The following is a 70,504-nucleotide window of genomic DNA, read 5'->3' on the forward strand; positions in this document are numbered from 1 at the left end:
TACATGGACGATTTAACAAATGTGGTGAAACGATAAACATATCCCTCTTTTAAGAAAGTTGAATTCGTAAAGTAATTTTAGGAAAATAAATTCATTTGAATCTGCAATAGCAACAATGGTAAAGAAACAATCAAAACAATGTACACGCTGAAATTGGAAAACATCTTAGTTAACAAAATTCGTAAAGCAATAAGCTCTGACAAAAACCTTATAAATAAATAAAGCTTATGTTAGAAATTTGATATCCAAAATAATTTGCAGTGTTAATGAATGATTGCTGCAAAAAATTGTATGAAAAAAGCTATTAAAAATTATTGTCGTAAAGCCTTAACAAATGAAACTATTACTTCAAAAATTGAACATGGAAAAGGGAATAAAACCAATAAACTCGAAAGAAAGGTATTCAGACGTGAGAAATTGAGGAGTCTCCCAAAGAGATATTTGAAACTGCTAGAGATGCATATCTCTTTGAGTAAACTGTAAAAACTACCCCTGTGTTATCTCGAAATAGCAAAAACACCCCTGTGATAAATAAACTATCAAAAAAAAACCCCTGTGAAATTTAGTCAAAGGCAGAATCCCCCCTAGCTGATTTTTTAGACTTGAAATGACAAAATTGACCCTCAAAATGTATTTATATATATACATATTATATGTATATTTATTCTTTTTAATTTATTTGTTTAGAAATTAAAAAAAATAGTAAACAACTAAATTGATTATTTTTTAAATAAAATAATTAAAATATTTATAAAATATAAGAATTTATTAATTGCAAGACTCCAGGGGTATTTGTGTCTTTTTATATCAAGTCAACCCTCAAATAGTTCCATAGGGGGGTTTTTGCTATTTAAATAATTTCACAGGGGGGGTTTTTGCTAGTTTATTTATCACAGGGGGGTTTTTGCTATTTTGGGATTACACAGGGGTAGTTTTTGCAGTTTACTCTATCTCTTTTGGGTAAGACCATGCCCTTTCTTTAACCCAACATATAAGCTAGTGTTTGGCTACTTTGGAACCATTAATTTTTTTTCTCGATCTACCGGAAAACAACATGGCAAACTCAACAGATGATAAGCAACATAATTGAAATGTAAAGAACAACAAAAAGTAATATATGATAATGGGTATAGCGTGAACTGAATTGTACAAAGCCATCCATCCAGAATCAAAATCGTTGACCAAAAGAAAAAGAAAAGGACAAAAACAGAATGAAAGAGTACTTACAATGAACAATGCGGTAAGAGCAGAAATTAAAGCATTATGATTTTTCCATGGAACATGTTTGGATATGCAAAATCCACGCCTGGAACAAAGAAAAATTCGTGTCAGTATTGATTTAACATAAAAGTAATGGCTGTAAAACATTGTAAAAATACAAAAGTAGACATACACGGTAATATATGCAATTCATATGTTCAATGACTAAAATTTTCAATTCGTAGGAACAACTATTTATAGAAGTTAGTAGTCGGAGAGGTTACAAGAAGAAGGTGACTTCATGGTGTGATGAAATTATCGATTTTGATGGCGGTTGTTGTTCCGCACGAACTTGAACAACGTGCATGGGAAGTTTTCTCTTAGACGGTTTACATAGAATGTGGGGAAGATGGGCTTCCACATGAAACTGCAATTGAAGCTTTCGGAAAAAAAGAGGAGCGTGACCATGTCTGCCAAAATAGCGAAAATAGAGGAATAATGGTGAGTGAGAATAGGCATGTTTTAATATGGTGGAAATATTTCCTTTATCGTGTTTTTTCTTTCTCGTGTTATAAAACGCGGTCTAAAAAACATTAAAAAAAAAATCATTGCAAGGATGGACAAAATTATCCTTAGGGCTATTAAAATTTTACCAAAGTTGCCATAAGGGTTTCGGGACAAACCTTTCTTTTATATATGAAGATTAGCAAGAGATCCCTGTGAAAAATAGTCAAAGCAAAAAAATCCCTAACAACTTATTGTGTAATGCACGTGCGAATTGTGAGGATAGAAGTGTGTTTTTTTTATTTGAAAAGCCAAACATACCATCTGAAATTCTTTTTTTTTTTTTTTTTTTGCCTTCCTTTTATGTTCTTTTTATTAATATTTCTTTAGTGAGGTAATTTGGTCATTTAATATAAGTCAACAATAACTTTCTAAATGAGAACGAGTGTGCTTTGAAAAACACAACACATGGAGCTTCTTGCTATTTTTTTTAAAACAAGGAGTTTTTCGACAAATAGAAATAACGGGGTCTTTGCTATTAGCTCGCTAAAATAGCATAGTTAGAGCAACTCCAACCCACAAATATCAAAATTAATTATCAAATATTTATTTGATATTTTATATTTTAGTTTGATACCTAAATAAATTTATTTGCTCCAACCGTAATTATCAAATAGTTCCTAATTAAAAATAAATAATGTGATTATATATTTTAATTAACACATGTCATTTTTTAATTGGATATTTAGGTGGTTAAGTTGTGTAACTTCCAATTGGTATTATTTCCTTCGGATGTATTTTTACATCCCAAAAATTAAAATATCAAAATAGAAACTCATTTGATAACTCCATTGGAGTGGAAAATTTCTAACTTAAATTATCAAAATGGTAGTTAAGGGTTTTGATACCCCATTTAATAACTCGGTTGGAGTTGCTCTTACAAGAGAGGGTGTCCATAAGAATGAAATTTGGTTGGGTTTTCCTTCGATTAAGTAGCATAAGAAGGGTCATGTTAAATGGCCCTTAGTAAATTATTTGTTTTGTTTTTTCTTCTTTTGTTTGGTCAAATGGCAAAAGATTCATAGTAACGGCTAGTTGTTCCATATGTTAAAGGTGAGAGAGGAGCCTTAAGCTTCAGCTGCCAATAATAATAATAATATAGCTTCTCTTCCACAAATGACCGTTGAGGAATAATTTATTCAAAACCAAATCCAAAACCCTATTCACTTTCCATCACCACCGATCTCAACCCTTCCCTTCTCTCAGAAAACCCCCCTCTTGTATTGTAGAGAGAGAAGAGAGAGAGGCCTTTTCTGAAAACCCTAAATCCCAATAAGCTCAATTTTTTCACAACTAAAAAAAAAGAAATGGATACAGCTCAGAGAAGAAAGAGCGGCGGAATAAATCTGCCGGCGTCGATGTCGGAGACCTCCTTACGGCTGGAAACACTGTCCACCCCTTCTCCGATGAAGCTGCTGTCATCGCCGCTGAAATCGATGTCTCCAAGGACTATATCGAACTTATCGGCATCCTCGTCGCCGTCGAAATCTGTTTCTAGCTGCAGCGACAGATTCATACCCTGCAGATCTTCGTCGAGGCTGCACACATTTGGTCTAATCGAGAAGGCGTCTCCGGTGAAAGAAGGAGGAGGAAGTGATGCCTACTCCAGGTTGTTGAAAACTGAGCTTTTTGGTACTGATTTCGGGTTTTCTGATTTTCCTGCAGGTAGCTTTAATGGAGGTTCCCCGATGAGTCCGAGCAAAAATATGCTGAGGTTCAAAACTGAGCAACATTTATCAGGCCCCAATTCGCCGTTTTCTCCTTCGATTTTGGGGCAGGATTCCGGCGGCCTCTCTGGTGAGGTGTCCACTAACCCACCCAAGCCGCCAAGGAAAGTTCCCAAAACCCCCCACAAGGTATTATTCTTATTTTTTCGATACCAATTTATTTGTTCATTCATTAATAAAACAAATGAATTCATCAGCTGTACGGTGCGATTAGTAGTAGATCTATAATATAGTTTTACTCAGTTTATGGACACTATGATTAGAATTGGTTTTGAGGCCTAAGAGCAACTTCAATGGGGTTATTAAATGGAGTGTCAAAACCCGTAACATAACTACCATTTTGATAATTCGTGATAGGAATTTTTCGCTCCTATGGAGTTGTCAAATGAGGTTCTATTTTGATATTTTATTTTTTTGGGAGGTCAAATTACATCCTGGAGAAATAATACCAATTGGAAGTTACACAAATTAAACCACCTAAATAACCAATTACAAAATGACATGTGTTAATTAAAATATATAATCACATTATTTATTTTTAATTACCAACTATTTGATATCCATGGTTGGAGCAAATATAAAATATGAAATATCTTAATAACTCATTGTAATATTTTTGGGTTGGAGTTGCTCTAAGTGATACACGTAGGCAGACAAGAAATGTAGCTGAACTTAATGGCACCCATGATCGAAACTTTCTTAGTTTTGGAATATGAATTTGTCAAATTAATCTTCTTTGGATTCTGATCCATAATCGGTAAAATAAAAAAAAATTGCAGGTACTGGATGCACCGGCGCTTCAAGATGACTTCTATCTAAACCTAGTTGACTGGTCTTCTCAAAATGTTCTTGCTGTTGGGTTGGGAACTTGCGTTTATCTATGGAGTGCTTCAAATAGTAAAGTGAGTTTCTCTACTCGTATACGTACGTGCTTGCTTTTCCTGTAAATATTAATTATTAATAATCATCCAATCCAATTATTCACTACTTGTTAACAGGTAACAAAATTGTGTGATCTGGGACCTAATGATAGTGTGTGCTCGGTCCAATGGACTAGAGAAGGGTCTTACATATCAGTCGGCACAAATCTTGGTCAAGTTCAGGTTTGGGACGGAACGCAATGCAAACGTGTTAGGACAATGTCGGGACATCAAACGAGAACTGGAGTCCTGGCATGGAGTTCACGCATATTGTCTTCTGGTAGCAGAGACAGAAACATACTTAATCACGATCTTCGTGTTCCAAGTGATTATATCAGCAAGCTTATTGGACACAAATCAGAGGTAATTACGAGTTTCTCTTGAATAAATAATTAATTTATTGGACAGTAAAAAACTAAACATTTTCTTTTCTGTTTAGGTATGTGGGCTCAAGTGGTCTCATGATGACCGAGAACTTGCATCTGGTGGCAATGACAATCAGGTAACTAACTAACTAACTAAATTTGATTGGTGTTGTGCGCGGATGTATTATTAATTAATTAATTAATTAATTAATTAAATTTGGAATTGTGGAAATTGAATCAGCTATTAGTGTGGAATCAGCATGCGCAGCAGCCAATATTGAAACTAACAGAGCATACAGCGGCTGTAAAAGCAATAGCATGGTCACCTCACCAAAACGGTCTTCTTGCTTCTGGTGGAGGAACTGCCGATCGGTGCATTCGCTTCTGGAATACTTCCAGCGGGAATCAATTAAACAGCATCGACACTGGAAGCCAGGTTGCTAAACCCGAAACCTTGTTGTATAGATCTACATACATACATACATACATGCATGCATATTAAAATAGATTATTATTTTGTAGGTGTGCAATCTGGTGTGGAGTAAAAATGTGAACGAAATAGTGAGCACGCATGGATACTCGCAGAATCAAATAATGGTGTGGAAGTATCCGTCTATGTCCAAGGTCAAAATTAATCAATGAATGAATATATTTATTTATTTATTTATTTATTTATCAATTGCTTATAATTATGTTTAAAAAATAGGTAGCAACTCTGACTGGACATAGTATGAGGGTGCTCTACTTGGCAATGTCTCCTGATGGTCAGGTATAATATATATTACGTCTATCATCCGTTAATATGAATGATGTAATATGTTTGAATATATGTAAGCGGCCGCCCCTTGACAAGAAATAAATTGGACATATTTTTGGCAGACAATAGTGACTGGAGCAGGTGATGAGACACTCAGATTTTGGAACATTTTTCCATCAGCCAAAACGCCTGTAAGTAAACAAAGCCAACTGACTGATGTGTGTGTGTGTGTGTAAGGAGTGTGTTTTAACCATGTTGTTGTGTGTTTACTGTTTGCGTTTTCAGGCACCGGTTAAGGACATTGGCCTCTGGTCTTTAGGCAGAACCCAAATTCGATGATGATATTATGCTGTGCATGATGTGCTTGTAAACTACTCCTGTAAATTTAGTCGCTACAATGTCAAAAATAGAAACTACAATCCCCAAGTGTGAACTCGGCCAAAAATTGAGGATCATCCCTTTTTTTTTTTTTTTTTTTTTTTCACATTTTCTAGTTTCTAGTTACATTTTTTTATTTTAATTGTAAAGTGAGAATTTTCTTCTTTCCCCCCAACTTGTGCGGAGTATGTAAGTAGCCTTCAAGAAATTTATACCTTTCCTAGTACAAAAAAATATCTAATTAAATACAGTATCATCCCCCTCAATTTATACCCCCTTAAGATATATGTTTGTATTATGAAAACTAGTAACTTGAACTGTGCGATGCACGGGATTTGAATAAAATCAATGCAGAATAAATTTCAATTTTATTGAGGAATCTGTCTTCAAAAGACACTCAAGACTTGTCTGTACTGAGAATTTTTATCGTTTCGTTAAAGAATAATAATACCTTGATGACAAATAAATTTTCTTGTGCTAATTTAACAATTGGCTTGATTCGTATAGTTACAATCTTCTCTAAATGAATCAGAAAAAAATCAAAACTTAATTGAATACAAATTTTAACATTTTTGAGTTCTATGTTATCAGTATGAGCCTTCTATGGACGATCTACTAATTCATTCACAGTCTGGTATATTCCAAGCAAAGGTTTTTTTCGTATATACCGTCTCCCGTCAATGACAGTTGATACAGACCAGTGTAGGGAGTAACAAAACTATATGAAGTATCAAAAGAAATGCAAATTTACAAAGTTTTAATTTCATTACAGATCTCTAAGTTTATAGGCATAATAATTCATTGTTGCAGGTAGTGAATGTGCTTGTAGATGCTCAAGATGTTAGACGACAATAAGTTGAGATTCCCTTCACCCGAATAAGCATGCAATTAACTTCGTCTCATGAATTAAAATAAAATACAGCTATGCAAATAGTCCAAAGAGTCATTTTACCTTTCAGCCATTGTCTTTGTTGCAAATCCAAATCCAAAATGGAAAAGTGGATACCGTTGAGAAGCAAAACTTCTGCATAAAACGGACATCAAACCACGGAGACATGAAATCAGAATATATATAGATACATTGGTGTTTTAGGAAATCGGTTCTTTTGTTAATAATTAGGCCAACCAAAAATTATGACAGCAAAAAATCCGATAATAAGCTTAAATATTTACACAACTAGGGTTTGTTGAGGAAGTCTCCTGAATAATAACTATGAAAAATTTAGAAATATAAAAAGTTGGAATTACAGTTTACACACTATCATTCTTATAAAAACAAATCATCAAAACGTTATTCTTATAAATATAACTAACTTCTCATGAATGACTAAATTATAAAAACTCAAGATCCATCACAAATTGTATCTAACTACCCTTGAATACAAATAGAAAAACACAATAGTCTTTACACTATATTGAAGAATTACTTTAGATTAAAGAAAAAAAAAATAGCCACCTACATAAATGAAAAAACCTTATATTACAACCTGAAGATTAAAATTTTGTGGCGAAAATTTAATGGCACTCGTCTGACTCCACAATTGTGCAATAACTTTCAGGGAGCTCTACTGCAAATAAAGAATGAGCGAGCACATTGATGTATATCTCTTGCTAAAACTAGCCGTAATTACTGTTGTAATGGCGGCAACAAGCCCTGGCAAATCAAATAAATCTCCTTAGAAGATGGTCTAGTTGCTTTAGGCCTCAACCATGACGCCTTTCTAAACAGCGGTTTGCATATTTTGTTAAATTCTGCAGACCAAACAATCAAACACAAATAAATAAATAAATAATCAGCATCAATCAACCGCATATCATCATCATCAGAGAAGAAAAGAGGAAGGAAGCAACCTTTAACATCTTCACTTTGGAGAAGCTTAATGATGAGGTTGCCTCCGGGTTTTAACAGACCATCATTATTATTATAATCATCATCATCATCATCATCATCATTTACTACTGGGCCGCGGGCAATAGCAGCTGCACCACCACCCACTGCCAAATCAAGTGATCGCATAGCAAGTTCTGCGGATAAAGCTGCATCTCTACTTGTTATTCCAGATACTGACGGACACATATCTGATAGTATCGCTGAGAACCCTTTTTGCTGCAAATCAATAAGGGTTTATCTTTAACGCTGTCTAGTGATTGGATCGGTAATTTGAGTCCTTTAACCAACAAAAAGGTAATAAGATTGCCTACGAATTAGCAACTGCTAGCGACTACAGAAACAAATTAGTAATTAAGCCATCCTATCACCCTAGGTTTGCAAATTAACACGACTGTAATGCAAATTTATGTAGTCTAGTCAGCAGCAAGTTTTCTGACAATTTGTTTTATTTTTTTATTTTTTTAACACTAGAAATTAGTACCGTACTGCTGCTTGTTTCAGGCTTTATAAGCTGGGCTTATTTATGCTAATTCATCTTCTGTTAAAAGATTTCTCAATACTCAACTTCACCATTGCTTCCCAGGTTTTAAAAATCAAAATTTTATTAACTACCTGAATTAAGGCATATCATATATGTTCATCGCTAAGTATATAGTTCTGCACTGCACACAAAATTCATTTTAAATTGCTGAAGAACTATTTATTGGTTTATGGTGTTAATTATGAAAATAAATAAAATGGTATTCAACTAGAAAACTGGTTAAACCAGAATTCAATTTTACAAGGTTTGGAATGAATTAATTTGGAATAACAAGAGTTGAAATCTACCTAAGATTTTCAGTTGTTAAAATGAAGGTCTAGGTAAAAGAGTGTGAGATTTAGTCACCAATGCAATGCGACGGGCTTTCGAAAGATGAACGGTTCATGGATAAAGATGTACAACGAGTCTTTCAGGTCCCACAAACAGGTTATAGAATCATTAATGTGGCTTATTTGCCTTACCCCTATTTTAAGTGAGAAAAATGTGTTGGATAATTTATGCCAAATTAAAGTGCACGTATATTAACATTCAGGCCTGTTAGTAATCCTATTTTTTCATTACCCCACTTCTGTTAGATATCCGAGTCATACTTCATTTTCAATATCCAACACATACTATGATTTTTTTTACATATCTGGTGGCAATAGGCACATATGAAAAAAGAAAAAAATTGAACCGAAACTCGATAACTGAAAAAGAAGATATCTTGACAAGACAAGTATAACATTAGTATATCTGAAAAAAAAGAAAGCGAAAAATGGTAAAAGTATAGAACCTGAGGAGAGAGTGATCTAATTTGCTTTGTTGGTAGGTTTATTACATCTGCAGAAACAGTTTTCACCCTTCCATCACAGTGCATCGAAGGAACCTTCACCTTCTGTTCTGCACAAATCATCAATCGTAAAACTCAATAATACATTATACTCTATAAAAAAAACTATCGAACAAATTTTCTGTTACGGACACAAAGTTCAAACAGTACCTTAACATCAATTCCCACAACTACTCCACCTTTTCCCAACGGACCCAAATTCTGGCAAGCCACCTGCATTACAATATTATTCAAATTAGATTACATTTTCCTCCTATTTCCAATCAAATGAAACCGATCACCCACATTCGATTTTATCTCACGAATACACATTATATATATAACCACTAATGAGCGAGAACAAACATACACGAGCATCGGGATGGATACGCACACGTTCGGATAAATAGAATTAACATTAGCTTATTACCTGAAGCCAAGCACCAGGGGCACAACCAAGATCAAGAACAGACGAACCAGGGGTTATAATTTTGTACTGCTTCTGCATTTGAATCAACTGCAATCCCCATTTCCAATTCCCATATACAAAAATTAACAACAAATGGAGAAGAATAGAGAGAGAGAGAGAGAGAGAGAGAGAGAGAGAGAGAGAGACCTTGAAGGCAGAGCGGGCAACATAACCAAGGCGCTGAGCTTCTCTGTAGAAGAAATCGGGTGTTCCACTCATTTCTTCTCCTACTTTCGGATCTTTGCTCTACTTTGATTCTATTAGAAATCATCAAACAGGGTTTTGTTAGGGTTTATGCTGGTCATACAACATCGATTATTAGTTGGGTTTGCCATCAAAATTCTATTAATTTTGCAAATTATTAACTTATAAATTAATAATTAATAATTTATTTTTTAATTAATAACTTATTAATTTATAAAATTATTTTTGTTATTTATTTCAATAAATACATTTTTCATTTTTTTACCTAGATTGTATAGCAGGGCTTTTGAAATCCTACACCTCGTGAAATACACCATGTGGTTTTAAACCGTAAATCTATATAAATAAGGGTAAATAACACTTTACCCCCTGTGGTTTTAACTTTTTGCACTTTACCCACCTGTCATATCAATATAGGTCTTTTACCTCCCTTTTTTTGCTGCTGAACAAATGCCCCCTTTATATATATATATATTTTTTTTTTGGTGTGATGTCTTCTTCTTCAAACAACTATGAAACTGTCGATCTACGATACCACGGGAAGATATGTTCTTGTGGAAGAAAAGCTGTCATAAAAATAGTTGAAACTGAGAAGCCATCAAAGGGTCAATTATATTTTGGGTGCTCCGATTCAAATTGTGGCTTTCAAGGATGATGCACTCCCCACTCAATCAATTGCATATCAACTTGAACAACATTATCTAGAGCTGGAGAGGGAATTGAGTAATGATTGTATTCAAGCTCTTGAAGCTAAACAAGAAATGGTGAAACAAATGATGGTTGGATGTCTTTTTCTGTATTTAATTTCAGTTGCAATCCTTGTTTGTAAGTTTTGAAATAAAAAAACTATTACTAATGCCTCTGTTTTCATAAATTGCATATATCAATTACCAAATACTTTGAACAACTGAGCAAAATGTAATAAATTAACATTCACAAACAAAAAATATTTTCCAACTGTTTCAATAAACAAACACATTGTTTTGCATAAGTGGCCAAAATAAATGACCAAACAAACAAGTTGTTCACTGTTCAACAGACAACAAAAGATCCACTGAGCCAACTAACAAAAAAATGATCAGTTTGGATTAACTAACAAAAAACATGGCTTTCCATGGAAAACATAAAAATCATAAAATTACTTCAACTCAGTTTGGAATCAAGGCATCCAAACTGGTTTTTTCTTCCCTTTCACTTGCCTTTTCCCCAGCTTTTTAGTACCAACTGGAGCTGTTTTGATCTCTGGAACAATGCTTCATTAGGCCCATGCAATAATGTTGGTTGAGAAGAGGTAGTTTGGGAAAATAAATTCTAAACCAAAAAACATAAAAAGGTGGTTAAATATTTGCAAATCATGTCTAATTGAAAAATGAAATAAATGTGAAATGCAAACTAACATCAAAAGTGGACTGTGATAAAGGTGGTTGGGAGGAGAGACTTGAATGCAGTGCTGCGGGTACTTGAATTGCAAGACTTTGTGCAAATGAATTCTGCAGAAACAATAAAACTAGTTAGATATATAAATTAAAAAATATTATGTGATAAAATATTGAGACAAAACAAATACTCAATGATAAAATATTGAAACAAAACAAATACCTCAAAGGGAACATGTTGAAAAATGCCTTCACTGTTTGTAGGTACTTCAGTAGGAATTGATGCCCTCATAATTCTGGGAGGTTGGGGATTATTTGCCTGCAATAAATGAATAGAAAAAGTTAGTCTTATCCAAATAATATGAAAATGAAAAGTAAAAATTAAGTAACTAAATTACCTTCAACAGCTTAGAATTAGGATGCATTTGTCCCTTGCATCCTCTTTTATTATGTCCAGTTTGAAGGCACTTGGCACATGTCACTGTCAATTTCTTTCCTAAAACCTTAGAAGGATTTCTGCTGCCTTGTTCATCAGGTGTTTTGTTTCTCTTCTTTTTAGGTCTTTCTGGTTGTTTCTTAACAATTGGAGGCAGAAGTTGTGGCAATCCAGTCCTGACATAATCATGTTCTCTTGGCACTGGACATATTTGGAAGTTATAGGTGGCCAAATAAGCTTCCCTAATATAGCATGGATGCACATAGTCCTCTGCTGATGCTTGTTCATATATATTGCACTGATTGCATGCTTACATGGCAGTCCACTCACATCCCACATCCTACAGGTACAACTTCTTGCTTCAAAATTGACTGAGCATTGTCTAACACGAGGCCCCTCATGGCAGTCTACTTCATATAGCATCCCACGAGACCAAGTAGGAAAATAATTAGCACTGGCTTCTTTAATTTTCTCCAGTTTCTTTAAGATATTAGGACCAAGCTTTCCCAGATGCTTTAGCATACCATTTCTTTTTTACTTGAAACCTTATCATTAGAGCTTTTCTAATCCATTCCAGCATGGAAATGATGTGTATATCGCTGGCATCTATGATGTAGTTACTCCAGCTTTCATTCATATTGTTCACAAGTATATCACACTTAGCTCTTGGACTGAAATGTGACATGGCCCAGTTTTGAGGATTAGCATTCATTAACCACTTAAATGCACAAGGACCTTCGTCTCCATTCTCAGCAACAGTTGATGGATCAGCCTTTTTTATCTCATTAATGTAGTACTGCCATTCATTCTTGCTTGCAGTAGATGCTACTTTCCAGAATAAATCCTTCAATTCTTTGCCTTTATACTTCAGTTTGAAATTGGCATACATGTGTCTGATGCAGTATATGTGCTCCACACCTGGCATGAGTTCATTTATGGTCTCAACTAGACCTTTTTGTCTATCAGAAATAAACACCCACCCTCTTTCTTGAACACTTCCCATATCATTGAGTAACTGGAGTAGAAACCGTGACCAAGTCTGCTTGCACTCAGATTCTACAACAGCAATTGCAAGTGGGAAGAGATTGTCATTCCCATCTCTGCAAACAACATTCAAAAGCTAACCACCCACTGATCCTTTGAGGAAACATCAATCTAACCCCACTATAGGTCTACATGCTGCTAAATACCCACTTCTTTGTGCAACCAACCTAGCATATAGCCTTAAGAACCTAGGTTGAGTTCCTCTGTTATTTGCTTTTGCATTTTGAATCTTGAAACAACTTCTTGTATTGTGGTCTAGCACTGTTGCACAGTAGTCTCTCACCAGTGCATATTGCTTCTCTATGTCTCCCTCCACAAGCTTCTTTACATTATGCTTGGCTCTACAGACTTGCCACCTACTGATATCAACATTAAGGTCTTTTCTTACCTTTCTCTTCATGGACTTTACTTTTATTTCATGGTTGTCTCTCAAATCATCTAGATATTCGTCAGCTAAGAATTTGGAATTCACATGTCCATTTTCATGTACTCTTCCACACTTGTGCTCTGATATGAATGACTTGATCTGAAATGTTGATGTATTGCCAATAGATGATGCATGAATCCTCCAGCCACAGTCTTGCTTGCACTTGGCAGTTATTTTCTTGTTCTCATTCTTTATATAGGTGATAGCATGACCTATCAGTACATTCCATCTGACCATAGCTTTTTTAAATAGTTGTGGTGTGGAGAACTTCAACCCTACAGACAAAACATGGTTCTTCATGCCAGTAGCCTCATTAGATTCCTCATATTGTTCACCTTCAACATCACTGTTCAAGATGTCTTCAGCTTCCATAGGATCTGTTGGGAATCGGGCACGTGTACGCATCGGAAAACAAAAATTTTACATGAAATAAACAATTTAATTCACATAATCACATGCTCGATTCGTATTAAACAATTAATTGCGTACCTTAGCGCTTCCAGCGATAATTAAAAACAACAACATGCGTATAATTAATTCGATAATAAATCACATAACATGCTCGCAGTAAATCATGAATTTCACATAAAAAATTATGTATAGTAATTCAAGAAAAACATAATGCAAATATAAACATATAATTTAATCTAATTAAATTAACACATAATCATAATCGGATCCGAAAAATACCTCTTGAAGCGTGAGGCAAGCACTCAGATCGAAGCAAACTACCACGGAAACCAATCTGTGAAGTCAGGAGCAGCGGCGGCGATGGACGCGCTGTCTTCGGGTGGCGCGTGAAGGCGCGTGCGGCGTCTGCTCGGCGGATGCTTCTCGACGATTTGATTCATTGGTCTTCCTCCTCTCGAATTTTTCCTCGCATACCGAAATCTGCTAACTACGTGGCACTAGACACATAAAAGTTAGAATAAATAGAAGAAAAAAGACAAAAGAAAGATACTAACAATAGTATAATCGGCGCGTGAGGCCGATTCCGACGACGGCAGCGGCGGCGGAGGGGGAGGATTGGCCGAGGGTGTGAGAGAGAGCGGCTAGGGTTTTCTCTAGTGTGGTGTATTTTGTGCAAGACCTATAAATCATGTATTTATAGTGTCTTGTATAAAAGCCCTAACGGGCTTAAGTTGGACCGGGCCCAACAGCTTAAGTTCGTTAGTTCTTTACTCGCTCGTTTCTCACAACTCAATGATCGGAAAATTATAACGATTAAAATTTCGGAATCATTGAAACGTCCTCGTCATTACAAGTGCCAATTCTCGATTTCCAATTTCTAAAAGTGGAAACCCTAATTCAGTGGACCTTCCAAATTTGGAAACTTCCCAATTTAGAAAGTTCACTAAGATGTTCGCCTATTCTTTTCCTTTTCTTATTCTCATTCATAATTCCAAATTACGAATGTTGGACTCAATCACATTGACTTCCAATCATGCAAAGATTAAACATTTTTATCTTTGACCGTTTATTCAAAGATCTCGAGTGCACGAGTAGTGTGACCCTCGATGGTTCAGGTGTAAGCTAGCCGGGGGTCCACAACCCTTTGTGGACTAAACTCGTCCCTTAGAGTTACGATTAAGATGAAGCTCGTTTCAACTTAATCACCCAATGAATCAAGATTGGCGTCTAGCAACTACGCATCATGATTCCCTAGATACAAATAAAGTGCCTGCAAGAACCTTTTGATATAGTTAACGTACAGTACGATCCCTTCGATTCATATGTCCCGATCGAACTAGAGGCATTGGTTCATCGAGACCTCCTTAGTAGTTCAATAACTGTGGGATCGTTCTAAGTGTTGTAATCGGTACGTGCATGACTTAGAGAATCGAATTATCTTATCATCACTTAGTTAGCTCTGGCCAGAGACTTAGAGATTACAAACTATGAGAACACACAGGACATCCAAGACTATTCTAGCGATCGAATCCCCGACTACAATGCACAGACCTCCCACTAGATTTCGGACTGCACGAACACTAGCCCTTGGGGCGGTCCTCGATGGAACTCGGGGACAGGTCACGATACAGCTGGTCCTCTAATGAAGTCACGGTGATGTTTATGCCATAAGGACTAATGGTGTACAACTATACCATAGATATCTCTACTCGATTATTGAGAACCACTTAGAGATTTCTAGGGTGAGGGAGTTCAGTGAACTCGTCAACTTACGAGCACCCACTTATGCACGCCGATATCACAGTACCGTTTACTGATGAGATGCAGTACACATACACTAAGTGCTAGTCTCTTAATGGGAAAGGCCAATATCCTCATTGGTGGCGTAACCCTTCAACTAGGAACATGTTTAACAGTTATAATACTTAAGTAAATATCTCACGATCCTAAAAGATCAATTACTAGTACTTGTAATAACTGTAAGGACTATATCTATGTTTGAAACAAAGGACAAAGATAAAGAATGCCAAGGTGTTTTATCATTAATACGAAAAATGATTATTTATTACAATAATAAATGGAAAGACCACAGCCACAAGTTGGCTTGTTGGTCACCTACTCTAACAGAATCTTCACAATCAGACCACCATTTTTCCACTTGCACAGGACCTTTACTTGCCTCTTTTCCAGTAGTTTCAGTCATAAATATGTCATCATGTGGGACCTCCAGGCCTTCCTCATACCAGCTAGGTTGACTACTCACTTCAGATGGTGGTCTATCTTCAGCTTCATCATCATCTTCATCATCACTATCACCACATTATTCTTCTTGTTGATTTTCTTCTTGCTGTTCTTCTTGATGGTTTGTTTCTTGCTGATTAGCTTCTGGAAACATCTTTGCAAACACTTCATTAATAGCTTCATCAATATCTTCATCTTCTGGATCAATATTTCTCCCATCTTCTTCTTCAAAATTTTATGCATACATGTAAATGACATCTAGGCCTTCATAAGTTGTAACCATCTGAATTACATCCTCATCCTCCTTCAATTTCATCAAACCTCTATCTAAAGTTTCACCAACCACTCTATAGTAGATCAAACATCCCTCATTGATTCCCAACTGAGAGTGATACAACTGCTCAAAGTACATATAAGACAGTGTGGCTCTATCTTCAATTTCTAAAAACTCCACCATCCTTCCAACATACTTGATTATAGGTTTCCACATAAAATTTCCTCCATAATGGAATTCTATAGTCACAGGGTTCCTATAATAAGAAAAAAAATTACATAACGCATAAGAGTCAGTACATAATTAGAGCTAAAAGAATATAAAAAAAAAGTTCTAGATAATGCCTAATTATGTACTGCAAGTGGATAAAATTGGTCCAAAATTGGGGAGCATTCTTCCAAAGAATAAAAACATCGAACATGGACCATAATACACATTGAAAGCAGACAAAGTGACATAAAAGGGACAATTCAAATAATATAATAAGGGCAAAATCTGAACCCAAAACATGAGACCAATAAAAAATTTCAGTATTTCACCCACATAAATTAGGGATTCGAGTCATATCAGAAAAAAAAATTTGTGGACAAAAAAACCTGGGTGTCTCAATTTAACGAAATAAAAACAAAAATCAGCATAAATAATTGACGAAGAAGGAATTAAAACGAATAACTTACTTGGGAACTTCCATGAATCATTCGCACTTCGATGTATTGTCGCAAGCACCTTCTTTCACTAACCCCTAGTTCATCTATTGTCGTAATCACTAACTCCCTAAACTTGCGAAGAACTGGTTGAATACGATAGAAGTTTATGAAATCCAGAAGACTTAATTTGAGAATTTTGGGTGAGTTGTGCAAATTTGGGGGAAACAATTTACCACATGTATGAGGGTCGTGGTTTTGGCATGTAAATTGTAAGAAATTAGAAGGTTATTTTAGACATTAACCACTCTCTGTTAACCTTTAACGGATATACTGACGGGCGCTACATTGTACAAACCACAGGGAGTTAAAAAACCTATATGGGTAAAGTGCAACAAGTTGAAACCACAAGCGGGTAAAGTGCTATTTACCCTATAAATAACTATACATGGGTGTGTGTTATTATGTGTAAATCTACGGTTGAAAGGTACATGGTGTACTTCACCAGGTGTAGGTTGTACAAAGTCATTATGGCAACGGCTATATACAATAACAAAACTTACTTATGGCAAGACCAAATTAAAAATCCTACCAAATAAACTGTAAAAATACTATAATGTCCTTATTGAAAATACAAATAAAATAAATCTAATTAGACCAAATTACTCTTGCAAGACCAAGAAAAAAAAAAGACAGAATCGAAAAACCGGAAGGAAGAAGAGGAGAACCTGCTCTGCAGTCGACCACAACCGCCGCCGTCACCGTTGTAGTGAACGACTGACACAACCCCGAAAAGCAAGTAAGGAATCACCTTTTGAATTAAGTTTTTTTTTTAGAAATAAAATGTGATAAGCACGAGTACCATTGAGATTTTATTGTTATAATAATGAATATAAGTCCATCGAGAACATAGTTGGGCGGTTCTGTGAAAAAGTGGATGATTTTAGGGTTAAATTCCACCACCATTGTTGAGTTTAAAAAATAAATCGCGTAGTCAAAAATAGACATCTATTTGTCAATTTTTGTGACGAAAAATCGACATGTATATGTCCATTTTTAGCCGCAAAATCATCTTCAAATCTAGATGTCAATTTTTCGCCAAAAAATCAACATCTATATATTTTTGCAAAAATATCGATATCTAGATTTTGATTTTCCACCAAAAAATCAACATGTACACGTCGAATTTTCTTCATTTTTTTCTTCTTCTTCATCATCTCCTCCTAGTAAGTTTTTTTATATTAAAGTCTTCCTCTTAGTAAGTTTGTTTATATTATGGTCTTACACCAAGTAAGGTCTCGCCCTTAGAAGATTTGGGATTGCAAATATCCGCTGTCATATATTATTCATTGTACCATTAGTACAATGTACTATAGAGCTCGTTTCTTGAACAAAAGTTCTTAAAGCAATAATGGTATTGAACAATTTTCTATTGAGTTATGAGAAAATTATACCAAATGTTCTAACCTTATTTACAAAAGTGAGGGACGAGATTGACGGTGATATGAACTTCAATAAGAAACAAGTGATAATTAAATTATATTTTATAAGCCTTCATAGATCTATAAAATATGTAATGTACTATGTAATTTAAGAATTATTTTCTAAAAAAAAAAATTATTTTTTTTTAAATCGGGGTTGATGTGATATATTTATTCAAATCCGTAATCAATGTGCAATGTTGATGAAATTAGAATATAATGGGATGGAATTGATGAAAATATATTATTATAGATTTTTAGACAAAAGACATGGGGATGAATTTATTTGCGAAACTACTTTTTATCTGGATCTATATGCATTTAAGTCCCTTGTCACTGGCCTATTTTGATTTGCCCTAAATTTTATTTTTAAAATAGATATATACATTATGATGATTCCAATTAGTGGAATTTTTACATTTTGCTTTTCTATATTTGAACATGCCCTTTATTAATTTTGTTTACATTATATTTTTTGTTATCATTTATTAGGATCTGTATTTATTTTCCATTTTTCTTGTTTTAATATTTGACAATGCAACGAGGCAAAGTACTAGTAATCATTTAACAAAAAGACATATAATTAGGGATGGTAAGGGTACGAGTTTATCGGGTCTTAGAGCCGAAATCGACCTGTTTGGGACGGGTCTAGGTAAGTAAAATGGGTTAGGGTCGGATAATGTGTTTAAGTTTCTAGAATCGGATAGTTTCGGGACGGGTTACGGGTCTTATTGGAACTGACCCGTATAAATATATTATATTTTATAATTAAATCTATATATAAAAATTAATTTATGATTTCATTTATCAAACTTACGATTTTCATCGTTTCTGTTCTCATTTATCCATTTTTCACCATTTCATTTTTTTGAATCTCATTTCTCGTAAGTAAAATATATCACTTGTCGACCACCGCTAGCCGTCTTGCGTTTTGAACTTTACTTATCGTAGAAGTTTAATATAATTAATTACATAATATTATTATTCACTTTATATTACTTGTAGAAGTATTTTAAAGTATTGTATTTTAGTTCTTAGATTATTTTGTTAAAATATAGAAGCAAAAATATTATGAAAGTTAAAAAAAAAAAAAAAAAATTATGTTAACGAGTGTAGCGAGTCTGGCGGATCAGAACCGTTTAATTTGGATATAGATTGGGTCGGGTATGGATCTAAACTGAACCGGGTTGAAATTGATCTAGATTTTATATATTTTTCACAGATTGGGTCTAGGGTTTAGACAAACCCGACCTGTAAGTGACCCATTACCATCCCTACATACAATCAAGTCAATTCAGTCTAATTCAATTTTAATCCAACATCGGTAATCAAACAAGGTCTTATAGAATTAAAAATAGATATCAAAAGATCTACTACTAACAAAGTAGGGGCAATTGTCTAATGGCCCATAATAATCATTTTTTTTTCAAATAGGCCCAAATATATTTTATTTTACCCTCAATCCTAATTTAATTTCAATTCATCTCTCAAAATCCTAATTTAATTCCAATGGAAAATATGCCCCCAAAATCTAATTACACCAATTTCATCTCTCAACCCTAATTTCACTCCGATTCTGTCCCCTGAATGATTTACCACCTTCAATCGCCGACTTTTATTTTTGGCAATGTTTGTTTTTTTGGTCGGTAATGTAACTTTATTGACCGGAAATGTTATTCTGTTGACCGGTCAATACATCAACATTTTTTTTTCTTTCACTTTGTTATTTTCATTTTTTTATGCTAGCTATATGACTATGTTGACCGGCAATGTTACTCTGTTTGAAACTGATAATTAAACTGTATGGCACAACATTATTTCTTTTTTACATTTTAAATTTTACTTTTTTTCTTTTACGATATGTTATAATGTAAGCGGCAACCAACGTGTAATAGTGGTGGTCAACAATATAGCAATTCTTTTTTTTTTTTCTAAATGTAACCTTATTGAGAAAAAAATCCAATCTTGATGTGTTGATCGGTAATAAAGTAACATTGCCGATTAACAACAACATCGTTGAAAAAAAAATGAAACTAAAAATATAATATGGTTGTGTTTACCGGTCAACATAGTAATATTATCGAGAAGTAAACAAAAATTAATACAACTCTGTTTGACTGGACAACACAACAACATTAGCATATTGTGTTGACATTATTGAAGAGGAAGGGGAGAAAACATATATTTTTAGTTTTTACGAATGAAATAAAAAAGTAGTCTATGTCATTGGCCGGTGGTCACCGGTAAAAAAAGTTCAAGTAGTAATAAGGAGGTTACATTGGGTAATAACTTATAAATTGGGTGCGATTAGGGTTACGAGTAATTTTACCAATAAAACACTTATGTATAAACATGTATGAATCAATGGGTTTTTTCGCAAAACGAAAATAGAATATACCTATTTTATTAAATGAGGTTGTCAAGAACCTATAGGGTATTTTGTTACATGAGTGTGGATTCCTAAATGGAAACAAAAGCAGAATTTGAACATGGGTTTGACACGAGAAATGTAGTCGAGGCAAGAACTCGATTTTTTTCTCCTTCAAATAAATTTGCTCCGTGCAATGTTCTCGATTTACGCAAATTGTCTCAAAGATACAATGACTAATTTAGTTCCCATGAAATAGTATAATAATTTTTGGAACACAACATTTAGAACTTTTATAAGACACGGAAATGAGGACTAATAAATGCGGCAATATGCAATGAAGACTAATAATGTTTGGATCCAAAAAAATGAATTCGAATTGAATTAAATGTAATGGTGAATTTAGAATGTATTTATAGTTTTAAAAGTTATGACCAAAAGCCACAGCTCTTATATAAAAATGATTTCTTAAAAAAATATCACACATTCTCGGTTCTCATATAATTAAATACATATATCTTCAATTGATGCTTAAATAAATCCATATTTTTCAACGGTGACTATTTACCTCATGTATTACACATATTCATTATTTAAGAGATCTATTAATTTATAGTTCACCAAAAAAGATAGTTTTGAGAAATCAAATTCAATCTACTAAAATAGTTAATAAAAATTGAGTGATAGCTCAAAATTTGCAACATTTGCCCATAAAAAAATGTCTTTTACTCTTACCTGGTTAAGTAGAGTTTTATTGATGTAAATAATATTAATTTGGTAGATAATCAAATCACACATATCTCGTGATTTTGTATCTATAGAAAGTCTTGTAATATGATCAATTGTAAAGGCATTATTTTGCCTATATATTAGTCTGCTATTCAATCAATATAAGCATCTTTCCACCCAATAATTATATTCTTAATATATCCTCAACTTCAATATTGTTTGGTACTTTTGGTGCCCTAAGGCCTAAATCTCCATGAGTGGTAGGTGGATATTGATCACAATGAAAATGAATTTATGGAATGTAAGGTCTATCTATAACAACACAAGTCATTTTCATTTGAACCCACAAGTGGACTTGTTGTTGCCACGTTTTTAACTTTGATTTTGTTTTAATATTTTTAGAACTTGGGTCCAAACGGCATTGTATTTTTGTTAAATTTTTATTAGTGTATGTATTACTTTATTAAGAAAAGGGGGGTCAGTTTGTTTGTTTCTTATTATATGAAACTTCCCGTATTACTAATAAAAAAATATATATTTAGCAAATGAAGGGGTGTACATGGACATTACTTGCTGATCATGCATTAGCTATACCTGTCAGACTTATGGGATGTGAGGGTTCTACCCTCCCTTTGATGGTAGCATTTTTGCTTAATAATAGTATCTTCTTCTAAAAAACAAATAATAAAAAAGAAAAATAAAAAATAATATACAAGTGTTTTACGTTTAACCATACAAAAAACACAGAGGTGACTAATGCAATAAAACCTTCCGTCGCCAAAAGTATTTGATGGAGGAATGTAAATCATGGTGACTTAACGGTCCGTGAGAATAGGGAATCAATCCTCATTGGAGTTGAAATTTCCACACTGCGGCTGTTAATGCGGCTGTCAGGATTCGATCCTAGAACCCTGTACCAAATTACCACATCCGGAACCAGTTGAACTATACCCATCAGAGTCACTAATGCAATAAAACCTTTATACTATTGTTGCAGGGTTTTTATTTTTGAACAAGCAATCTCATTAGATGATTTCAATCAAAGTTAAATAAAGACCGGGTGGGCGGGTGTGCATTTTAATATTTAGGTGCAGAAATACATTATTATACACTTTCCATTATGATTCATGGCCATAACTAACTTGAGAGCAAGGGGAAACCGATCACCATTTCATTAGTACTACTAGTAATGTTTAATATTTTTTTAAACATTTGACCCCACTTCAAATCCTGAATTCTCTCATCAATACAAATAATTCAGAACTCTCAACTAAATTGAAATTTGATTAGATTGAATTAAAATAATTGCACAGTGGATAACTTCTTCAATTTGATACTAAAACTAGTAATAATTTTCTAGTCTTCCTTCATAAATAAGCAACCAACCTCTCTCCTTCTGAACTCCACAGTTCTTCCTCCTCAAGCTCTCTAAAATGGCTTCCGATGTCGAACGCCCCACAATCTCCTTCCCCGCGAAGGTCTTTTTCGCCGCCTACTTTTTTTTTTTTTTTTTTTTTTTTTTTTTTTTTTTTTACCTAATCGAAATATTCAGCTATCCTCAACTGATTTTGTAGTTATTAATAATTCCTTTTATTTTTGATTTTCGATTTTAGAATGTCAAATATTCTGGCGAAATCGATGCTGTGCAGCAGCCTCTTCTGGAAAATAATAAAAGTACCGAGTGCGAGGAATTCTCCGTTGTTTCCGCCATTCTTCCGTGAGTTTTTTTTTTTTTTTTTAATTACTTGCCATTAATTTCATTTTTGATTATCTTTTTAAGATCATTTCTTAGATTTGAGCCTTTTTACTATTGTTGATTTTTGATATTTGCGGTTTTATTGGATTGGATTGGATTGGTACTGTGTGAAAAATATCTGAATTTCTTTGGTGGAATCTCACATTTATGTTAAATTGGAGCGTTGTATAATTTGATACTTTATGCATCCATTGTTGTGTTGATTATTATTTTTGGGGAGTTTTTGGTCGATTTTTTCTAGAACTTGAAATCATGTATCTATAGTATTATTATTGATATGATAAGTTGTTACAAGGTTTTTGTTCCCTGCTTTTGGAGGATTACTGTATGGCTATGATATTGGAGCTACATCTTCTGCTACTCTTTTGATTCAGGTACACCTTACGCTTTAATTTTTCGTCCCATTTTTTATTACTGTAGTTCAGTAGTATTATTATATTTTCAGCTTTAATCTTAGACAAATTTATGATGGTTTCGAGTAATTCATTATTCTGCGGGTTGCTGGGGATATTTTTTAGATTATTATACTGATAGATGTAGATATTGTCCGAGACACTCCAATGAACTGCAATGTAGATGGGTAAGCATAAGATTTCTCAAAGTTGTTCGAGTCAATTATGTGCGGATGGAGATCTCGTAGCATGATTAGAAGAAACATGATTAGCTGATCTTTGTACCACATATTCTGTTTTTGACATGTAGATTTAGTATGTCGTACGTGCAAAACCTTTAATACCATTGGTTTGCTTTTTATTGAACAATGCCATTTTCACTCCTCATTTTGAGCTTGTGTGTTCTAATTTTTAATGCAACATTAAAAAAAATATTGAGTTGATCCAAATAACCCAAGTTGTGGTTGGTGCATTAATGCTGTCATCTCGAGTTATTGATTGCTATCAAATGTCGTAGACCGGAATATGCTTTTATTAGTTCATGCAAGTTATTCAATGCTATCAAATGTTTGTTAAGTTAATACTCTTGCTATATTAGCTTTATTTAGGACATTGTTATGGAGGCGTTTAAATGCTTTTATATACAAATCTGGGATGCTCCAAGAGTTACGGCCTTACCGTTCGTATTTGACAGTAACTTAGTTCTATGCTAATTGTTCTATATTTTCTTCCTCTTGCAGTCCGCTACACTGAGTAGAGTTTCGTGGTATAATTTGTCTTCAGTGCAAGTTGGTCTTATTGTAAGCGAGCTATTCTTTCTGCTTGCTGCACTTTTTTTTTTTTTTGTTTTTTTTGTTTTTTTGGGAACATAGCTTCTATTTGGACTGTCTCTGACCGGAGAGAACACATTCTCATTTTATTTTTTTTATCTCCTGATAATGGCAGACAAGTGGCTCTTTGTACGGTGCATTGATAGGCTCAATTTTGGCATATACTGTAGCGGACTTCCTAGGTTAGTTCAACTCTTGATGTTAGGCATGACTTACAACTAATAATATTATTTTTTTCCTTTTTAATTTATGGGCGAACTTTTAATAGCTGATTACTGCAGGAAGGAGAAGAGAATTGGGTCTTTCATCTGTTATGTACTTTGTTGGAGCTACTGTAACAGCTTTTGCACCGACTTTTGTTGTTCTGGTGATCGGGCGTGTTGTTTATGGTATAGGAATTGGATTGGTAAGACAAAATGTGTAATTGGCAATTTTTATCAGATCTACATGTTTTTACTACAGATCCAGTTTTTATTTATTTATAAATATTCGCATCGGAAGTGCACGATCATATGATGCATTTCAAGTTATGACATTAGCAGATTAATTGTTGCTGATTTGTTTTCCTGCATATTAATAATATAGGCAATGCATGCTGCTCCAATGTACATAGCTGAAACAGCTCCAAGTCAAATACGAGGGCAGCTGATTTCCCTTAAAGAATTCTTCATAGTTCTTGGGATGCTCGTAAGTATTCCTTGGATTAACAAAGAAATTGGTTTCCCGTTGCAAATGAAGTATGTATGTAATAATATCCATTACGAATATTTAGGTGGGGTATGTAGGTGGTAGCCTTTTGGTAGACACAGTTGGTGGTTGGAGGTACATGTACGGACTTAGTACTCCGATATCACTCGTAATGGGATTTGGAATGTATTGGCTACCGTCATCACCTAGATGGATTCTTCTTAGAGCTATACAAGGGAAAGACGATGTTCAGTCTCTAAGAAAGAATGCCATTGATTGCTTATGTCGCCTACGAGGTGAAGCTATTATTGCTGATTCTGCTCCTCAAAAAGTTGATGAGATGTTGTCCGAGCTCTCTCACATGCGTGAAGAGCAAGAAGCTTCATTAGCTGAGATGTTCCAAGGGAAGTGCTTGAAAGCACTCATAATTGGTGGTGGTTTAGTCCTATTTCAACAGGTGAATATATATATATATATATATATATATATATATATATATATATATATATATATATATATATTTTGTATACAAAATTTTTTCACGAATTCACGTAAAAGAAAGTTCAAATATCAGCTCATACTCATATATTTTGTTTATGGCAGATAACAGGGCAACCAAGTGTGCTATACTATGCTGCTACAATATTTCAGGTACATCGCTTGCCAAGGCTTAAAATATGAGTTTTATTTTTGCTTACACTATTCTAATGTTTTTAGTATGATATAATAGAGTGCAGGATTTTCTGCAGCATCAGATGCAACCAAGGTCTCCATTTTACTTGGTCTCTTGAAGGTAAGATTCTGGGGTTTACGTTATTCAGGCATTCTTTGTTTTATGGTTTATTTATTCTCGTAATTTAATAATATGATTTTTGTTTTATGTTTGCTCTGCCATTCTTTAAAACTCACACATTCAATATTGTCTTTGCTTTTTGTAGCTGATTATGACCGGGGTGGCTGTACTTGTCGTTGATCGATTGGGAAGAAGACCTCTGCTACTTGGTGGTGTATCTGGTATTGTAAGTATTTTTCTCTTCGATCTCTCATCTATATTTTCAAGCTACTTGGATTTTCGTTTGCCGTCTGAATTAGACATTGTTGATAATTACTTGGATCATGTGGCAGGCTGTATCTCTATTTCTACTGGGATCTTATTACACTTATCTTGGTGATATACCCGCTGTGGCAGTTGTTGCTTTGCTCGTATATGTTGGTTGTTACCAGGTAATAATTAATACCAAACCAATGTTTTCCATTGATTTAATATCGTTCTTTATGGTCTTCACGTATGTTTTTATATAACTTTAGCTGAGAGAGTGAAGGAACTATTATTTGTGCTGATGAAATTGGTGTAATTTATGTTCTCTTGGTTGAATTTGGTGTGTAATTTGATGTTACACGGAGAATTAACATTTGAAGAGCATATTTTGGCAGTTATCATTTGGCCCCATTGGTTGGTTGATGATTTCGGAGATTTTTCCGTTGCGCCTAAGAGGACGAGGTTTGAGTATTGCAGTTCTCATTAATTTTGGCGCAAATGCGCTTGTGACATTTGCATTTTCTCCCCTCAAGGTGCGTGCGTGCAAAAAAAGTCTTTGCTCTCAACTTTTGATTTCTGCAATTTAAAACATGAAAATATTCTGTCAAAGTATAATTGTGATGATTAATAAATGCAGGAATTGCTTGGAGCTGGAATCCTATTCTTCATATTTGGGGGCATAGCTATATTGTCACTTATATTCATCTTCTTCATCATTCCAGAAACAAAGGGGCTTACCCTTGAGGAGATTGAGGCCAAACTCCTCTAGCCCTAATAAATCAAATTTCCCGCCAATATTCGGATTTCTTGTAATTCCATGTTTGTAAATCAAACCTATATCTATCATGCTTTGGTGGAAACAGAGTGCCAAATATCGGAATGCTATTTATATTATGGCTAATGAATATTTTTTTTCAAGCTACACTTTAATATAATTATTTCAATCATATTGGTTATATCTTTTCATTTATGATACTATTAGTAACACGCTCATTGCATGTGATTTTAGTTTATAAATAAAATTTGAGATTAATTGAATAGAGCTAAATATACTGAGATATTTCATAAATACATAAATCTTAATTTTTTGTGCTAATGTTGATGAACGTTTATGAGTGACCAAATAAAATTGGGATTATTAGTGAAAACCCTCCTCGTTCATTATGGTGGATTTCACCCGATTTCTAATATTAGTGAGATCCCCCAATTTGTTTGGTTGAATAAATATTTAGCAAAATTTATAGGAGTGTCCATAATTTGTTCTTTATTCTTCATAATCACGGTAATACAGGGTGGAAAATGGTCAAATGGCATTTACAGGCTTAAAGGACATGATCACCCTTCCAATTTACTCAAACGTGACAAGAATTAGACAAAAAATCATATTTTGGGCATAGTGCACCGAGTTGAATATTTTGAGGGGGGAAAGAGCAAAAATAACATTTTCTGAGGGGGCTGAAGTGCAATTTTCCTTAAGTCATATTAGCTTAAACATAATGATAAATAGCATGTATATATAATTTTATTTGAAAAACATGTTTAAAGCGAGATGACAACAAAAGATGTCGTGTAAAACGTGTGATAAAATTTGACAACTTTAACTTATGTCGAATGCGCATGTCAACGAATGTCAATGGAATGGTATAACAACTTCTCATAACGAATTGTTTTGACTTGGTTAGTATAGATAAATATTGGATTGTGAAAATGCAATACGGTTCTCTTAAAACATGCATTTGACACTTACTGTTACTATTGAAGTGCATTATAGAATGCAACACTGAATCGGATTATAAGATAGAAAATTGTGAAAATCTTATGCTATCTTTCATTAATTCCATCAAAAAGTAGACTGTTGCTTACAAGTCGTGATCGGAACATCACAAAGCATGCTCGTTATATTCATGAGATGAAATTGTTAGACTCTGAAGAAAGCTGGAAATTGTTAATGAAGAAGGCATTCATCGACAACAATGAAGGCAAATGTCCAGAAGACTTGTACGATATAGGGAGAGAGGTCTTGAGGAAGCGTGATGGTCTACCATTAGCCATCTCTGTGGGAGGAGGCCTACTGGTTGATAGGATCCCGTCGAAGAGTAAATGGGAGAACGTTTCGAAAAAAATAAACTCTCATTTGGGAACAAGGGAAAGCAGTGTATCAGAAATTTTGGAGTTAAGTTACCGCAATTTGTCTCCATCCACACAAAAAGATTGATACAAGTGTGGATTGCCAATGGCTTAATCCAACAAGGAAGAAGAGGAGAAAATACAATGGAGGAAATAGGTCAAAATTATTTAGATGAGTTGATCAATCAAAATATGGTTTAAGTAAAGGATGTGGGCAAAGATGAGAGCTTGAAAAACTGTCACATCCATGATCTTCTTCGTTAGCTATCCATACGAAAAGCAAAGGAGGAAATAAGTTTTGAGATCCGAAGGGAGGATGGGAATTCTCAATCCTTGGATAAACCTCGTCACCGTGCTGTGTATTGTAGCACAAAAACGTTCATTTACTCGGCAGGTAAAAATAAATATCTTCGCTCTCTTTTCTTCCATGGATCTGGCAATGATATTGATGTTAAACCATCTTATTGGAAAAGTTTTGAACTTCTAAAGATCCTTAATTTTGAAGATTTTATATTGAACGAGTTGCCTTATACAATTGGTGAACTGACTGGATTAAGGTACTTGAGATTAAGAAATACAAAGATATTGGAGCCCCCACGCTTGTTGGGTCGCCTTAAAAACCTTGAGGTTCTTGATGTAGCGAAAAATTATATATATGTGCGAAATGTTGTATGGAAAATAGATACCCTACGTCATATTTACATGCATCTAACTATATGAGAGCGCCTGTAAGAATAGGAATCTTCACACATTGTCCTACATCCGGACGGATCATTTTGTTCTCAAGCACCTAACACAACTTGCAAGTCTTCGGACATTGGGCATAGATCTCCGTTCGTCTGATTTTGAATTCAGCACACTGTGTAGCTCATTGAAGAATCTTGTTTGTCTAAAAGTAAGAAACATAGACATGTACCCGACAAGTATGGACGCTCTTGATACTATGTGCAATCGCACTAAACTTAAACTGGAAGGTAAACTTACCAAGTTACCTGATTTACCTCCAAATCTTTCTTACTTGACCTTGGTACATGGTGAGCTCCTCCACGACCCAATGCCAGTGCTCGAGAAGCTACCAAAGTTATTGGGGCTGAAATTGGATTATGCATTAACCCCAGATTTAAACAAATATATCACATTAACCCCCATTTTAATAATGTTTTGAAAAATATATTTTTTTTTCAGAAAATAATTTTTTTTCTGAAATTATTTTTTACCGGCCAGATTCCGGCGTTGACCGGGCGGTTCTCTAGCGTTGATTTTTTTTTGTTTTTTTGTTTTTTTTTTGAAAATTTGTTTTTTCTTAGAAAAAAATATTTTAATTAGTATTACTGTCTTGGCTGCTAAATTATTGTCTCAGACAGTAATATTACTGTTTGGGACAGTAATATTATGAATATTATTTTTCCGAACAGTAATATTACTAATATTACTGTCCCAAACTGTAATATTATTGCATAAGACCATAATATTACGGTCGGAGACAGTAATATTACAGTCGAAGACAACAAAAATACAGGCCAAGACGATAAAATTAATTAATACAACAATATTACTGTCTCAGTCAGTTAAATTACTTTTGGAGACAGTAATTTAGTAATTTAGCAGCCAAGACAATAATAATATTCATAAAAAAAGTCAATTAACAGTTAAAATACTGTCTCGGACAGTTAAATAACTGCTTGAGACAGTAATTTAGCAGCCAAGACAGTAATATTAATTAAAATATATTTTTGAAGAAAAAAAAATCAATTAACAGTTAAATTATTGTCTCCGACAGTTAAATAACTGCTGGTGATAGTAATTTAGCAGCCAGAACAGTAATATTAATTAAAATATTTTTTTAAGGAAAAAAAGTCAATTAACAGTTAAATTACTGTCTCCGACAGATAAATAACTGCTGGAAACAGTAATTTAGCAGCCAAGACTGTAACATTAATTAAAATATTTTTTTTAAGAAAAAAAAAATTAAAGGAAAAAAAAAGTCAACGTCGGAGACCCGGCGGTCAACGGCGGTTGACCCACCGGAAAAAAATTTAGAAAAAAAAAGTTTTCAAAAAAAAAATAAAAAGTCAACGCCGGAGTCTGGCGGTTGACCGGCGACTCGGGTGGGGGCGGATCAAAATTGGGGTCAATATTGAAGTTATGGTCAAAATTGGTTAATTGATGAAATTTGGCTAAATTAGAGTGTAAATCATGAAATTGGAGTTGAATTGAGTTTCAAGGAATTGGGGGTAATTTTGATATATATAAAAGAGTTTTCCTTATTTGCAAATAATTGCAAGACAAAAAAGTTGGTTGTCCCCTTTTTTAATTTGTTAATTGCCACCGTTTTCAACATGTAGAAGTTTTATACACAGATTTTGGTTACCTATATATTTATCCTAAATCAAAGAAGATTATGTAAATATAAAGCACTTAACATAGCTTACTAGTTTTCGAACATTGGGCCTAAATACCGAATTTTCGGTTATGTTATGGGAGAGCAAAGTGTGTAGTGCGTTGAAGTACGAGGTATATTGACCAAGTTACCCGTTGCCACCGATTTCCTCCCAATCTTGAGTACTTGATGTTGGCTAATTCCCATCTGCGTGAAGATCCGATGCTTGTGCTCGAGAAGTTGCCGAAGTTATTGTGCTTGAAAATGAAATTTGCATATGATGGTGAAGAAATGGTGATATCGAGTTAAGGGCTCCCAAGCCTCAAAATCCTCATCCTCCGTGATATGATTTGTCTAAGGAATATAACAGCCGAGAAAGGAGGTTGAATCTTGAGGCTCAAACGACTCGAAATCTACAAATGCCCGTGACAGAATAGACTTCCGGAAGAGCTGAGCTTCTATTCTCAAATAGAAGAAGAATGTTACGTATGTTGACAAACAAAGTAAGTTTGGTTAATCTTTGATCATTCGATAGGAGAATTACGAATGCTTTTGCTCATGTACCTACTCTCTTACCGAGAGTTGATAATAGACTCCTCATTTCTATTTGTATACATAATACATTATTGACTACGTTTTGGTTGCATTTTGGGGATAGAATGGAAAATTCACATACAAGGAGAAAACAAACGAAGATTAAAAAACTAAATGGCAAAGAATACTTACTAACAAACGAAGAGAAGGCAGCATCTTCTCCCATCTCTACGAAAATTTCTTCGTCCAAATCCAAGTACCAATCGACCTCAGAACAAAAACATGACCGAAAAGGAAAACAGACCCCATAAACACTACAGTCAAATGAAACCCGATTAATACCAAGTACAGCCCAAACTAACGAATACGGAGCTAAATAGAGGAACAACCGAGTCAGTTAAGCTTAAAAATAGCATTAACCGATTTGCCTCTTTTCTCTTCGGGTAACTCAGAATTTCTATTCAAATTTCAGATGCTGTCTCCTTTACATTTCACCGATCCCTCCTGCTAGCTTGATTTCCTCCATATAATCCTCTATAATGCCCCTTGAGGCAAAAGAAGGAGAAAATAAAGTCGAGAACAATGATCGAGAGTAGGAGAAAAAATTACTGTGACACCTATATATCGTACTCCCTTGATTCGACAAAAATAGAGATGTGCATATTAGCCCTGTCATAGTTATGCATATCGCAATAAACAAATAAATGATGGTATGGGGTACATCACAGTTTTTTAATCAACAACTTCTACCATGTCAATTCTTGTAGTCTGATGAACTAACGGCCAATTGTTTAATTCAATATTTCCTAGGAATCAACTTAATTGGTAAAATCCACTATCTTAATTCAGAAAAGGAATTTATTCATCGGGCTCAAGATTGCTATGTGACGATGGATCAGAGTGCAAGTTGCAACCACACACATCTTTATTTAGCAATCTAAAATATTCAAATTATAATCAGGTTTTAGCAATTACAACATCAAAATTAATCACAAAGCCGTCGGTTCGATGTCTTTTCTGCTTTACTACTTTCGCCACAAGCAGAAATATTTACATTCAGGTCCTTGTTCAAGTTTAAGGTTAGTTAGCATGGTGTCACGGCCCGCTAGTTTTGACCCAACCCCTTGCCGATTTCCCTTGGGTTGGGGAGGTTATAAAGAGTCCAAGATGTAGCCCAAATAGGGTTAGGCCCAAGTTGGCCCAATTGTATAGTGGTAGGTAGAGACATTTTAGGGATTCTTTGGTAGGTAGAGGTAGGTGGTGGTAGGTAGAGACATTTAAGGGATTGTTTCACTCCCAACCGTTAGATCATATCGATCTCCACCGTCCATTGAGGAGGTGGTCTTGTATAAATAGAGGTAGGGTCCTCATTTGTAATCATCCAACAAATCCAACAAACACTCTAGCAATAAAGTACTTTTCCTACCGACTCTCTTGTCTTCTTACTTTCTTTCTTCGTTCCCATCACTTAAGTATTCGCAACACAATTTGGGAGAGGCTGACTTAGCTATCGCGAGGGGCGAGAAGGAGCTAAGGCCGCACGGTTCTTTGTTAAGGGAACAAGTCCGTGACAAGTGGTATCAGAGCCCGGCTAAGGGCTTTGTGTTGATCGAATTCTCAACGATGGCGAACGTCGAAGATATTTCGTACGTAACCGAGGGACGTGGCAGGGAGGCCCACGTAAACAACAAGAAGAAGAGGGACCACAGCAAGGCTCGTGGGGAGAGTACCGTTAACGAGGCCGTGCTAACGGATCATGGCGAAAGACTCGAGAGGCTCGAGAATAACATCGCCATAGCGGAGCTTAGCGAACGATTCGAGAAGCTCGAGCACGATGCGGATGTGTTGGAGAATCACGTCGCCGAGCAACTCGATTTGTTTAAGGACAATGAGACGTTGCGGGAGGAACGGTTGGATCGACTGGAGGCCATCATCCAATCCCTCCAAGAGAGCATCGAGGGGATGCGCGACGACTTGGCCTTATGCAAAAAGGCCGCCGCTAACGGTAGCGCTGGTGCTACTTCGAGTCCAAGGGTGGACTGCCCGAAGCCAACGAGATTCAACGGCGTAAGGGACGCCAAGGAAGTTGAAAACTTCCTATGGAGGATGGAGCAATACTTCGAGGGCATCGGTCTAGTCGACGAGACGATCAAGGTAAGAACTTCTTCCCTTTACCTTTCCGATACGGCAATGTTATGGTGGCGTAGAAAGCACACCGATATCGAGAAAGGCATTTGCCGAATCGATACTTGGGAAGAGTTCAAGAGGGAACTCAAGCGACACTTCTACCCGGAGAACGTCGTCTATGAGGCTCGAAGGAAGTTGAGGGAACTCAAGCAACGAAGTTCAATCCGCGAGTACGTAACGGAGTTCACCACCCTCACCCTTCAAATTCCCAACCTCTCCGAGGAGGACCTTCTTTTCCACTTCACCGATGGGTTACAAGGCTGGGCCAAGCAAGAACTCCACCGACGAGACATCAAATCCGTCGATGAAGCTATTGCCGCCGCCGAGTCTTTAACCGAGTATCAACCGAGAGAGCCGTTGCGAAAAGAGAAGTGGAACCCGACTAAAGACAGAGGAGAGAGACGGGACAATCATGGTCGGGACTATCGAGACAACCGAGACCCAAGGCGAGCGTCAACCTCGAGGGGAGGAGACAAGCCATCCTCACACCAACAACTTGAAGAGAAGAAGAGGTCGTTTGTGCCTAAGGGAGGATGCTTCGTGTGCAAGGGGCCGCACGCGATGAGTCAATGTCCCAAGATGGGGTCATTGTCGGCACTCTTACAACAAGAGGCCGAACAAGACACAAACGAGGAGCTAGGCAACATGGGATCGCTCCAACTTCTGAACGCCTTAAAGGCTAACCCGATGCCGGCAACATCAAGCAAGGGGCTGATGTACGTGGAGGCCCGCATCAACGGTACCCCAGCAAAGGTGATGGTGGACACGGGAGCGACCCACAACTTCATCACCGAGGAAGAGGCCAAGAGGGTTGGCCTACGGTGGACTAGACGAGACGGTTGGCTCAAGGCCGTTAACGCTAAGGCACAACCCGTCAACGGTGTAGCACGAGACGCGGAGCTACACTTAGGTACTTGGAAGGGCCAAGTGGACTTTTCGGTAGCACCGATGGATGACTTCAAGGTGGTGCTAGGCATGGATTTCTTCCGCAAGGTAATGGCTATCCCGATGCCTTGTTTCAATTCCGTATGCATCTTAGAGAAGGGGACACCTTGCATGGTGCCGGCCATCAACGGCACTACTAAGGAAGAAAGCACGCAACCAAGGCAACTGTCTGCCATGCAAGTTGCCAAGGGAGTTCGACGGGGCGAGCCGACATTCTTAGCTACTTTAAAGGAGGAAAGCCCGCCCGTGAACAAAGAGGAGGACGCGCCACCGATCATCCAAACCGTCTTGGAGGCCAACCAAGACGTGATGCCACCAAATTTGCCCAACAAGCTTCCACCTAGGAGGGAGGTGGATCATGCCATCGAGTTGGAGCCGGGAGCCAAGCCACCCGCCATGGCTCCCTACCGCATGTCACCGCCGGAGCTTGAGGAGCTCCGAAAGCAACTTAACGAGTTGGTCGAGACGGGGAAGATCCGACCATCGAAGGCACCTTACGGCGCACCGGTCTTATTCCAAAAGAAGCATGATGGTTCTTTGAGGATGTGCGTGGACTACCGGGCGCTAAACAAGGTAACCATTAAGAATAAGTACCCTATTCCCTTGATAGCCGATTTGTTCGATAGGCTTGGTAAAGCCAAGATCTACACGAAGATGGACTTGCAAAAGGGCTACTACCAAGTTCTCATTGCCGAAGGGGATGAGACAAAGGCATCACTCGATACGGTTCTTACGAGTGGCTTGTCATGCCGTTTGGGTTAACCAACGCCCCGGCAACATTTTGCACACTCATGATCAAGATCTTCCATCCATACTTAGATCGGTTCGTGGTGGTCTACTTGGACGACATTGTTGTGTATAGCGACACCATGGAAGAGCATGTCAACCACCTTCGCACCGTATTCCAAGTATTTCGGGAAAACGAGCTGTTCGTGAAGAAAGAGAAGTGCGAGTTTGCCAAGGAGGAGGTCCAATTCTTGGGGCATATCATCGGGCACGGGCGACTCCAAATGGATGGAGCAAAGATCAAGGCTATCACCGAGTGGGAACCGCCGACTAAGGTAACCGAGTTACGATCTTTTCTTGGTCTCATCAATTATTATAGGCGGTTCATAAAAGGGTACTCTGCACGAGCGGCGCCACTAACCGACTTACTCAAGAAGAACAAGACGTGGGAGTGGCCCGACTCATGCCAACGGGCATTCGAGGACTTAAAGGCAGCGGTGAGCCAAGAACCGGTCCTCGCCTTACCGGACTTTGGGAAGTCGTTCGAGTTGCACACGGACGCTTCCGACTTTGCAATTGGAGGGGTCTTGATGCAAGAGGGGCATCCGATCGCCTTCGAGAGCCGAAAGCTCAACGAGACGGAGCGGCGCTATACCGTTCAAGAGAAGGAGATGACCGCCATCATCCATTGCCTTCGAGTGTGGCGGCATTATTTATTAGGAGCACTGTTCGTGGTCAAGACCGACAACGTTGCCACGAGCTACTTCCAAACGCAAAAGAAACTCTCGCCAAAGCAAGCACGGTGGCAAGACTTTCTAGCGGAGTTCGACTACGTTTTGGAGTACAAACCGGGGAAGGCAAACGTTGTGGCCGATGCTTTGAGTAGAAAGGCCGAACTCGCAGCGATTAGCTCGACAAGGGGGAACTTGGCCGACATGATCCGAGAAGGGCTCGAACATGATCCAATCGCCAAGGAGCTAATTCGACTTGTCAAGGAGGGCAATTTCAAGATCGTCCCCACTTATTCGAGGCAACGAGGACGTCGCCTGATTAGGCGGGGGAGGATGTCACGGCCCGCTAGTTTTGACCCAACCCCTTGCCGATTTCCCTTGGGTTGGGGAGGTTATAAAGAGTCCAAGATGTAGCCCAAATAGGGTTAGGCCCAAGTTGGCCCAATTGTATAGAGGTAGGTAGAGACATTTTAGGGATTCTTTGGTAGGTAGAGGTAGGTGGTGGTAGGTAGAGACATTTAAGGGATTGTTTCACACCCAACCGTTAGATCATATCGATCTCCACCGTCCATTGAGGAGGTGGTCTTGTATAAATAGAGGTAGGGTCCTCATTTGTAATCATCCAACAAATCCAACAAACACTCTAGCAATAAAGTACTTTTCGTACCAACTCTCTTGTCTTCTTACTTTCTTTCTTCGTTCCCATCACTTAAGTATTCGCAACACAATTTGGGAGAGGCTGACTTAGCTATCGCGAGGGGCGGGAAGGAGCTAAGGCCGCACGGTTCTTTGTTAAGGGAACAAGTCCGTGACAATGGGCTACCAAAATGAAAAACAAACTCTTTTATTAAGTCCGTTTTCAAAGCCACATTGGCATATTCCGTATTCAATAAATACATGAGTGTAATATAGATGCAACCCATATTTTAATTATAAAAAAAAAAAATATAGATGCAGCCCAAGATTTCTTTTTCCGACCAAGATTATAGGAATTCTTCCAAAAATTGAAGAAACAAAAAAAATAAAGAAAAAGAAATAAACACCACCAAATCGGAACTCACCTTATAAAGGAAAAGGGGGAGATCGAAAAAGCCGCAGTCCGTCCTTGTTTTGGCGACGCCGCTCTAGCCATGTTTTCTTTCACATCGTGAAATAATAGAGAATGAATTTTAGGGGGTCTCACACTCTCACTAATATTAAAAAAGAGGTAGGATCCCTCCTCATTTATCCATTTAAGTGAGGGGTTCTGACTAATAATCCCTTATATATTATATACATATATGGATATATTGTGTGTGCATGATGTGTACACATGTATACATAAGTGTTTTGCTAATTATTTATTAGGGTATTTGTTAATTATAGAATATTAGTTAATTAGATTGTACTTATCTGTGAGTTAGAGTGTGAAATTAAATTACTTGATTTTATAGGTTGTGATAAGGAATGTGGTGAAACATCGTAAAACTTTCGTGAATTGATTTATCGAATCAATGTAGGGGTTTTGATTTTAATGTTTTTAATACTTGTGAATGTGCGTGTGATTTATGGTGTTTGTTTACTCGCTCCGGTCAATTTTGTCTAAAAGTCTTTATTTCAAACTGTTGGTTTTGAGGAGGTGTTTTGATAAAATGAAATGGTTCGAACTTATTGTGGATGTGTACATGGTGAAACTAATTTGGGCTCGACTAGCTCCGTGGTTAAAGACCACAAACATGCGCATGAGGTACTTTTCCTTCGGGGTAGCATTCCGTAAAGAGGGCAAAGTCCATGATGACGGACTATAACTGGACCAGCTGTTTGTGGTCACGGTAGAGCTCATGATTGATCGAGAGCTGTAACGGGATCGCCGTGTGCGGTCATGGGCATAATTTATAAGGAACTATAACAAGACCGGCTGTGTGCGGTAACGGGCAGAGTTCATAAGGACTATTACGTACATTACATGATTTTGTTTAAAGAATGAGCTTTGAAAAGAAAAAATGGTTTTGACTTGCTCATTAAATATTTTTTGAAAACTGTTTTCTATAAAGTATTTCGTGTTTGAGCATGCATTGTCTGTTACGTAATAATTTTCTTTATTAAATCTTTAAAATTATTATTCCTACGGAGCTTTTGCTTACCCCCTACTACATTTCAGGTAATAAGTTGGATCGAACGAATAATTGAATTAAGAGTGTGTTTTGGAATGGATTTCTATGTTTATGTTTATTAGTATGCTCGGATGTTGAGAACTCGTTTTTGAGATGTTATCTTGAAGCTGGATATGTTTCTTTCCTTTAGATTTATTATTATGTTAACGAATGGAATTTGAGATCTTGAGATGTAACTGTATGATGGATATGTATTATTAGATTTATCTAAGTCTATGTTTGGTAATATAGAAAAAATGGTGCATGCTTTTACAACACAAAAGAGTTCTATGCAAAATTACTTTTTTTTTTTTTGTTTCTCGAATTATTTTTTAAATTAAGTCAAACATATTTATTGTGTAAAATAAAAATTGAATATTAGGGGTGAAAGTGAGAACGGGTTTTTTAAATTGCTTGTATTCATCTTTATATGCAATAACCCAAGGTTTAGTTTTATATGCATTATAAAGTAACATAAATTCTGGGAAGAACCAAAGTTCCAGATTCGATACGGGACAGTTTAGCATTTTTTCATTCATTCCCATCCAATCAAAATTCTATATATAATAAATTATCCAATTACATACAAAATCTTAAATATATCGGGAAAATATTTTTTTGAATATACTTATAAAATAAATTAGGGGTGATTTTCTATAGGACCTGTGTTACCCCCTTAGTCAGTGACATCGGCTATGACTCGAGTGTGGCCGAGTCATGGCCGAGAAAGAGTGCCAAGCAAGGGTTGGCACAAGATAGCCATCCAATCGGCCAATGAGTGGTCGACTGTTGGGCAAGCATTTGGGGTGTTTGTTCGAAAAAACAAGGAATGACTTGATTCAAGTGGGAACGGTGATCGAAAGTACTTGTGGCTGGCACGAGCGTTGCTCGGCAGCCAATGCGGATAAGCATGGGCAGTATTGGCATGTGGCCGAGAACTTGGGCAAACGAGTGTTCGAAGGAAATCGGCCACGACCGGTTGGCAAGTCAAGGAAGGCAGCCCGATGTGCGGGTGTGCTAATGACCGTGTGGGCAAAGAACTAGCAAGTGATTGGCAACGCAAGAAAAATGTGCGGAAAATGCAAGACATATGGGCTGCCTAGCAACCGGCCTGCTGTTTTGGGCCGTTTGGTGCGCACGCGCGCCTGAGCAAGGCAGGCCCCGACAACCGACCATATGGGCATTTTTATGGAAGTTGCGGGAGCGGTTGAGGTCTAGAATGCATGCGGAACTGCCCCTTATTACCCGTAATAGTTGACCAAGTGTTAGACTAGTGTGCTGCCAAGTGTCCCTAGGTAGTTTTATGTGAAAACTATCTTCTTCCTTGTATTTATATGGCTTTCAGTGCACAAATCCGACCCATCTAGTATTAGAGAGTTCAGATTGCAATTGTCGGCATTCTGAGTGAGGATTTTGTGTGTGCACCTTAGTCTCCTTTGTATTCTTTATGGAAATTAATATAAAGATTGGGCATTGCCCGTAAACGTGCTTGTGTGTCGTTTTCCGCTGGATACTCTTGTTATTGTTTACGTTGGCTTAAAACTTGTGTTTGTGCGTTTTGTACGAAGAGAATCGAGAGGAAGACTGACTGATTTGGTGGCAAATCAGGCCGCACGGGCGAAAATTTCTTGAAGAAACAAACCCCCGTGACACCCTCCATTCTAAGATTATATGTCTTAATCCAAGTCATAAGTCTTATTTTGCTATAACCCCGTACTATTATTTTTGGCTGATTTGTCCTTTGCAGCAAAATAGGAAAATTCTCTTCCTAAATATAATTATCCACCAAATCAGGTTTTAGCTATAATTGAGGTGAAAAATCTCAAATCGTGAAATTGAAACTGCAGAACCTCTCCCTCGTTTCTTTCGAACCAAATGTTGTTACCCTATCCCCTTAATTCTCAGATCGATGGAAAGTTTGTAATTCTGCAAATCGCCACAAAAGGGAAAAGTCTAATCTCGTCAAATTGAAACATGCAAAACCTCTCCCCCATTTCTTTCAATCCAAACTTTGTAACCATAGCCCCTTATTGCTGAGATCGATGGATATTTTGTAGGTCTGCAAACCGTCACAAAAGAAAACATAACCGAAAAGATGGTGCAAAATCTAAAACGTACAGGTTATTTGCTATGTATTGCATTTTTTTGTATTTTTTTTAAAACACGATTCATTGATGGAATGCAATGGTTTGTTTATGAATGAAGTGAAAGACAGAGATTTGGAGTCTACGACCCCAGGTAATAATTTTGTTTTCTGCAAAGGTCTTTTTCTGTTGGTTTTTTATTATGTGTATTTTGCATTTTGCTGTTTATTGTGTATTTTCGGAACTCAATTTCTCACAACTCAATGATTGAAAAATTATAACAATTATATTTTCGGAAACATTGAAACTTCCTCGTCATTATAAAAGCCAATTCTCGATTTCCAATTTTTAATAATGGAAACCCTAATTCAGTGGACCTTCTAAATTTGGAAACTTCCCAATTTAGAAAGTTCAATAAGATGTTCGCCTAGTTCTTTCATTTTCTTATTCTCATTCATAATTCCAAATTACGAATGTTGGGATCAATCATATTGACTTCCAATTATGCAAAGATTAAACATTTTTATCTTTGACCGTTTATTCAAAGAACTCGAGTGCACGAGCAGTGTGACCCTCAATGGTTCAGGTGTAAGCTAGCCGTGGGTCCACAACTCTTTGTGGTTTAAACTCGTCCCTAGAGTTATAATTAAGATGAAGCCTGATACGAACCCCGTAGAACTTGTTACGAGACCCTAATACCTTACGCGGAAGCAAGATCGAAAACATTCAAAAACAAAGATTCAAAGGGTGGAACCGCGACCCGTTGCCTATAAAGAGGCAAGAACCTTGGTATGTGAAGACGCCACAATCGATTGTGAAAGATCGATTGGTAAGTCGGGGTGAACAAACGGAATCCACCGATATGTTCGAAAAGTTCTTAAAGAACCAAAGAGAATATTCTCAATTAAATCATCAAAATTCGTCCTATCAAATAAGCCAAATTGGCAACCTATTTATAAGGTCTAAAAAGACTCCTTTTTCACAAGGAAAATGACTCCTACCTAAACTATAATAAGGAAATAAATAAATAAGCAAATCCTAACCATAAAAGACTCTTAAATAATAAAAACATAATAAAACCTAAATTAAAAACGTGCATAAGTAAATTAAATAACTTGATCTTCAAGTCGGCTTCTCGATCACCCTTCTAATCTCGCGACATTGGGCTGTGCACGTGCATGCAATTAAAGCTCAATTTCGACACTGTTCCACTTCGAATATCTCTTCGCTCAAAACATGAAAGTTGTAGATCTTTCAGTTAGCTTTCCGAATCATTTTGAATCAGCTTAAATGGACTTTAGATGCGAGAGTTATAACTCGAATGGTAAACTCTGCCAGAATAGGCGAGAATCTCGGATGCATGGAATTCGACTTGTCCAACGAATTCTTCTCTTTCTTTTCTTCCAATTCCAAACCATCAACTCTTCAAAGGTCTGATTCAAACCTTTATGCTTTAATCCCAACACGAACGGCTCCATTAATCTCACTCGCTTTCTCTTCTTCCAATTCTTCGTCTTGGAGCTTGTGCGGATCGTATCAAAGCCCGTTTCAACTTAATTACCCAACGAATCAAGATTGACGTCTAGCAGCTACGCGTCATGATTCCCATTCCCTAGATACAAATAAAGTGTCTGCAAGAACCGAGTGATATAGCTAACGTACAGTACGATCCCTTCGATTCATATGTCCCGATTGAACTAGAGGCATTGGTTTATCGAGACCTCCTTTGTAGTTCAATAACTGTGCGATCGTTCTAAGTGTAGTAATTGGTACGTGTATGACTTAGAGAATCGAATTCCCTAATCATCACTTAGTCACTCTGGCCAGAGACTTAAAGATTACAAACTATGAACACACAAGACATCCAAGACTATTCTAGCGATCGAATCCCCGACTGCAATGCACATATCTTCCACTAGGTTTCGGACTGCACGAACACTAACCCTTGGGGCGGTCCTCGGTGGAATTCAGGGACAGGTCACGATGCAGCTAGTCCTCTAGTCATGTCACGGTGATGTCTAGGTCGTAAGGACTAAAGGTGTATAACTATATCATAGAGATCTCTACTCGATTTTTGAGAACCACTTGGATATTTCTAGGATGAGGGAGTTCAGTGAACTTGTCAACTTACGAGCACCCACTTATGCATACCGATATCATAATACCGTTTACTGATAAGACGCAATACACATACACTAAGTGCTAGTCTCTTAATAGAAAATGTCGATATCCTCATTGGCGGCGTAACCCTTCGACTAGGAACACGATTTAACAATTATAATACTTAAGTAAATATCTCACAATCCTAAAAGATCAATTATAAGTAATTGTAATAACTGTAAGGACTATATCTATGTATGTACAATGGACAAAGATATAGAATGCCAAGGTGTTTTATCATTAATACGAAAAAATATTATTTATTATAAGAATAAATGAAAAGACCACAGCCATAAGTTGACTTGTTGGTCACTTACTCCAACAAACCTAAGGCATGCAAACTAAAGCAAATAAACACAAAAACATGTTTTTCCACCCGCAAATTTCAAATTTTCGTTGCTCTCAACGAAATTAGAACAAATTTTAAGGATAAAAAACACCTGAGTAGTCGTTGTCGATGTGATCGGGGTGCTTCTGTCTATCTCTCTCATGCTCCTCGTCGTCGGAAAGTTCGGATACTGATCGGTGCCGGAATAGGACTCGGCTCCTCACAATCAGTGGTCCCACATCCCAAGTGCCTTACTATTGCTTGAAGCATCTTCCCTTACCACTTTCGTAGCGCCTTGACTGTGTTGACTTTGTGCATAATGGTTGCCAACCGGTTCCTCGTTATTGTCATCTCTCGCTCCATCCTTTTTTGGAATTTTCTTGCTCATTCCTCTCCACCTCATTTTCTACTTTATGACTCATATATTTATAATTTTTATCGCTGGAGATAAACTTTTGTCGTCGGAATTCCATTTCGAATACCGGAATTTTGACCTTAAACTGAATATTAATATAGCTAACAGATGAATGAGTTATAGTTGACTATCGAATTTTTATAGTTGACAATAAAAAAAATTATTGTTGACTACGAAAAAATTATAGTTGACTAATCAATTTTTATAGTTGACTCTGGGAACAGAATAGTGGACTACCAAATTTTTACAGTTGCCATCGGGAATTTGTGGGTGTTTCTGCGAATTTGGGAATTAGGTTGCATTACTACATAAATATACAAACCGAATTATATGTTGTAGGAAACTTGGATTCCATAGCAACATACTTCTGTTCCATTTGTTTCATTTCACCATATTTTCGTTCGTGCTTCTCCACGATTCGCACAAATGTGATTTGTTTTGAACAAATGCAGCTAGTTAGGCTTCCAACGAAGGTCGTAGATAATTGGGAGATTTTTTTAGTGAAATTGTTTGAACAAATCCTGCATAATCGCAGTAGTTTAGGTGATGATTTATTTTTATATGAATGTCCGTAATTTTGGTAATATGCTGGGGGTTCATTTCTAACAAAAAATGTGAGGGTAGTCTGGCTAATGCACTAATTGAGGGGTTTGACTTATTAAAAATAATAAAGGGTGGTTAGTACTAATTTTTTTTAATGAGGGGCTATGTTTCATAAACCCTTATTTTTATACTCTTTCGCCAACTCTATTATTCATTCATTGCTTTGAATAGTGTTAAAAAATTATAAAATTAAATTACTGTGCCTGTAATATCTTGTTGATGTATTGTTCAAAAAAAAAAAACAAGATACTTGGCCAAAAGAGTTTACATGAAAATTAAAACCGTAAGTAGCATAATAAAAAATGTTATAAGTGAATCCATAAAATATGATACATGAATTAGAAATCTTTCTTATACATGCAGCATATTGCAAACTAAGCTAAGAGGTTTCTTGACTTAGAAATATGAAGTTGTGAGGAAGAACTTATACTACAACCATAAATAAGAATAAACAGTCACATATAGTTATAGCAAAATCCACAATTCTTGAATCATCAGGGAAAAGCAAAAGCTCTTTTCCTTTTGGAGTTGCTGTTTTTGAGTTGCTTAATTATGTAGTGAATGACCTCCTTCAGACTAGCTTTTCTATTCTCCTTATTGTTCCAAAGTTCGGGAATATTACAATATCTCCGACTCGGATTGTACTCATTCATCTCCAACACTGCATTCACCACCGACTCGTACACTTTCTCACTCCCTTCCTTTCTCAACTCTTTCAGTTTTGCATCATTTTCGTCTATGGCCTCCTGTTTTTTGTGTCGTATTATATATATATATATATATATATATATATATATATATATATATATATATATATATATATATATATATATTCGTGTAAGTTTCGTGTAAAATAATTTATATAAGAAACTTTTATTAAATAATTACCTGCAATGTCCCGTCGTGCTTAATAAATCTCTTGAAAGGACGCCATTGTGGATTCTTCACATTTTCCTCCCACATCAAAAACAGCTTTTGAGACTCGTTTCTCCAATCTTTTTTACTATTAGAGTATTTCTTGAAGCACATATCTTCGAAAGGCTTTCGACTAATCTCACCCATCATTTTTATGCTAAACAACGACCGATAGTTCAACATAGTTCCAAGCTCCTGGTCATATTAATTAGGCAATTGCAATAAAATTACACAATCATATATAACGTAGTTGATTAAAACTCAAATATTTTTGCATAAAGAAACTGAAATAATATATTATGGCATGCATACTCTTATTGCTTCTTTACGAGCATCCTGCAGTTCATCGTTGCGGGTTCGTTCTTTCACCACTAGGGTTTGTTTCTCGGCTTTCAGAATTTCAATTTCGGCTTCGAGATCTCTTACTTTGGCCTTCAACTGCATTAATTAGTATTATATGTTTACTACTCTTTAAAAGGGAATATACTTTTTACTTAACAGCATAGCATAAGAAATTCATGATGTACTTTGAAAAGAAAACTAGTTCAAAAACAGAGGTTAATAAGACAAAGATCAATAATTGTGACAACCTGGTATTCGGTTGTCTTTAGCTTTTCCTTTTCCAACCTGCTTGTCTGAATATATTCAAGTGCTGTTCAATTTTATGAAATAATTATCAGTAAAGAAATTAAACAAAAATCCCTTAATATGAAAAGATCAAAATTAGGAGAATGTTCAATTAATAATAATTTTACCTGCTTCAAGCAAATTGTCCTTGTGTTCAATTTTCCGCGAGGCTTCCTCCATAACTGCATTTGTTTGACGGAGAGTATTTGCTATAAACGAAGCTTCGTTTGGTGGATTATCTGGCACTTTGTGACGATTCGAGCTTGCCATCTCCGAAATATGGACTTCCTACAATTCAAATGTGTCCAATTTATCACCCAACAAAACATTAATGGATACAAGAACATATATAACAAAGTTGACTATGAAAAAACTTTAAATGAAAAAAAGAAAGGATATATATGTACATATAATAAGTTCCTGAAAAATGCTGAAATTGGATGTGATTTTCATACCTGTGTGTGAGAGTGAATGTTTCTCGAGAGAGACAATGAAATGTGAGAGTAACTCAAGAATAATATTTGCTAATGATCATGGCTCATTTTATATGCCTCCTCAGTACGGGTAATGATACAACTTCTAGTACATTCTCTATAACTTGTTCAATTTCATCAAATAATGGTCATACTATAGAATTAGAGTAAACTGCAAAAAACACCCCTGTGTAATCTCTAAATAGCCAAAATCCCCCATGATAAATACCCTAACAAAAATCCCCCTTTGAAATTATTTATATAGCACACTCGGCCCCATTATTCATTTTAGTGTTGACTTGATATAAAAAGACACAAATACCACCGGGTTTTGTAATTAATCAATTCTTATATTGTATAAATATTTTAATTATTTTATTTTCGTTATATCTTAATTAGAAAATACAACGAGCCTTTTATTTCTACTTTTATTATCATATGATTTTTGTGTATATTTTAAATTATGTCTACATCAAAAGAAAACTTAAATTCCATTATTATGTATTTCTTTATTTTGTATGTAAAAAAACATATACTTAATTTCATTACCAAATTTTTAATAATTTTACAATATTATTGTTTATTAATTTTCTAATAATGTTGTAATTTATAAACAATCAAATTAAAAATAAAATATATATACATATAATATATATAGATATAAATACATTTTGATAATATCGTCATTTCACGTCCACAAATCAGGTATCAGCCGCACATTCAGCGAGTGAGCTACACGAAAGTCAACCATGGGGTTTTTTTTGCTATTTAGAAATTACGTAAGGGTACTTTTTGCAATTTACTCTATATAATTATTAGGCAATATAATATATATATATATATATATATATATATATATATATATATATATATATATATATATATATATATATATATATATATATATATATATATATATATATATATATATACTTTTATTAGTGCTAATTATTATTATTATTAGACATTTCAAATGGAAAAGAACGGCCTATCATTCAAATGAGGATATTCGAACCATGACTACAACATCCTATACCGTTATTGTTACTAGCAATTATCCCCGTCCAATACACAAAGTAGCATTGAAAAAATGAAGAAAATTTAAACATATGATAATTAAATTGTATTAAAAATTAATTTCGGTGTGTATAAAATAGAGAGAAAGAGTTCCAAAAAACAAAAAACACTATCCGAAGGGATTAATATTTTGCCAGCTGATTTGCAAATTTCATTTGCTATGGATAGAGAAAAAAAGTTGACAAATTGGAGATGAAAAAATAATAATTAGTTTTAAGAGTTAGAAATATGCCGATTTATTAGGATATCTTAGCGTTTCTTACTTTTATGGCTTAATCCCATTTTGCACTCTAGAAAAAAGTTTATAGCACTTTGCACCCTTAAAACATAATGAATCATGCATGATGTACCCCAATGATTTTTGGAGCTAAACTGTTGTTTGTAAATTCGAAAACATTGATCGAGCATTGATTATTGATAAATATGTATGAATGAACATTAATCTATGCTTATTTCTTGTTGGGTTGCAATGCTTTGGCCGATTTTGGAAAAAAAAATGAGATTGAAATTGGTTTTTTGTTGATTTCCCAAATCGGTTTACCTAGACCGATTTTGTACATGAAAATCGGCGTCATAATGCCGATTTTTTTAACCAAATCGGCGAAACAACGTCGACTTTACAAGTCAAAATCGGCGTTCTAATGTCGATTATTGAGTACAAAATCGGTTTTCGGATACCGATATTTTTCGGATTTTTCCTTTTTTTTTTTTTTTTTAATAATACATTATATATTTGGTTAATTGATATTTTTTAAATATTTTGCAGTGGAACCTCAACCTCCTCGTGTACCCCCGACCGTCTCAAACCGTAATCGAAAGGAAAATGCTCAAAAGAGAAAGGTGGAAAAGCCAAAAAAAAGGCGTGCCCCTTTTAATCCTCCTGGTCGACGCACTCGGATTAATGAAGGTCCTTCTTCAGTACCGATATTTCACGGTTTTTCGCTTTTTGAATTTTTTTGTTCCAACTCGTAATACACACTATCCTTAGGTGTTTGGATCTTATAATACAACTCTAGAGATATTAAGCATAAATATATAAGTTACGAGCAATCGTAAGTAATGCATAATAATAATAAAGGCTACCAACAATCTTAAAATATTGTACATTAATTACATTGTTTCACGAAAAATCTTTTACCGTCTCGTCTTGACTTACATATGTTAAATCTATGAAGGCTTCTTGCAAGGCTACTTCTTGACCAACTAACTTCCTAAACATTATAATCCTTGATTTCATACCGGAAGTCTTCCAACCATCCACTTTTTCATCATGGTACCGTCGCCAATAATCCGCCATAGGAGGTATAGGACAATTCATTTTAACTTCCACCCAACATTATAGGTATCCTTTCCTCATTTTGTCCATTTAATCTAAATGTGCAATTACATTTTTTAGAACTTGTCCTCTTTCCCTCTCCTTGGTCATCCTCACCGGCTTTCTTCTTCCCACGATACTCACCCGCACGCTCAATGCGAGTACAACATACGGTCTTCTACGCCCTTTCAATCCTGTATTTGAAACTAAAATGTTTATCACCATTCCGTGGCGTCCACCAACTCCTTTAACCCAATCGAGTAGAGCTTCCCGTGTCTCAAATATTTGTTCGTTAGATAATTCATTTGAATAATCCTCCATCAATCCCCTAGGTTGCTGGACGAAAGTATGGGGAAATGGTCTTAAAAAAACACAAATAATAAAATTGGTACTTAAAAACCGTTTTTTGTAGTACAAGTCGACATGACAATACCGATAATACAAAAAAAAATTGGTGTTGTCATGCCGATTTGTACTACAAAAATTGGTTTTTACGTACCGATTTGTATTAAATAATCGGAATGTGGTTACCGACTTTAGTAACAAAAATCGGCATTTGCAGACCGATTTTTGGTATCGTCGATTTTTTTCCCGATAAAAAAAAACGACCCAAAATAAAAAATAAACGGTTAAAACATACTTCTTTGTGTTCTCAACCCTCGTAAACCACCATATCATTGGTTTCTGGTTCCATCGTGAATGTTTGGTATGTATTTGATAATTTTGGTGTGTAGGGTTTCTTGGTGAGTTTGTGAAGAAGAAGGAGAAGAATGAGATTTTTAAGTCGTGAAATATGGAAGAGGGGTTTCTGGATTTATGTATTTTAGTTGGTCTTGCACAAAGGAAATGATTTTTTTTACTTTTTATTGTTTTGTGTTTTTTATTTGGTTTTAAATTTCATTAAGGGTTAATTAATATTTTTATGTTGGAGGTCTTGAACTAATAAAAAAATGGGCTTGCATATAACCGCCGCCTATAATATACACTTTTACTGCTAATTATAATTAGACATTTCAAATGGAAAAGAACGGCTATCATTCAAATGAGGATATTCGAACCATGACTACAACATCCTATACCGTTATTGTTACTAGCAATTATCCCCGTCCAATACACAAAATAGCATTGAAAAAATGAAGAAAATTTAAACATATGATAATTAAATTGTATTAACAATTAATTTCGGTGTGTATAAAATAGAGAGAAAGAGTTCCAAAAAATAAAAAACACTATCCGAACGGATTAATGTTTTGCCAGCGGATTTGCAAATTTCATTTGCTATGGATAGAGAAAAAAAGCTGACAAATTGGAGATGAAAAAATAATAATTAGTTTTAAGAGTTAGAAATATGCGATTTATTAGGATATCTTAGCGTTTCTTACTTTTATGGCTTAATTCCACTTTGCACCCTAGAAAAAAGTTTATAGCACTTTGCACCCTAGAAAAAAGTTTATAGCACTTTGCACCCTCAAAACATAATGAATATGCACCCCAATGAATTTTTAGAGCTAATGTAGGTAATTTAATATTTTTAGTGGTATTTTTAAGGATGCAAAATGTCAAATCATTTTTTTCTTATTCATCAATCCTTTCGAGACTACAAAGTGAAAAAAAAAAAACATCTCATCAACATATTGAATTCTTTTTCAAAAAAAAAAATATTTTACCAAAAACCAAAAAGAACAAACAATATCTTTCAGCTATTTTGGTATCATTCAAGGTATTTGAAAATTATATTTATTCTATCACTTTTTAGGATAAAAAAATTATCAATCGAATAATTTAGTGGGATTTGTTTTATTTTTTTTTTAAGAAAATATAGTTTTTTCAGTAATTGGTTGTCATTTTTTGTACGTCCGAAATTATGTTCGGGATGGAAAGAAATGGTAAATTTTAAACAACTGATAAGATCTTACGTCTAATGAGATGTATAAGAGCTGATAAGTTGTTACATCTTATTTTCAGGATTACCTATTAGAATGTGAAACACGTGGATTATTTCCACATTTTGTTTTTAACTTTCTTATTTTCTAACTAAATTTTAGTTATGGAATAAGTAGTGCTTAGTGGGTTAAGTATAGTGCTTAGTGGGCTAAGTATAATACTTAGTGGGCTAAGTAGTGTTTAGTGGGTTAAATTGTGGATATTATTTTAACTACTAAACTAACCCACTAACCCATGTTCTTGAGTGCTATTGTAGTTGGTTTTCTTGCAGATCATGGGCTGAGGAGTGGAAGCTTGGAATGTCTATAAATACCGACTTCAAGACTCAAGAAAGCGGATCGATTCCAAGAAATAAACACCGAGAGCTGAAAAGAATACATGAGTGTTTTAGTGTGTTTTTAGAATCGGTTGGTTGTACTCCTCATGAGTACAATCTTTACGTACTCCTGATGAGTACATTATTTACGTACTCCTCATTAGTACATTCTTTACGTACTTCTCATGAGTACATTCTTTGTAGTCTAGATTGTTTAGTATATATGTTTCTAGACTTGGTTGTAAGAATGATCAAGATAGTGATTCATTCATAAGAAAAAAGTTCTTTACGTACTCCTCACGAGTACATTCTTTGAAATCTAGAATTTTTAATATTTCTCTTTTTGTTTCTAGATTTGAATGTAAGAATGATCATGAGAATGATTCATTCATAAGGAAGAAGTTTTCGTACATCTTCTCTTTGTATTCTTGGAATACTGTTTTAATATAATTTTTATGTCATGTAAAGGACAAGTTCACAAGTTTTTACTTGTGAACATTTTTAATCATCAAGAGCCAACACTTGACGTATACTAAGTGTTTGTTCCTATTTCTTTTTCAGAAACGAATTCATGATGGATACTCAGATGACTGCTTCTATGCGACCTCCTGTACTTGATGGCACAAACTACACCTACTGGAAAGTCAAGATGAGGGCGTACATCAAAGCCATTGATGAGAGAGCCTGGAGATCTATTTTTACTGAATGGAAGCCACCAACTATAACATATGCGGATGGGGATGTATTTCCAACACCAGAATTACGGTGGACAGCAGACGATCTATCAAATGCACTCCAGGCAGAACTAGAAAAGGAAGAAGTTGCTACGGAGTATGATGATGATGCAGAGGAATGTCTCAACAATGTGGCATTTCAGATTCTGAAATTCAATAGGGCATACAGACGAAGTGGAATCAAGCCCAGACAGTTATTTCCAGAGGGCACTCCACAAAATCGACAAACTCAGCCCCAGAACAGATCTATTCCACAGAGAACATTTCTTCAAACATCTTCTCAAACTTTAAAAAATTCTCCATTTATTCGTTCAAATTCTGAACCACCTAACTTGGATCATATCAAATGCAGGGCTTGTTCAGGATTTGGACATTATGCTAATGAATGTGCAAATATCTTGAGAAGAAGAGGAATGAGCCTGATTTGTGCTGTCAGTGATGAGGAGGAAGAGCAACCTGAACAGACAGAGGAGCAGCAACTCACTAAACACGCTCTTTCTGTCAGATATGTCACTGAAAATTGTCCTGTAACAGAATCACAGGGAGTTTCTCTAGATGCTACAACACTTTCTGAAACACTTTCAGTAACTGAAATTTCTGAGTTAGATAATAATCATTATACATGCTTGAATTCTATTTCTTTGAATGCAGCAGAATACAGTAAAGAAGCAGTAGGAGATGAGGGAGAAATGTATAAGAAATCATTCAGCGACTTGGAGAAGAAGACTCATGCTCTAGATGCAGCCAACAAGGAAAATTCTTCCCTTAAAGAAACAAACACTCATTTGGAGGTTGGAACCACCAAGAAGGATCTTGAACTGGCAAAGGTGAAAGATGAACTCAAAGAAGCAACTCTAGCAATCAAGAGGATGAATACCGGCACAACTAAACTCGAAGAGATTGTGTCACTGGAAAAGTACAACAAAAATGAAGGTCTAGGGTTCAAAAAACAAGTGAAGAAACACAAGCCAGTAAAGAAGAAATAAATTGTCTTTGTAAAAGAGAAGGGTTCAAATGGAAAAGAATCCAGGAATTTCACAGTCACCACTTCAGAGTCCAGAATAAGGGGATACATTTGTCATTACTGTTTCTCACCAGGACATATTCGTCCATTTTGTGAAAAACTCAGTAGTGAAAAAATGTTGTACAGAATGAGTCACATCACTCCAGGGAACACCTCAAAGAAAAAGGTAGAATTTACCAAAAAGGAGTGTAGAATATGGACTCCCAAAGGTAAACTTTTGTGCAAAGCAGTATACACTTCTTTAAATGCTAACATTTCAGGTTCATGGTACTTTGATAGTGGATGCTCTAGGCACATGACTGGAACAAAAGAATTTCTATCAAACTACCATATACTCAATGGAGGACGTGTAACCTATGGAGGAGGAGCTAAAGGCAAAGTGGTTGGACGTGGAACACTCAGTATTGAGGGACTTCCAAAACATTCAAATGTCTTACATGTTGAAGGATTGGGGTCAAATCTCATCAGTATTAGTCAATTGTGTGATGATGATCTACGTGTTCAATTTGATAAATACTGTTGTACTGTGTTTGATAATCAAAATCATTGTGTACTGACAGGTTCCAGGTCAATGGATAATTGTTATCAAACAGGTGATACCATCTCATGCAAGAGCTCAAGAGTAAGTGAAGTAGAGCTGTGGCACCAGAAACTAGGGCACACAAACTTCAAAAATCTGAAGCTGCTCAACAAGTACAATGCCATAAGAGGAATTCCAGATCTCAAGATCAAGGACATTCCTATATGCGGAATGTGCTAGAAGGGAAAGCAAACTAGAGTACCACACAAAGTGTTACAACACGTTGGTACCACCATTTGTTTTGAACTTGTACATATGGACCTTATGGGTCCTATAGAGGTAGAAAGCCTAGGTGGTAAAAAATTTGCATTTGTGTGTGTTGAAAGTTTTTCGAGATACACTTGGGTGTATTTTTTAAGAGAAAAATCAGATCTAGAATACATGCATGTGTTTGGATGTGTTTGCTATGTCCTAAATGATAGAGCTCATCTAGCTAAATTTGATTCAAAAAGTGATCTGAGTTTATTTATGGGATACTCTAATAATAGTCATGCGTATAGAGTATATAACTTAAGAACTCGAACCATTATTGAATCTGTAAATGTGGTATTTGATGATTTTGTTGATCTCCGCAGTAAAACAGCTGAAGATGAAGTTGATGACCTGATTGCTGAAGGAGAAACAACCGGAGGAGACACTACTGACACAGATGCTCCAAATATACACAGTCCAGTATCAAGAGAAGAGGGTGTTGAGCCAAGTGTTACCACATATGACACAATATTTCCTACGGAGAGCTCATAAGCTGAAATGCAGCCAACTCATGATGTCTGCAGAAAAGAACCATCAAGTAGAATCCTGAAAAATCACCCATCTACGCAAGTTGTGGGAGATATCTTTGATGGGATCAGGACCAGAAGAAAAGAGAGAGTGAATTACAGAGATATGGTAAGATTTGCAAATTTATCTTCTGAATGTGCACTAACTGGAACTACATGCTTTGTACCTTCAGTCGAACCAAGGAATATTGCAGAAGCACCGAAGGATGAATTCTGGATCAATGCAATGCATGAAGAACTGAATCAGTTCATCAGGAATGATGTTTGGTACATAGTTCCCAGACCAAGTCATGTAAATGTGATAGGAACTAAGTGGATTTTCAAAAACAAAATTGATGAAAAAGGTACAGTGGTTAGAAATAAGGCTAGGTTAGTAGCACAAGGTTATACTCAGATTGAGGGTATAGACTTTGATGAAACCTTTGCTCTAGTAGCTAGAATTGAATCTATTAGGTTACTTCTTGCTATAACATGTTTTCTTAAAATCAAATTGTATCAAATAGATATCAAAAGTGCATTTCTAAATGATGTTTTAAATGAAGAAGCATATGTAGAGTAGCCCAAGGGTTTTGAAGATTCTGCCAAGCCTAATCATGTCTTCAAGCTTAAGAAAGCTCTGTATGGTCTTAAACAAGCTCCTAGAGCTTGGTATCAAAGACTCACTGACTTCTTACTTGAAATACAGTTTAACAGAGGAGATGCAGACAAAACTCTATTTGTTAGAAGAACAAATAACCATATCATTATTGTACATATATATGTTGATGATATTGTTTTTGGTTCTACTTGTGCTAACCTTTTACAGTCTTTTGTAGATTCTATGTCTCACACTTTTGAAATGAGCATGGTAGGAGAGTTGAATTACTTCCTAGGACTCCAAATCAAACAGAGAGGTGAAGGAATTTTTGTAAATCAAAAGAAGTATGCTCTCAATCTGGTCAAAATGTTTGAGTTGGAGTCAGCCAAGCACATGAAAACTCCAACAAAAACTGTCCAAGGATGATGTTGCTGAAGATGTTGACAGCACCCTATACAGAAGCATGATTGGAAGCCTTCTGTATCTAACAACAAGCAGACCTGATATTATGTTTAGTGTTTGTGTGTGTGCCAGGTATCAAGCTAATCCCAAAGTCACTCATCTTAAAGCTGTGAAGAGGATTATTAGGTATGTTGCAAGTACAGTAGACTTAGGTATTCAGTTTTTCAAAGACACTAATACAAATTTGATAGGTTTTAGTGATTCTGATTGGGCTGGGGATATTAGTGACAGAAAAAGCACTTCAGGTGCATGTTTCTTTTTGGGGAATAATCTGGTTTCATGGTTTAGTAGAAAACAAAATTGTGTATCACTTTCAACAGCTGAATTAGAATATGTAGCTGCTGGAGGATGTTGTGGTCAACTAATTTGGATGAAACAAATGTTGGGGGACTATGGGTTAACCAGTGACACCCTAACCATATATTGTGATAATTCAAGTGCTGTTGATATTTCAAAAAATCCTGTTCAACACTCACGAACTAAACACATAGATATTAAACATCATTTTATTCGTGATATAGTTGAGAAAAATATAGTGTGCTTAAAGTACATTCCTACTGAAGATCAGCTGGCTGACATCTTTACAAAGGCATTAGATTATGAGAGGTTCTCTAAACTTAGAAAATCTCTCGGGATGTGTACTCAATAAACATGTCCTGAAATATGTTGCAACACCTCATCAAACATCTTAAGCTGCAACATAATTTATTGAAGCTTAGCTTCTTTAAATAATGACTTCACTGTGATAGATTATTCTCTAAATAAGTAACTGGAAGTCTTTCACCTTGAAACGTGATCATGCTTCATGTAAACATTCAGAGAACAATTATAATCACATAAGTCAAACTCCTCTATTTTGATAGTCATATCGTAGTAACTGAGGAACCTTCAAACTGAACACTTGATCATGTTCCATGTGAATTGTTTGACTTGAAAATAAGAGTTTAAAAAAAAACAAAAAAAAAAAAAAATTATATATAATAAAATCTATGCCTGTTAGCCAATTTTTTCTCACCCTATTAATCATTAATATATGTGTTTTTTATTTTAGTGTAAATTTCGTGAGTGCTACTATTTCTATTATTATTATTTTTATTATTGAATTATCACTATTTATATGGGTCATGGGGTACATGGGTTAGTCTTTTATTTCCCACTAAGTCCACTCCTTATTATGCCATGTGTCACGTTTTGTCTTAAACTGCCAAATAAACCTTTATTCTCCTTAATCATACTTTCTCCAAGAAAAACGCACACCACTTCTTCACCTTCTCCACTTCAATTTTTTTTTCCAGCAAAAATTAGGGCTTATAAATTTCTTGCTTCTTTTTCGAAAATTCACACTCAAAAATCAAAAGCACAAGAAGCAATTTTTTTATCTACTGTATCATGGCATCTCATCCTAGAAATCCTCTTCCATCCGCTGGTGATGTCCACAACGATGCTGCAGCACCTGAACCAGCAGACCCTAATCTAGCCATCATCGTTCATCCTGTCAACCTTGAAGCTATGCCAATCAGCTTTATTGAGCCCGGAGATGAGCTGAATCCGATTGACCCAGAAAACTTCCAGAACGTGGGTCCCTTTTCTATGCAGGAAGATTTCCTACTCGCCGGTCCAAACGCATGTATCCCTTCCTAGATATGAATGCAACTGGCTCACAACGGCGGAGGGGAGGAAACTCTCCCGGTAGAGGTGGAAGAAGATGTGGCAGAGGCGGTCGTACTCAAGTTAGACCAAATCCCCCAAAAGGTCTATATTTGGTTGATGAAGAAACAGATGATGAAGAAGGAGATCCTACCTTTGCAGAACCAGAAGCCCAACCTCTCTCCTCAAGCTCGACTGAGTCATCCTCCAAAGACTCACCTTCACCAGCATCAACTCAGGGGGAGACATTTCAGCCCAACATGGCACCACCTTCCTCTCAACATCCTGTTTCTGAAGATGTTGCTGCACATGTTCCTGAAAGTGCTGTTGCACCTACTGCCTCAGACAATGTCCCTCAGAGTGCTGCCGAGGATGCTGCTCCCTACCAAGATGAGAAAATGCCTGATTTTTCTGGGATGTCCTCTGCTGAGCATGTAGATATTTCCACTGTTGATGCTCAGGAATTTACCACCACTGAAGAAACACCATCAGTTCCACCTGAAGATGCTCTGGAAACTCTGGCGGATGCAGCTGTTCAAGTGGATGCATCACATTCCCAGGTTGAAGAGGAAGAGAAAAGTGATGACAGCTGGGAAGTGCCCCTTGTCTCTTTCCGCAAGAATTTGCCATCCTCAGAGTCAGACAGTGACTCTTCTGAGGATTCATCCCAGATAGAAGAAGATGGTGCTCCACCTGTTGCATCACCTGAGCCAGCATACATCCCAGATGAGCTTGAAGACTCAGAAGAAGAGAAACCCTCAGAGGATGAAGAGCTAGACTTGGATGGGAAGGATCTGTCAACTCCTTTTGAGGTAAACAATGCTTTCAGTCCTACCTTTTATTTTGAATCTGATTCAAACATGGGTCATCAAATCATGAATTGCCAATTCATTGAGGAAAAGAAAATTTCCAAGGATGAGTTTGATAGACATAGGATCACTGCTTTTCTTGATCAAAGAAAAATCCTTAGTTTAGTTGAGGTTGCCTATCCTTATGATCCCTTTGTCCCTCTGTTGTGAAGGAATTTTATGCCAATTTACAAACCTCTTTTTTAAAGAAAAATTCTCCAAACTTTGGCAAAGTTTTTGTGCGAAATTCCATTTTCTTTTTTTCTCCCAAAATTATCAACTCTCATTTACAAACTCCTACTGTGATTGATGAGGATAATTATGGTGATTTTACTGAGGTTTGTAAGACTCTTTCTGGCAATCGTCTAAAATGTTGGCCTGCTCACCCCAGAAAATTCAAAGTTTCTCAACTCACTGCATTTTATTATGTCTTGTTCAGACTCACAGTGATGAATTGGATTCCATCCAAAAATGTCTCTGTGGTAACTAAACCTCATGCGGTACTCATGTACAAATTGGGGATGGGATTACCAGTTGATTTTGGCAAACTTTTCTTTAATAATATTGGTCTTCTTGCCCAGAAAATTTCATCCTCCACTCATCTTCCTTACCCTTCTCTCATCTACTCCATTTTACTTTCTCAACATTTGGGCCAAGATGAATCAGAATATCTTCACACTCCACTTGGCATGATCATTGTTTCTCAAAATTTTCTAAAAGCTCCTCATGTCCAAGATCTTCCCTGGAATGGAGATAATTTCCTCTCAACTGAATCAGGTCAAAATAATCTTGGTACTGAAGGTGTTGCTCCTCATGTTGACAACATTACTGACATTCTTGTTTCTGTTCCTAGAGATCTTTTGTTAAGACAGCTTACTCACTCCCTAGCTCAGATCACCTATCATCAGTCCATGGTGGAGATGCTCCAGAAAGCTCTTTCTGATCAAAAAGGGGGAGAACAAGCTAGTCATGAAGTTGAAGCAGGGACTTCTCATTCTTTGGATGCCAGAGGCAGAGAGCATGGAGTTAATGAAGAAGAAGAAAAGAATTAATGAAGAAGAAGAAAAGAATGAGGGTGAAGCTGAAGGAGCAGAGGAAAGCAGCAGCAGTTGATACTGAGGAGACTTTGGATATTCTGCTCTAAAGTTATTTTTATGAACAATATTTGTTTTTTTCAGTTTGTTATTTTCCCTCTAAACTTTTATGCTAGGATGCACTATTTTGTTATTTGCTATATTGGTTATCATATTCAGGGGGAGTTCAAGCAATGACTCAGGGGGAGTTAAGCTAAAATTTAGTTTTGATCAGAAAGTTAAAAAGGGGGAGTTTAAAACACGTGGATTATTTCCACATTTTGTTTTTAACTTTCTTATTTTCTAACTAAATTTTAGTTATGGAATAAGTAGTGCTTAGTGGGTTAAGTATAGTGCTTAGTGGGCTAAGTATAATACTTAGTGGGCTAAGTAGTGCTTAGTGGATTAAATTGTGGATATTATTTTAACTACTAAACTAACCCACTAACCCATGTTCTTGAGTGCTCTTGTAGTTGGTTTTCTTGCAGATCATGGGCTGAGGAGTGGAAGCTTGGAATGTCTATAAATACCGACTTCAAGACTCAAGAAAGCGGATCGATTCCAAGAAATAAACACCGAGAGCTGAAAAGAATACATGAGTGTTTTAGTGTGTTTTTAGAATCGGTTGGTTGTACTCCTCATGAGTACAATATTTATGTACTCCTCATGAGTACATTATTTATGTACTCCTCATGAGTACATTATTTACGTACTCCTCATTAGTACATTCTTTACGTACTTCTCATTAGTACATTCTTTGTAGTCTAGATTGTTTAGTATATATGTTTCTAGACTTGGTTGTAAGAATGATCAAGATAGTGATTCATTCATAAGAAAAAAGTTCTTTACGTACTCCTGTAACAACAAATTTTTATCTGCGATTTAGACAAACAAGAAAAACTTGCACAAATATAATTTTATTGAATTAAAATAAAATATTGCGGGTTACAAACTCTAATTTAATCATCTGATTCTTCTCTCAAGAACAATATGCGTTTGATCTTCTCCGGATTTGATTTGGATTTGAATAACGTTTTCCGAGGGTCATGCGACTTGAATCTCGGATCGAACGTTGAACTTTGACGAGCTTTGACTTGAAGATCTTGGAGTTCTTGATGGATTTGGCCCTTCAATCTTCCTTCGATCTTGATTTGTTGAACTTTGACGGGTTTTGACTTGAAGATCTTGGAGTTCTTGATGGATTTGGCCCTTCAATCTTCCTTCGATCTTGATTTGTTGAAGAACACCCTCGATTTGATGAAGGAACGCCCTCGAACGCCCTCGATTTGATGAAGAACGCCTTGAATTTGTTGAAGAACGACTTGAATATTGTAGAGAGAATTTTCTCCTATGAATTTTCTTCTTCTTCAGTTGTGTTCTTAATTGTGAAGGGAGGGTCCCTATTTATAGTGGTAGAATAAGAGTCCTTGATGGACCTTAGAGAAATATTAATATACGCCACTTTTCATGGCATGCAATTTTGATTTGATTTATATTCAAATATCTAATTACGGAACTGCCATTGAGTTTGCATGAAACTCCTTGCCCCCATAATTGCATAATTGCCCCTTTGTTATGGATTAAATTTCACTCGTCTACAAATGCCCCCTCGCGACTTATTCACGGATGATTGATGTATCTTGGGTGATTAAGTCACGAATAATTGTTGACTCGATTCGTGTGCTTAGGAGGCTTCATTGATATAGTCCATGGGTACTTGATCAGTGGGCCTTAAAGTAAAACCATGATAATACGTATTAAACTCGATTTCTTCCTCAATCTGCTCGGCTCACTCAAAGAATTATTTTTTTTTTCTTTTTTCTTTTTTTTTTTTTAAGCCGACATGCACGGCTCATTTGCCAGGATTTCATAAGCTTATCATAGTCTGTCAATGCTTAATCATCCAATTTCTCAGTTTGAAATCAATTGGGCCCACTTGGAAAAAATAAAATAAATTAAATCTTAGAGTCCAACGAGATTCCAATTATGCAGCATGTATACATAGAAACAATATACTTCTATTTCCATACGTCTTTATCTCCTAGTATATTGTATTGGTTCTTCTTACGTCGTGAAATTTTACCGACTCTTCCTTTGGATTTTTAAGGCATAATATGGATTTGAACTTCGACAGGATATTGACTCCTAATTGAGTTCTATCCAAATTTTAACTCACCGAGTTGTATGCAATAAGTGAAATTCGTGCAAGTCTCTTCAACCGAGAACTTTTGACAACTATAATTTGGTCCTCCCCAAGAGAATCAAACTGAACACTCCTGCACCTAGTCGATTCATGACTCTTTGTAATTGGTTTACCATAATCCTAATATGAATTGGTTTGCTCTTATCCATGCTTATAAAAGGAGGGCACCCTTATTTGTTTTGTTCATTCTTCAGCACCGAGTCTTTTATAAAAATTCTTCGCATCCAATCTTGTTGTTTCACCTTTTGCAACTATTTTTTTTTTCTGCCTTTTTTTTTTATGTCGGGTGAGCTTCGTATATTATTATGTATAATCCATCTATTTGATCATGCTCACCAGGTGTTCGATGATTTGATAATAAGAACTGATCCTTTTATTTCGACAATAGGAACCAAGCCCTTTGGTCTTCTCTTCAAATTCGAGTTTTGTAGAATTTATTTGGTTCGATTTCAGGTTAGTTTTGCATATCAGATATCCGCATAATCAGCTTTCTTGAGCACGCCCGCCAGGTGTTTGATAATATGACAATGAGAACTGTTCCTTTTTTTTTTTTTTTTTTTCTTAAGTATTAATGTCAAGGCTTTTGCATTAATATATTTCTTTTCTCCGAACAACTTTCCATCATACTACAGAATCGCCGTTGGTTTGGATTACAGTAGAACTTGCATGAATCATAATTTCTGGAGAGAACGCAACTGAATCGAACAATTCTGTCGGTAAGTGAAACGATGACGTTTTATTTTTTGTTACTATGGATATTTCGTCTTTCGCTCTGTATTTACTCGGGCTTTGGTTTTTTTTTTCAATTTCTGATTGGGTGAACTTTTTGGCGCCTGAGTTGTTTTTTTTTTTTTTTTTTTTTTTTTTTTCGATTCGAGATTAGTTCCACCCATCGAAACTAAGCCCACTTTTCCTTATTTACTCAGGTTTCGCACCTCGAAATATTCGGTACAAAAATTTGTAGAATGTTCGATTTTAGCACGGTTCCTTGCCCTTTCTCCTCTTTTTTTTGCATGTCGAACTAATCGCTCTTTATTCGAACTGTTTTGATAGATTTTCCGATGGTTTATTTCAAGCAAGCTTTCTCTTCTCTTGGCGACGAGCAATTGGTAATTCTTGACGATCGTTACCAACCAAATGACCAAGGAAGCATCTTGACGATTTATGCCCCCCTTATCGGTTCTTACGCAAAGCAATGGCCACGTCTCACGACTCCGAATCGCATGTCCGTTTGGTCCCACGAGCATCCTCATAATAAGTACGAGTACGTCTACAGTTTGCGAGCATCAAATCATAAACCCGACAGATCCTCGCTTCCGGAAGAATCAAGCGGTCCAAGCCTTCTGCCGACTTTGGGTGGCAACATCGTGAAGGGAAAAGTCAAGTGGGGAGATACTCTTAAGCTTTCCGGCGGCTTTCAATTCTTCAAAGGGTACTGGGAATGGACCGAAGACGTTCTCAGCCGTTGCCAGCACAAGCTAAAGTCTGCGAAGATCTACGATTCCGTATATGCTTCCCTCTTCACGTACGACTACAATTCCGAAATCATGAAGGCGTTCTTCGAGGCATGGTGTACGACTACAAATACCCTCTTGACGTCTCCTGGAGAAATGTCTATCTCGTTATGGGATTTGCACACCCTCTCCGGGCTACCGTTAACTGGGCTTCTTTACGATGAAGTTGTCCCTGCCTCTCAAGAACTCGTTGGTTCCGATGCAAAGGGTGTTCGATATTCTCACCGTTCCTGCCGGTATCTATTCCATGCCTACCACTTACTTCGGAAGCGCTCTAAAGATCCTTCCTCCAATGTCTCTGTCGAAAGCTGGATTCAGTTTTGGTCGAAGAAGCAGAAGAAGTACACTCAACCTCCTCCGCGCAAAGAAAAGAAAGGTGTTCGCCCCAATTCAACTCACAATCCTTCTGGCAATATTGAAGCACATGCAAAATGGATCAACATTGAAGAAGCTGTGTTTTCGAGCATTAGCGTTGATGTCGAACTGAGGTCCGAGACATACTTGGCGGCCCATTTGGCTTGTTGGCTTTGCACCTTCGTTCTCGCCGCTGATGATGTGGGCATGATACGTCCTTCAACATTCAAGATGGCTAGCATAATGGCGAGTGGCGAAGAAGTCTCTCTTCCAGTTCCTGTCTTAGCCAGCATCTTCAACGGCATAAATAGGATCTCGAGATCCTTGAGACCCCATCAAGAAAACTCTCTGTTTCCTATTCACTTCGTCTATAGTTGGCTGGCGCTTCATTTCAAGACCCATTGTCAAGTTCAGCAAGGCGTAGTTGTAGATGGCCCAAAGATGATATCTTATTCCGGAGAAGGGAGCGCTAGATGCTACACTCCCGTGGATGCACGCAAACGGATTCACAAAGGAGATCTTATGTCTTGGACTTGTACTGCGATCCCTAGGAGCGAGTCTTCTTTATATGTTGATGATGGAACAGCAAAAGGGTCCAAGAGAAATTATTTCATCGCCATTCGCTCGAGCTATCTCTCCTTGCGGCGTGGTAATCGTTTCGTTATTGAGCCCTATAGTCCTCATCGGTTCAGCCGCCAATTTGGGTATTACCAGGATGTGCCTGGAGTACTTGATGAAGACGTTCGTGAGGCTTCTTTAATAGACGGACTCCGTTACTGGCGTCTATCTGTTTTGCTCGAGTCTATGTCTAAAGTGATATTTTCCATGGTTCCTCAAAATCCGAGAAAGTTTCACACGGACGGCTATAAGAGATGGTGGACTAAAGCTTACGAAACTTATCTTGAAAATAAAGCTGGGAGTCTGATGAACTTGGAGTTAAGTAAGATTCCACTTGAAGACCAAGAAGATGAGGCAAGAAATAGTCTCGGCAATCTTTCTCGCGAAAATGTGCTCCAAACAAAAAACCCTTCTAGAGATATAAAGAAGAAGAATGTTTTGCCTCCATCGGATGAGAGTGATGATAGCCATATAGAACGTCATTGGAAAAGGCCGAAGAGGGACCCGCAATCTTCAAAACCACAAGATCTTCATATTGATAACAGCGTGGACAGTCATTCTCGAACAAATGACGCTTTTGCTGAGAAGGTTGCACTTAACACTTTTTTTTTTCTTCCTTTTTCTTTTCTTTTTTTTTTTTAAGGAAAGGACTGAACGTAGTTCAAAGAAAAAAGATAGAATTTTTTTTTTTTAGGAAAGGACTGAACTTAGAGAATATCTAAGCTGCCTACGTACCCCGGATGGGATCAAGTCATAACGTAGTTAAAAAAAAAAAAGATAGAATTTTTTTTTTTAGGAAAGGACTTAACTTAGAGAATATCTAAGCTGCCTACGTACCTCGAGTGGGATCAAGTCATAACGTAGTTCAAAGAAAAAAGATAGAATTTTTTTTTTTTAGGAAAGGACTGAACTTAGAGAATATCTAAGCTGCCTACGTACCCCGGATGGGATCATGTCATAACGTAGTTAAAAATAAAAGATAGAATTTTTTTTTTTAGGAAATGACTGAACTTAGAGAATATCTAAGCTGCCTACGTACCCCGAGTGGGATCAAGTCATAATGTAGTTCAAAGAAAAAAAGATAGAATTTTTTTTTTTAGGAAAGGACTGAACTTAGAGAATATCTAAGCTGCATACGTACCCCGAGTGGGATCAAGTCATAACGTAGTTCAAAGAAAAAAAATAGATTTTTTTTTTTTTTAGGAAAGGACTGAACTTAGAGAATATCTAAGCTGCCTACGTACCCCGAGTGGGATCAAGTCATAACGTAGTTCAAAGAAAAAAGATAGAATTTTTTTTTTTTTTTTAGCCGTGCACAGTTTCAACTCATGCGGGCCAGGAGCCTTCTCCTCCGCTTCATGCGTAGTACCGCTTCAAGTACTTTCCATTTATCGGACCAATTCTTAAACCATCTTCGGCAACCAACTTGTACGCTCCATTTGTGTACGCTTCTTTGACGACATAAGGACCATCCCACTTTGAAGTAAATTTATTTCCCATTTTATGAGTGACGATGATGGGCCTCCTTACGGCAAGTACCAAATCTCCAACTTGAAACGATCTTGGCCGCACCTTCTTGTTAAATGCCCTAGAAAGACGAGCTTGGTAGCATTCAATACTTTGTTGTGCCTCTAATCTTTTCTCGTCAAGAGCTTCCAATTCTGCAAGACGCAAACGAGCATTTTCTTCTTGAGTGAGTTCTTCTTGTATAGCTATCCTCAATGATGGAATTTGTTTTTCAAGAGGCAAGACCGCTTCCACACCGTACACCAACGCATATGGAGTGGCTTGAGTAGGTGTTCTATACATTGTTCTATAAGCCCATAAAGCTTCTCCCATCCTTTCGTGCCAATCACGTTTTGACTTGGCGATCACTTTCTTCAGCAAATTACATAAAGTTTTGTTGAAGGCCTCGGCGAGTCCATTGGCGGCAGCGTTGTACATTGAAGACTTTCTTTGCTTGAAGCCAAACTTTTCACAAAGTTTATCTATCACACCGTTGCAGAATGGCTTTCCGTTGTCTGTGATCACATATCGAGGAACTCCGTAACGGTAGATGATGTTGATGCGGATGAAATCGGCAACGTTCTCCTTCTTTACTTCTCGTAGAGGCACTGCTTTAGCCCATTTGGAAAAGTAGTCTGTTGCTGCCAAGATATAGAGATGTCCAGCAGAAGACTTCGTCATAGGTCCAACCACATCCAAGCCCCAAGCATCAAAGGGCCATGAGGCAACAGTAGGGTGTAATGGCTCCGGCGGTTGATGAATAAAGTTTGCATGAAATTGACAAGGTTGAAATTTTTGGGCATACTCCATGCAATCCTTTACCATAGATGGACAATAATAACCCATTGTTTTTATTCGGAAATGTAGTTTGGGTCCTGACTGATGGGCGCCGCAAATTCCGGAATGAGCTTCTTCTATGGCTTGAACGGCTTCGTCATCACCTAAACATCTCAGGAAGACTCCATCAAATGAACGTCTGTAAAGTGTATCTTTGTAGTAGATGAAACGAGCTGCACGACGTCGAATATCAACTCTTTGACGTGGATCATTAGGCAACTTTTCGTACTTCAAGTAATCCACAAATGATTGACGCCAGTCTTCTTTCTCGATTTCAAACACGTAAACCACTCGAGTTTCGTCTTCTTAAATTTCTTCTTGTTCAAAGATTGGTGGTACGACCCATCTCTTGAAAATTGATATACGAGCTCCGTCTTCGGGCATGGCTAAAGTAGAAGCAAGTTTTGCCAGTGCATCTGCTTGTTTGTTATCCTTTCTAGGCACATGTTCTATTGTCACATCACCAAGGTATCCGATAAGTCTTTTAGCGTAATCCACATAAGGGAGTAAATCGAGCTTCTTTACTTCGTATGATCCGAGTATCTGATTGATCACCAACTTGGAGTCTCCATATACCTCCAAATTTAGTTGCTTTATATCAACTGCCATTTCTAGCCCAAGGATAAGAGCTTGATATTCAGCAACATTGTTAGAGCAATTTTGTGTTAAGGTAAAAGATTGAGGCAACACTTCGTCGTTGGATGTGACGAATACTACTCCGGCGCCTGCTCCTTCTCTGTGAGAAGCTCCATCAAAATACATCTTCCAAGGAGGACTAGCTTCAATCACAAGAACATCTTCATCGGGGGGTAGATCATCAGATAACTCCCACTCTGCAGGGATAGGGTGATCCGCAAAGAAATCGGCTAGAACTTGTCCTTTCACAGCTTTTTGTGGAATATATGTTATGTCAAATTGCTGCAATTGCAGGTACCACCTTGCGAGTCTGTCGGATAGGACGGGTTTTGACATGACATACTTTAGAGGATTCATCCTTGAGATTAGGCGGACAACATGTGCTTGAAAATAATGCTTTAACTTTTGAGGTGCAAAAATGAGCGCTAAGCATGTCTTTTCGATTGGCGAGTAGTTCAATTCATTTGGTGTCATTGTTCTACTCAAGTAGTATAAGGCGCTCTCTTTTCCATCATCATTCTCCTGGGCTAGTAAAGCTCCGACAGATCGTTCTTGAGCAGCAATATAGAGTATTAACGATCGTCCGGGCACTGGTGCAATCAACACATGAGGCTTCGTTAAATACGATTTTATACTTTCAAAGGCACTAGTGCAAGCTTCATCCCATTCAAAGGGAACATTTTTCTTCATGAGTCGGCTGAATGGTTGACGTCGACCGGCTAAGTTTGAAATGAACCTTCTTAGGTATGCCAACTTTCCTTGCAAACTTTTGAGTTCATGAATGTTCCTAGGCTCGCGAATCTTTAAAATTGCATCAATCTTGGCTTGTTCGATTTCTATGCCTCGGTGACGAACTACGAATCCAAGAAACTTCCCCGAAGTAACACCAAATGCACATTTCAATGGATTCATCTTCAATTGGTACCTTCTCAAGCGCTCGAAGACTTTTCTCAAATTTTGGAGATGATCTTCCCTTCTTTTGGATTTAACCACAAAGTCATCCACATAACATTCAACATCTTTATGGAGCATGTCATCAAATATCTTCTGCATGGCTCTTTGGTATGTAGCACCGGCATTTTTCAAGCCAAATGGCATCACTTTATAGCAATAGATGCCCTTAGGAGTGCGAAAGGCTGTTAATTCTTCATCTCTCGGCGCCATTCGTATTTGATTGTATCCGGACGATCCATCCATAAATGATAATGCTTCGTGGCCCGTAGTAGCATCAATCATTAGTTCGGCTATTGGCATTGGAAAGTCGTCCTTAGGGCATGCTTCGTTCAAATCTCTAAAGTCACAACACACACAAATTTGTCCATTCTTCTTTCTGACAGGGACAATACTTGAAATCCATGTTGGGTACTTGACTTCTCGAATGAAACCAACCTCAATAAGTTTATTCACTTCAGCTTCAATTGCAGGAACTAATTCAGGTCTAAATCTACGTTGGCCTTGCTTCACAGGGCGAGCTTCTTTCTTCGCGGAGAGATAATGTATTGCCACTTTTGGGTCCAATCCGGGCATTTCTTTATAAGACCATGCTAACACATCCTTGAACTCGTGCAACAATTCAACATAAGTCTCTTCTTAATTCATAGTCAATAAGGTGCTAATGTAGATTGGTCGAGGATTCTCTGTGTCTCCTAAATTTATTTCCTTTAACTCATCGATCGTGGCTTTGACTCCTTCTTCAAGCTCGGGTGGAGCAGTTTCAGCGTCTTCTTCCTCAATCACGTCTATCTCACTTAAAGTGATATGATACGATGATGCCACACTTTCTCTGTCATCTTCCTCGTCATCTTGGATTTTTGTAAAGACGACAGTTCGCATTTTAGCCTTCAACTCTTCACCACATGATATGGTCAAATAAGTACGCCGTTTCATGCGAGATGGAACCGAACTTCGAATCATTCGTGTTTTGGTGATTTTAGTATTAGAGACACCCAACTCTTGCTTGTTGCTTCTTTTATGTCCCCACTTTCTAAGTGGTCCAAGCCTATCTAAAACGGATGGCGTAAGTCTATCGAACCCTCGCTTGTTGCCTTTTTCATGCCCCCACTCTCTAAGTGGTCCAAGTCTATCAAAGACGGATGGCGCAAGTGTATCGAAGACAGATGGTGTAAGCCTATCAAAGACGGATGTTCTTCTCACTTTTGTTCCACTTTCAAGAAAATCGTCTGTTGATGAGAATTCATCTTCGATTATGTAATAACTGGTAGCTCTATTGATAGCAATACGAATTGGCTTTTGTGGAACAAATCCAAAACCAACTCGAGGACTTTGAATAGCATGTCCATTTTCTTTCAACATTATCTGAGTAGTATTGAGGCCATGCATCTTTTCGCCAACAACTTCGGCAGGGAGCCTTCCCAGTGTAGAATCTTCACATGGGTTGTAACCGGCTTTCACTAAGAGTTTATAAGTTTTTGGGCCAAAACATTTTGTCATTTGGGACTCGGAGAATTCTTCGCATTCCTCTTGGATTCCTTCTGTGGGATGAACAAATCCTTTAGGTGGTTGAGAAGTTGATCGCTTCTCGTCAATTGGTATTAGGGGAAACATCAAATCTTTCAAAGCCTCACACGCTAAAGGATCCTTGTCTTGATTATTTCTTCGCTTTGGTTCTTCGACTGGTAGAATTTCTTTGGCCTTCACCGTCTTCTCATCATCAAGATAGTACTTAGCATCGGCAAAGTGGGTTTCTGCCTCGGTGAACGGTTTATCATCGGCGGGTATCATTTTAACTACTCCGTCTCGACAATACTTGAAGCATTGGTGCCAAGAAGAAGGAACCACACTATTCTCATGTATCCAAGGTTGCCCGAGAAGCATGCGATATGAGGTTCTTGCATCAATGACATGAAACAGCGCACTGGACAACATATCATCCATTAACAACTCTATCCTTATGATACCAAGGGTCTTTTGTCCTTCTTGATTAAATCCTTGGATCATCAAGCGACTAGTTTTGAGTTCATCCGTGGAGATCCCCAATTCCTTTAACATGTGCAACGGCAAAATATTGACTGCAGAACCTCCATCGATTAAAATTCTGTTCACCTTCTGCTCACGAGCGTAGCCGGCAACAAACAATGGCCTATTGTGTGGTTTGGAACCAAGAAGTAAATCTTCATCAGCAAAAGTCATTGTTGACATGCATTTACCAATCACGGTACAAACTTCATTTGGAGATGGAGTCGTTCCACTAGCAGCGATCTCCTTTTCAATTTTCGCGTTGCATGAGATGTTGATACAATCATCATCTTCTTCGTGTACGTTCGTTGTCGTCATGTCAAAGGACTCGAAAGTGCTGACGATAAAATTTGTAGTGGCCCTGATCTCTTCAAGTGATATCTTCCCTTGGCGAGCTAGCTGCATAACTTTATCTTTGAATACGAAGCAATCATGAATTGGGTGCCCGACCAACCGATGATACTTGCAGTATTTTGGGTCATCGGTCTTGTTAGCTTCTTCGGGGCGCTTCATTTCAGGCAACTCGATAAGTTTTAAACCTAGCAAATCGTCAAATATTCCAGCCACATCAGTGTCGAGGAACGGATATTCCCTTGCTTGCATTTCTTTTAGAGTAAGTCTTCTTCTTTCTTGGAAAAAATCTTGTTTTTCCTCATTGTTTCCGTTCACTTTTCCTTGAAATTTGATAGGGGTTGCATTCACTGCCAAAGATTCTTTGCTTGAGGTCTTAGAGAAAACTCTACCCCTCTTCCGAAAGTCCTGTTTTTCTTTCGACTGTCGAGGCTCTTGAACTGGTGGTCCCTCAACTCCACTAGCCATAATGCTCAACTCCATGTCGTGTGCTCTAGTGGCTAACTCTTCGAAAGTCTTAGGTTGAATCCCTTGCAGGATATATCGGAGTCCCCATTGCATCCCTTGAATGCACATCTCGATAGCTGAAGCCTCTGACAATCGATCCTTGCAATTCAGGCTTAAATTCCTCCAACGGTTAATGTAGTCAATGACGGCTTCTTCTTTCCATTGGCGAGAGTTTGTGAGCTCGATCATGCTCACTGTTCTTCGGGTGCTGTAGAAGCGATTCAAAAATTCTTGTTCCATCTGACTCCAACTGTCAATTGAGTTCGGTTCTAGGTCCGTATACCAATCGAAAGCATTCCCCTTCAATGATCGGACGAATTGTTTAACGAGATAGTCTCCGAAAGTCCCGGCATTGTTACAAGTTTCAACGAAATGTGCCACGTGCTGTTTTGGGTTGCCCTTGCCATCAAATTGCTGAAATTTTGGAGGTTGGTAACCGATTGGCATCTTCAAGTCGTCTACTCTTAGAGTGTATGGCTTGGTGTATGTTGACGACGATTTTGAACCCTCATCGAATTTGTTCTTGATAGTTCCCATGATGAACTCCTTCAATTGGTCTATAGGAATCAACCCCTCTGACGAAATCTGGAATTCTTCAGCCAAGCTCTTCTCTCTTTCGGTTGGATGTCGCCTTGCAGAAGTTTCAGCTTCAGTGTGATTTCACCTTGTTTTCCCATGTTGTGACTACCGTCAACCTTGTTCCTCAACATCGCAATTTGGGAGTCTTGTTCTTGAATGTGCTTTGTTAGCCCTTCAATGGCCTTGGTCAAGATCGCCATTTGCTCCTCCATGGTCGTAGCATGTGTCGTCATGACGGGGGCCACCTCAGAGTAAGTTGATGTTGAACGGGTCGTGGATGATGAAGCTTCTCTAGATTCTTCCACGTCTTCACCTGTGTTGACGAGAGGTGATGAGCCTTTCTCAATGATTTGCGGTGTCGAGCTAGTCTCGGAGGATGCCTGCAGTTTCTTAGCCATACTCCTTGTAACTACGCCCATACTTGATGAATCCGAAGTTGCAGTCTTCATTGCAAACGTAGAGCAGTTACTGCAACACTTCGAGGATCTTCGAGGATCTTCGAGAGAGAGAAGAGATGAGAGGTAGAGATGTCCCCACCAGGTGTGCCAAAATTTGTAACAACAAATTCTTATCTGCGATTTAGACAAACAAGAAAAACATGCACAAATATAATTTTATTGAATTAAAATAAAATATTGCGGGTTATTAACTCTAATTTAATCCTCTGATTCTTCTCTCAAGAACAATATGCGTTTGACTTTGAATTTCGGAGTCGGGT

The 70,504-nt window shown here is 36.8% G+C and overlaps 8 protein-coding genes, 1 long non-coding RNA gene and 1 pseudogene across 13 annotated transcripts; 5 read left to right on the plus strand and 5 right to left on the minus strand.

Moving 5' to 3' along the window:
• The first annotated feature begins 2,718 nt into the window (after positions 1-2,718).
• Positions 2,719-6,280, plus strand: FZR3 (FIZZY-related 3). Of its 3 annotated transcripts, XR_016031835.1 has the most exons (10): positions 2,719-3,620; positions 4,271-4,393; positions 4,490-4,774; positions 4,851-4,913; positions 5,018-5,212; positions 5,299-5,400; positions 5,483-5,545; positions 5,656-5,724; positions 5,819-6,134; positions 6,194-6,280. XR_016031835.1 is itself a non-coding variant. In XM_012974560.2 (9 exons), the coding sequence occupies exons 1-9, from the start codon at positions 3,072-3,074 to the stop codon at positions 5,870-5,872; spliced, it is 1,503 nt and encodes a 500-aa protein (XP_012830014.2). In that variant the 5' UTR covers positions 2,719-3,071; the 3' UTR covers positions 5,873-6,280. The 3 variants fall into 3 exon arrangements, 2 of the variants coding, with proteins under 2 accessions (XP_012830014.2, XP_088675989.1); XM_012974560.2 differs by having other exon boundaries at positions 5,819-6,280; XM_088819863.1 differs by having other exon boundaries at positions 2,845-3,620; positions 5,483-5,540; positions 5,819-6,215.
• An 826-nt stretch (positions 6,281-7,106) lies between these two features.
• On the minus strand, positions 7,107-9,929 carry LOC105951220 (FtsJ-like methyltransferase family protein). 2 transcript variants are annotated; one of them, XR_016031836.1, is made up of 7 exons: positions 9,771-9,929; positions 9,585-9,671; positions 9,326-9,388; positions 9,119-9,220; positions 7,763-8,018; positions 7,268-7,663; positions 7,107-7,220 (listed from the first exon to the last, which is right to left on the minus strand). XR_016031836.1 is itself a non-coding variant. In XM_012974605.2 (6 exons), exons 1-6 carry the CDS (start codon positions 9,840-9,842, stop codon positions 7,539-7,541), a joined length of 705 nt encoding a protein of 234 aa, XP_012830059.2. In that variant the 5' UTR covers positions 9,843-9,929; the 3' UTR covers positions 7,107-7,538. The 2 variants fall into 2 exon arrangements, 1 of the variants encoding a protein (XP_012830059.2); XM_012974605.2 differs by having other exon boundaries at positions 7,107-7,663.
• An 847-nt stretch (positions 9,930-10,776) lies between these two features.
• LOC148770169 (uncharacterized) lies at positions 10,777-11,319 on the minus strand. The gene is made up of 2 exons (XR_016031562.1): positions 11,225-11,319; positions 10,777-11,138 (listed from the first exon to the last, which is right to left on the minus strand). It is a non-coding gene; the product is annotated as an uncharacterized LOC148770169 (long non-coding RNA).
• Positions 11,320-12,129: 810 nt separating this feature from the next.
• Positions 12,130-13,482, minus strand: LOC105951201 (uncharacterized). The gene is made up of 2 exons (XM_012974591.2): positions 12,851-13,482; positions 12,130-12,739 (listed from the first exon to the last, which is right to left on the minus strand). Exons 1-2 carry the CDS (start codon positions 13,480-13,482, stop codon positions 12,130-12,132), a joined length of 1,242 nt encoding a protein of 413 aa, XP_012830045.2.
• An 8,896-nt stretch (positions 13,483-22,378) lies between these two features.
• LOC105951170 (D-xylose-proton symporter-like 2) lies at positions 22,379-26,909 on the plus strand. Its single transcript, XM_012974561.2, has 14 exons — positions 22,379-22,736; positions 22,872-22,975; positions 23,310-23,388; positions 24,147-24,206; positions 24,352-24,418; positions 24,518-24,642; positions 24,822-24,923; positions 25,009-25,380; positions 25,527-25,574; positions 25,654-25,716; positions 25,862-25,942; positions 26,049-26,147; positions 26,358-26,495; positions 26,600-26,909. The coding sequence occupies exons 1-14, from the start codon at positions 22,692-22,694 to the stop codon at positions 26,729-26,731; spliced, it is 1,515 nt and encodes a 504-aa protein (XP_012830015.2). The 5' UTR covers positions 22,379-22,691; the 3' UTR covers positions 26,732-26,909.
• Positions 26,910-27,595: 686 nt separating this feature from the next.
• Positions 27,596-31,104, plus strand: LOC105951202 (putative disease resistance RPP8-like protein 4). The gene is given in 5 exon segments (XM_088819025.1): positions 27,596-27,603; positions 27,811-28,139; positions 28,214-28,793; positions 28,828-29,178; positions 30,598-31,104. Coding segments are annotated over 5 exon segments (1,449 nt in total). The 3' UTR covers positions 30,779-31,104.
• Positions 31,105-32,626: 1,522 nt separating this feature from the next.
• LOC105951203 (uncharacterized) lies at positions 32,627-34,897 on the plus strand. The gene has a single exon (XM_088819026.1). It carries the CDS (start codon positions 32,627-32,629, stop codon positions 34,895-34,897), a length of 2,271 nt encoding a protein of 756 aa, XP_088675152.1.
• An 8,727-nt stretch (positions 34,898-43,624) lies between these two features.
• Positions 43,625-45,491, minus strand: LOC148770170 (factor of DNA methylation 2-like). Its single transcript, XM_088818924.1, has 5 exons — positions 44,985-45,491; positions 44,820-44,881; positions 44,542-44,667; positions 44,203-44,424; positions 43,625-44,060 (listed from the first exon to the last, which is right to left on the minus strand). Exons 1-5 carry the CDS (start codon positions 45,124-45,126, stop codon positions 43,809-43,811), a joined length of 804 nt encoding a protein of 267 aa, XP_088675050.1. The 5' UTR covers positions 45,127-45,491; the 3' UTR covers positions 43,625-43,808.
• A 14,987-nt stretch (positions 45,492-60,478) lies between these two features.
• On the plus strand, positions 60,479-63,048 carry LOC148770171 (uncharacterized). Its single transcript, XM_088819028.1, has 3 exons — positions 60,479-60,624; positions 60,962-62,947; positions 63,038-63,048. The coding sequence occupies exons 2-3, from the start codon at positions 60,970-60,972 to the stop codon at positions 63,046-63,048; spliced, it is 1,989 nt and encodes a 662-aa protein (XP_088675154.1). The 5' UTR covers positions 60,479-60,624; positions 60,962-60,969.
• A 3,915-nt stretch (positions 63,049-66,963) lies between these two features.
• Positions 66,964-70,019, minus strand: LOC148770172 (uncharacterized; annotated as a pseudogene). Its single transcript, XR_016031837.1, has one exon. The product of XR_016031837.1 is annotated as an uncharacterized LOC148770172 (transcript).
• Between the last annotated feature and the right edge of the window lie 485 nt (positions 70,020-70,504).

This window comes from Erythranthe guttata, chromosome 6 (genome assembly GCF_056151865.1).
Source record: "Erythranthe guttata isolate IM_541 chromosome 6, IM_541, whole genome shotgun sequence".
In the NCBI taxonomy this organism is placed as follows: Eukaryota; Viridiplantae; Streptophyta; class Magnoliopsida; order Lamiales; family Phrymaceae; genus Erythranthe; species Erythranthe guttata.

Excerpts from the sequence above, each read along its gene's own strand:
- FZR3 (XM_012974560.2), top strand. The coding sequence starts at position 3,072 with ATGGATACAGCTCAGAGAAGAAAGAGCGGCGGAATAAATCTGCCGGCG. Across the intron at positions 5,401-5,482 it reads AGTATCCGTCTATGTCCAAG|GTAGCAACTCTGACTGGACA; the intron begins GTCAAAATTAAT and ends TTTAAAAAATAG. Across the intron at positions 5,546-5,655 it reads CAATGTCTCCTGATGGTCAG|ACAATAGTGACTGGAGCAGG; the intron begins GTATAATATATA and ends TATTTTTGGCAG.
- LOC105951220 (XM_012974605.2), bottom strand. The coding sequence starts at position 9,842 with ATGAGTGGAACACCCGATTTCTTCTACAGAGAAGCTCAGCGCCTTGGT. Across the intron at positions 9,389-9,584 it reads CCCCTGGTGCTTGGCTTCAG|GTGGCTTGCCAGAATTTGGG; the intron begins GTAATAAGCTAA and ends ATTGTAATGCAG. Across the intron at positions 9,221-9,325 it reads TTGTGGGAATTGATGTTAAG|AAGGTGAAGGTTCCTTCGAT; the intron begins GTACTGTTTGAA and ends TGTGCAGAACAG.
- LOC105951201 (XM_012974591.2), bottom strand. The coding sequence starts at position 13,482 with ATGGAAGCTGAAGACATCTTGAACAGTGATGTTGAAGGTGAACAATAT. Across the intron at positions 12,740-12,850 it reads TTCTTAAGGCTATATGCTAG|AGATGGGAATGACAATCTCT; the intron begins GTTGGTTGCACA and ends TGTTGTTTGCAG.
- LOC105951170 (XM_012974561.2), top strand. The coding sequence starts at position 22,692 with ATGGCTTCCGATGTCGAACGCCCCACAATCTCCTTCCCCGCGAAG. Across the intron at positions 23,389-24,146 it reads CTGCTACTCTTTTGATTCAG|TCCGCTACACTGAGTAGAGT; the intron begins GTACACCTTACG and ends TTCCTCTTGCAG. Across the intron at positions 25,943-26,048 it reads TTGGTGGTGTATCTGGTATT|GCTGTATCTCTATTTCTACT; the intron begins GTAAGTATTTTT and ends ATCATGTGGCAG.
- LOC105951203 (XM_088819026.1), top strand. The coding sequence starts at position 32,627 with ATGGCGAACGTCGAAGATATTTCGTACGTAACCGAGGGACGTGGCAGG.
- LOC148770170 (XM_088818924.1), bottom strand. The coding sequence starts at position 45,126 with ATGGCAAGCTCGAATCGTCACAAAGTGCCAGATAATCCACCAAACGAA. Across the intron at positions 44,882-44,984 it reads GGACAATTTGCTTGAAGCAG|CACTTGAATATATTCAGACA; the intron begins GTAAAATTATTA and ends AAAATTGAACAG. Across the intron at positions 44,425-44,541 it reads CTCGTAAAGAAGCAATAAGA|GAGCTTGGAACTATGTTGAA; the intron begins GTATGCATGCCA and ends TAATATGACCAG.
- LOC148770171 (XM_088819028.1), top strand. The coding sequence starts at position 60,970 with ATGGTTTATTTCAAGCAAGCTTTCTCTTCTCTTGGCGACGAGCAATTG.